The sequence below is a fragment of the Diuraphis noxia genome, unplaced genomic scaffold (genome assembly GCF_037042655.1).
Source record: "Diuraphis noxia isolate RWA-SAM2 unplaced genomic scaffold, SU_Dnox_SAM2 contig0006, whole genome shotgun sequence".
In the NCBI taxonomy this organism is placed as follows: domain Eukaryota; kingdom Metazoa; phylum Arthropoda; class Insecta; order Hemiptera; family Aphididae; genus Diuraphis; species Diuraphis noxia.
This window is the reverse complement of record NW_028301716.1, coordinates 7,360,805-7,432,893: the sequence shown is the minus strand read 5'-3', so window position 1 is coordinate 7,432,893 and position 72,089 is coordinate 7,360,805. Positions and strand designations below refer to the sequence as shown.

Genomic DNA, 72,089 nt, shown 5'->3' with positions numbered 1-72,089 from the left:
TAAAGACGTGTTTTAGATGTAAAATAATGTGAACTTAACGTTAAAAATATAAAAAGTATGATTAGTTTAATAGAAATGACTTAGGACGATATTTAGCGGATTCATCACCTGTATTTCAAAATTTTTTTACGACCTTTTATATTCACCCAAATGTATTGTAAAGACGTGTTTTAGATGTAAAATAATGTGAACTTAACGTTAAAAATATAAAAAGTATGATTAGTTTAATAGAAATGACTTAGGACGATATTTAGCGGATTCATCACCTGTATTTCAAAATTTTTTTACGACCTTTTATATTCACCCAAATGTATTGTAAAGACGTGTTTTAGATGTAAAATTATGTGAACTTAACGATAAAAATATAAAAAGGTATGATTAGTTCAATACAAATGACTTTAAACGATATTTAGCGGAATTATCAGCATTTTTTACCCAATTTTTTCCCAAATTTTTTTTCTATTTATTGTATTCACCCAAATGTATTGTAAACACGTGTTTTAGATGTAAAATAATGAAAACATAACGTTAAAAATATAAATAGTATGATTAGTTTAATAGAAATGACTTTAAACGATATTTAGCGGAATTATCACCATTTTTTCCCAAATTTTTTTTCTATTTTTTTATTCACCCAAATGTATTGTAAAGACGTGTTTTAGATGTAAAATAATGTGAACTTAACGTTAAAAATATAAAAAGTATGATTAGTTTAATAGAAATGACTTAGAACGATATTTAGCGGATTCATCACCTGTATTTCAAAATTTTTTTACGACCTTTTATATTCACCCAAATGTATTGTAAAGACGTGTTTTAGATGTAAAATAATGTGAACTTAACGTTAAAAATATAAAAAGTATGATTAGTTTAATAGAAATGACTTAGGACGATATTTAGCGGAATCATCACCTGTATTTCAAAATTTTTTTACGACCTTTTATATTCACCCAAATGTATTATAAAGACGTGTTTTAGATGTAAAATTATGTGAACGTAACGATAAAAATATAAAAAGTATGATTAGTTCAATACAAATGACTTTAATCGATATTTAGCGGAATTATCACCATTTTTTACCCAATTTTTTCCCAAATTTTTTTTCTATTTTTTTATTCACCCAAATGTATTTTTAATACGTGTTTTAGATGTAAAATAATGTGAACTTAACGTTAAAAATATAAAAAGTATGATTAGTTTAATAGAAATGACTTAAGACGTTATTTAGCGGATTCATCACCTGTATTTCAAAATTTTTTTACGACCTTTTATATTCACCTAAATGTATTGTAAAGACGTGTTTTAGATGTAAAATAATGTGAACTTAACGTTAAAAATATAAAAAGTATGATTAGTTTAATAAAAATGACTTTAAACGATATTTAGCGGAATTATCACCATTTTATACCCAATTTTTTCCCAAATTTTTTTTCTATTTTTTGTATTCACCCAAATGTATTGTAAATGCGTGTTTTAGATGTGAAATAATGTGAACTTAACGTTAAAAATATAAAAAGTATGATTAGTTCAATACAAATGACTTTAATCTATATTTAGCGAAATTATCACCATTTTTTACCAAATTTTTTCCCAAATTTTTTTTCTATTTATTGTATTCACCCAAATGTATTGTAAACACGTGTTTTAGATGTAAAATAATGTGAACTTAACGTTAAAAATATAAATAGTATGATTAGTTTAATAGAAATGACTTAAGACGATATTTAGCGGTTTCATCACCTGTAATTCAAAATTTTTTTACGACCTTTTATATTCACCCAAATGTATTGTAAAGACGTGTTTTAGATGTAAAATAATGTGAACTTAACGTTAAAAATATAAAAAGTATGATTAGTTTAATAAAAATGACTTTAAACGATATTTAGCGGAATTATCACAATTTTTTACCCAATTTTTTCCCACATTTTTTTTCTATTTTTTGTATTCACCCAAATGTATTGTAAATGCGTGTTTTAGATGTGAAATAATGTGAACTTAACGTTAAAAATATAAAAAGTATGATTAGTTCAATACAAATGACTTTAATCGATATTTAGCGAAATTATTACCATTTTTTACCAAATTTTTTCCCAAATTTTTTTTCTATTTATTGTATTCACCCAAATGTATTGTAAACACGTGTTTTAGATGTAAAATAATGTGAACTTAACGTTAAAAATATAAATAGTATGATTAGTTTAATAGAAATGACTTTAAACGATATTTAGCGGAATTATCACCATTTTTTACCCAATTTTTTCCCAAATTTTTTTTCTATTTTTTGTATTCACCCAAATGTATTGTAAATACGTGTTTTAGATGTAAAATAATGTGAACTTAACGTTAAAAATATAAAAAGTATGTTTAGTTTAATAGAAATGACTTAGGACGATATTTAGCGGATTCATCACCTGTATTTCAAAATTTTCTTACGACCTTTTATATTCACCCAAATGTATTTTAAACACGTGTTTTAGATGTAAAATTATGTGAACGTAACGATAAAAATATAAAAAGTATGATTAGTTCAATACAAATGACTTTAAATGATATTTAGCGGAATTATCACCATTTTTTACCCAATTTTTTCCCAAATTTTTTTTCTATTTTTTTATTCACCCAAATGTATTGTAAAGACGTGTTTTAGATGTAAAATAATGTGAACTTAACGTTAAAAATATAAAAAGTATGATTAGTTTAATAGAAATGACTTAGGACGATATTTAGCGGATTCATCACCTGTATTTCAAAATTTTTTTACGACCTTTTATATTCACCCAAATGTATTGTAAAGACGTGTTTTAGATGTAAAATAATGTGAACTTAACGTTAAAAATATAAAAAGTATGATTAGTTTAATAGAAATGACTTAGGACGATATTTAGCGGATTCATCACCTGTATTTCAAAATTTTTTTACGACCTTTTATATTCACCCAAATGTATTGTAAAGACGTGTTTTAGATGTAAAATTATGTGAACTTAACGATAAAAATATAAAAAGGTATGATTAGTTCAATACAAATGACTTTAAACGATATTTAGCGGAATTATCAGCATTTTTTACCCAATTTTTTCCCAAATTTTTTTTCTATTTTTTTATTCACCCAAATGTATTGTAAATGCGTGTTTTAGATGTGAAATAATGTGAAATTAACGTTAAAAATATAAAAAGTATGATTAGTTCAATACAAATGACTTTAATCGATATTTAGCGAAATTATCACCAGTTTTTACCAAATTTTTTCCCAAATTTTTTTTCTATTTATTGTATTCACCCAAATGTATTGTAAACACGTGTTTTAGATGTAAAATAATGAAAACATAACGTTAAAAATATAAATAGTATGATTAGTTTAATAGAAATGACTTTAAACGATATTTAGCGGAATTATCACCATTTTTTACCAAATTTTTTCCCAAATTTTTTTTCTATTTTTTGTATTCACCCAAATGTATTGTAAATACGTGTTTTAGATGTAAAATAATGTGAACTTAACGTTAAAAATATAAAAAGTATGATTAGTTTAATAGAAATGACTTAGGACGATATTTAGCGGATTCATCACCTGTATTTCAAAATTTTTTTACGACCTTTTATATTCACCCAAATGTATTGTAAAGACGTGTTTTAGATGTAAAATAATGTGAACTTAACGTTAAAAATATAAAGAGGATGATTAGTTTAATAGAAATGACTTAGGACGATATTTAGCGGATTCATCACCTGTATTTCAAAATTTTTTTACGACCTTTTATATTCACCCAAATGTATTGTAAAGACGTGTTTTAGATGTAAAATTATGTGAACTTAACGATAAAAATATAAAAAGGTATGATTAGTTCAATACAAATGACTTTAATCGATATTTAGCGGAATTATCACCTGTATTTCAAAATTTTTTTACGACCTTTTATATTCACCCAAATGTATTGTAAAGACGTGTTTTAGATGTAAAATAATGTGAACTTAACGATAAAAATCTAAAAAGTATGATTAGTTCAATACAAATGACTTTAAACGATATTTTGCGGAATTATCACCATTTTTTACCCAATTTTTTCCCAAATTTTTTTTCTATTTTTTGTATTCACCCAAATGTATTGTAAATACGTGTTTTAGATGTAAAATAATGTGAATTTAACGTTAAAAATATAAAAAGTATGATTAGTTTAATAGAAATGACTTAAGACGATATTTAGCGGTTTCATCACCTGTATTTCAAAATTTTTTTACGACCTTTTATATTCACCCAAATGTATTGTAAAGACGTGTTTTAGATGTAAAATAATGTGAACTTAACGATACAAATATAAAAACTATGATTAGTTCAATACAAATGACTTTAAACGATATTTAGCGGAATTATCACCATTTTTTACCAAATTTTTTCCCAAATTTTTTTTCTATTTTTTGTATTCACCCAAATGTATTGTAAATACGTGTTTTAGATGTAAAATAATGTGAACTTAACGATAAAAAATATAAAAAGTATGATTAGTTCAATACAAATGACTTTAAACGATATTTAGCGGAATTATCACCATTTTTTACCAAATTTTTTTTCTATTTTTTTATTCCCCCTAATGTATTGTAAATACGTGTTTTAGATGTAAAATAATGTGAACTTAACGTTAAAAATATAAAAAGTATGATTAGTTTAATAGAAATGACTTAGGACGATATTTAGCGGATTCATCACCTGTATTTCAAAATTTTTTTAGGACCTTTTATATTCACCCAAATGTATTGTAAAGACGTGTTTTAGATGTAAAATAATGTGAACTTAACGTTAAAAATATAAAAAGTATGATTAGTTTAATAGAAATGACTTAGGACGATATTTAGCGGATTCATCACCTGTATTTCAAAATTTTTTTACGACCTTTTATATTCACCCAAATGTATTGTAAAGACGTGTTTTAGATGTAGAATTATGTGAACTTAACGATAAAAATATAAAAAGGTATGATTAGTTCAATACAAATGACTTTAATCGATATTTAGCGGAATTATCACCTGTATTTCAAAATTTTTTTACGACCTTTTATATTCACCCAAATGTATTGTAAAGACGTGTTTTAGATGTAAAATAATGTGAACTTAACGATAAAAATATAAAAAGTATGATTAGTTCAATACAAATGACTTTAAACGATATTTAGCGGAATTATCACCATTTTTTACCCAATTTTTTCCCAAATTTTTTTTCTATTTTTTGTATTCACCCAAATGTATTGTAAATACGTGTTTTAGATGTAAAATAATGTGAATTTAACGTTAAAAATATAAAAAGTATGATTAGTTTAATAGAAATGACTTAAGACGATATTTAGCGGTTTCATCACCTGTATTTCAAAATTTTTTTACGACCTTTTATATTCACCCAAATGTATTGTAAAGACGTGTTTTAGATGTAAAATAATGTGAACTTAATGATAAAAATATAAAAAGTATGATTAGTTCAATACAAATGACTTTAAACGATATTTAGCGGAATTATCACCATTTTTTACCAAATTTTTTCCCAAATTTTTTTTCTAATTTTTGTATTCACCCAAATGTATTGTAAATACGTGTTTTAGATGTAAAATAATGTGAACTTAACGATAAAAATATAAAAAGTATGATTAGTTCAATACAAATGACTTTAAACGATATTTAGAGGAATTATCTCCATTTTTTACCAAATTTTTTTTCTATTTTTTGTATTCACCCAAATGTATTGTAAACACGTGTTTTAGATGTAAAATAATGTGAACTTAACGTTAAAAATATAAAAAGTATGATTAGTTTAATACAAATGAATTTAAACGATATTTAGCGGAATTATCACCATTTTTTACCCAATTTTTTCCCAAATTTTTTTTCTATTTTTTGTATTCACCCAAATGTATTGTAAATACGTGTTTTAGATGTAAAATAATGTGAATTTAACGTTAAAAATATAAAAAGTATGATTAGTTTAATAGAAATGACTTAAGACGATATTTAGCGGTTTCATCACCTGTATTTCAAAATTTTTTTACGACCTTTTATATTCACCCAAATGTATTGTAAAGACGTGTTTTAGATGTAAAATAATGTGAACTTAACGATACAAATATAAAAACTATGATTAGTTCAATACAAATGACTTTAAACGATATTTAGCGGAATTATCACCATTTTTTACCAAATTTTTTCCCAAATTTTTTTTCTATTTTTTGTATTCACCCAAATGTATTGTAAATACGTGTTTTAGATGTAAAATAATGTGAACTTAACGATAAAAAATATAAAAAGTATGATTAGTTCAATACAAATGACTTTAAACGATATTTAGCGGAATTATCACCATTTTTTACCAAATTTTTTTTCTATTTTTTTATTCCCCCTAATGTATTGTAAATACGTGTTTTAGATGTAAAATAATGTGAACTTAACGTTAAAAATATAAAAAGTATGATTAGTTTAATAGAAATGACTTAGGACGATATTTAGCGGATTCATCACCTGTATTTCAAAATTTTTTTAGGACCTTTTATATTCACCCAAATGTATTGTAAAGACGTGTTTTAGATGTAAAATAATGTGAACTTAACGTTAAAAATATAAAAAGTATGATTAGTTTAATAGAAATGACTTAGGACGATATTTAGCGGATTCATCACCTGTATTTCAAAATTTTTTTACGACCTTTTATATTCACCCAAATGTATTGTAAAGACGTGTTTTAGATGTAGAATTATGTGAACTTAACGATAAAAATATAAAAAGGTATGATTAGTTCAATACAAATGACTTTAATCGATATTTAGCGGAATTATCACCTGTATTTCAAAATTTTTTTACGACCTTTTATATTCACCCAAATGTATTGTAAAGACGTGTTTTAGATGTAAAATAATGTGAACTTAACGATAAAAATATAAAAAGTATGATTAGTTCAATACAAATGACTTTAAACGATATTTAGCGGAATTATCACCATTTTTTACCCAATTTTTTCCCAAATTTTTTTTCTATTTTTTGTATTCACCCAAATGTATTGTAAATACGTGTTTTAGATGTAAAATAATGTGAATTTAACGTTAAAAATATAAAAAGTATGATTAGTTTAATAGAAATGACTTAAGACGATATTTAGCGGTTTCATCACCTGTATTTCAAAATTTTTTTACGACCTTTTATATTCACCCAAATGTATTGTAAAGACGTGTTTTAGATGTAAAATAATGTGAACTTAATGATAAAAATATAAAAAGTATGATTAGTTCAATACAAATGACTTTAAACGATATTTAGCGGAATTATCACCATTTTTTACCAAATTTTTTCCCAAATTTTTTTTCTAATTTTTGTATTCACCCAAATGTATTGTAAATACGTGTTTTAGATGTAAAATAATGTGAACTTAACGATAAAAATATAAAAAGTATGATTAGTTCAATACAAATGACTTTAAACGATATTTAGAGGAATTATCTCCATTTTTTACCAAATTTTTTTTCTATTTTTTGTATTCACCCAAATGTATTGTAAACACGTGTTTTAGATGTAAAATAATGTGAACTTAACGTTAAAAATATAAAAAGTATGATTAGTTTAATACAAATGAATTTAAACGATATTTAGCGGAATTATCACCATTTTTTACCCAATTTTTTCCCAAATTTTTTTTCTATTTTTTGTATTCACCCAAATGTATTGTAAATACGTGTTTTAGATGTAAAATAATGTGAATTTAACGTTAAAAATATAAAAAGTATGATTAGTTTAATAGAAATGACTTAAGACGATATTTAGCGGTTTCATCACCTGTATTTCAAAATTTTTTTACGACCTTTTATATTCACCCAAATGTATTGTAAAGACGTGTTTTAGATGTAAAATAATGTGAACTTAACGATACAAATATAAAAACTATGATTAGTTCAATACAAATGACTTTAAACGATATTTAGCGGAATTATCACCATTTTTTACCAAATTTTTTCCCAAATTTTTTTTCTATTTTTTGTATTCACCCAAATGTATTGTAAATACGTGTTTTAGATGTAAAATAATGTGAACTTAACGATAAAAAATATAAAAAGTATGATTAGTTCAATACAAATGACTTTAAACGATATTTAGCGGAATTATCACCATTTTTTACCAAATTTTTTTTCTATTTTTTTATTCCCCCTAATGTATTGTAAATACGTGTTTTAGATGTAAAATAATGTGAACTTAACGTTAAAAATATAAAAAGTATGATTAGTTTAATAGAAATGACTTAGGACGATATTTAGCGGATTCATCACCTGTATTTCAAAATTTTTTTAGGACCTTTTATATTCACCCAAATGTATTGTAAAGACGTGTTTTAGATGTAAAATAATGTGAACTTAACGTTAAAAATATAAAAAGTATGATTAGTTTAATAGAAATGACTTAGGACGATATTTAGCGGATTCATCACCTGTATTTCAAAATTTTTTTACGACCTTTTATATTCACCCAAATGTATTGTAAAGACGTGTTTTAGATGTAGAATTATGTGAACTTAACGATAAAAATATAAAAAGGTATGATTAGTTCAATACAAATGACTTTAATCGATATTTAGCGGAATTATCACCTGTATTTCAAAATTTTTTTACGACCTTTTATATTCACCCAAATGTATTGTAAAGACGTGTTTTAGATGTAAAATAATGTGAACTTAACGATAAAAATATAAAAAGTATGATTAGTTCAATACAAATGACTTTAAACGATATTTAGCGGAATTATCACCATTTTTTACCCAATTTTTTCCCAAATTTTTTTTCTATTTTTTGTATTCACCCAAATGTATTGTAAATACGTGTTTTAGATGTAAAATAATGTGAATTTAACGTTAAAAATATAAAAAGTATGATTAGTTTAATAGAAATGACTTAAGACGATATTTAGCGGTTTCATCACCTGTATTTCAAAATTTTTTTACGACCTTTTATATTCACCCAAATGTATTGTAAAGACGTGTTTTAGATGTAAAATAATGTGAACTTAATGATAAAAATATAAAAAGTATGATTAGTTCAATACAAATGACTTTAAACGATATTTAGCGGAATTATCACCATTTTTTACCAAATTTTTTCCCAAATTTTTTTTCTAATTTTTGTATTCACCCAAATGTTTTGTAAATACGTGTTTTAGATGTAAAATAATGTGAACATAACGATAAAAAATATAAAAAGTATGATTAGTTCAATACAAATGACTTTAAACGATATTTAGCGGAATTATCACCATTTTTTACCAAATTTTTTTTCTATTTATTGTATTCACCCAAATGTATTGTAAACACGTGTTTTAGATGTAAAATAATGTGAACTTAACGTTAAAAATATAAATAGTATGATTAGTTTAATAGAAATGACTTAAGACGATATTTAGAGGAATTATCACCATTTTTTACCAAATTTTTTTTCTATTTTTTGTATTCACCCAAATGTATTGTAAACACGTGTTTTAGATGTAAAATAATGTGAACTTAACGTTAAAAATATAAAAAGTATGATTAGTTTAATAGAAATGACTTAAGACGATATTTAGCGGATTCATCACCCGTATTTCAAAATTTTTTTACGACCTTTTATATTCACCCAAATGTATTGTAATGACGTGTTTTAGATGTAAAATTATGTGAACTTAACGATAAAAATATAAAAAGTATGATTAGTTCAATACAAATGTCTTTAAACGATATTTAGCGGAATTATCACCATTTTTTACCCAATTTTTTCCCAGATTTTTTTTCTATTTTTTGTATTCACCCAAATGTATTGTAAATACGTGTTTTAGATGTAAAATAATGTGAACTTAACGATAAAAATATAAAAAGTATGATTAGTTCAATACAAATGACTTTAAACGATATTTAGCGGAATTATCACCATTTTTTACCAAATTTTTTTTCTATTTTTTGTATTCACCCAAATGTATTGTAAACACGTGTTTTAGATGTAAAATAATGTGAACTTAACGTTAAAAATATAAAAAGTATGATTAGTTTAATAGAAATGACTTAAGACGATATTTAGCGGATTCATCACCCGTATTTCAAAATTTTTTTACGACCTTTCATATTCACCCAAATGTATTGTAAAGACGTGTTTTAGATGTAAAATAATGTGAACTTAACGTTAAAAATATAAAAAGTATGATTAGTTTAATAGAAAAGACTTAAGACGATATTTAGCGGAATTATCACCATTTTTACCAAATTTTTTTTCTATTTTTTGTATTCACCCAAATGTATTGTAAAGAAATGTGTTTTAGATGTTAAAATATGTGAACTTAACGATAAAAATATAAAAAGTATGATTAGTTTAATAGAAATGACTTAAGACGATATTTAGCGGATTCATCACCCGTATTTCAAAATTTTTTTACGACCTTTTATATTCACCCAAATGTATTGTAAAGACGTGTTTTAGATGTAAAATTATGTGAACTTAACGATAAAAATATAAAAAGTATGATTAGTTCAATACAAATGTCTTTAAACGATATTTAGCGGTATTATCACCATTTTTTACCCAATTTTTTCCCAAATTTTTTTTCTATTTTTTGTATTCACCCAAATGTATTGTAAAGACGTGTTTTAGATGTTAAAATATGTGAACTTAACGATAAAAATATAAAAAGTATGATTAGTTTAATAGAAAAGACTTAAGACGATATTTAGCGGATTCATCACCATTTTTTACCAAATTTTTTTTCTATTTTTTGTATTCACCCAAATGTATTGTAAACACGTGTTTTAGATGTAAAATAATGTGAACTTAACGTTAAAAATATAAAAAGTATGATTAGTTTAATAGAAATGACTTAAGACGATATTTAGCGGATTCATCACCCGTATTTCAAAATTTTTTTACGACCTTTTATATTCACCCAAATGTATTGTAAAGACGTGTTTTAGATGTAAAATTATGTGAACTTAACGATAAAAATATAAAAAGTATGATTAGTTCAATACAAATGTCTTTAAACGATATTTAGCGGTATTATCACCATTTTTTACCCAATTTTTTCCCAAATTTTTTTTCTATTTTTTGTATTCACCCAAATGTATTGTAAATACGTGTTTTAGATGTAAAATAATGTGAATTTAACGTTAAAAATATAAAAAGTATGATTAGTTTAATAGAAATGACTTAAGACGATATTTAGCGGTTTCATCACCTGTATTTCAAAATTTTTTTACGACCTTTTATATTCACCCAAATGTATTGTAAAGACGTGTTTTAGATGTAAAATAATGTGAACTTAATGATAAAAATATAAAAAGTATGATTAGTTCAATACAAATGACTTTAAACGATATTTAGCGGAATTATCACCATTTTTTACCAAATTTTTTCCCAAATTTTTTTTCTAATTTTTGTATTCACCCAAATGTATTGTAAATACGTGTTTTAGATGTAAAATAATGTGAACATAACGATAAAAAATATAAAAAGTATGATTAGTTCAATACAAATGACTTTAAACGATATTTAGCGGAATTATCACCATTTTTTACCAAATTTTTTTTCTATTTATTGTATTCACCCAAATGTATTGTAAACACGTGTTTTAGATGTAAAATAATGTGAACTTAACGTTAAAAATATAAATAGTATGATTAGTTTAATAGAAATGACTTAAGACGATATTTAGAGGAATTATCACCATTTTTTACCAAATTTTTTTTCTATTTTTTGTATTCACCCAAATGTATTGTAAACACGTGTTTTAGATGTAAAATAATGTGAACTTAACGTTAAAAATATAAAAAGTATGATTAGTTTAATAGAAATGACTTAAGACGATATTTAGCGGATTCATCACCCGTATTTCAAAATTTTTTTACGACCTTTTATATTCACCCAAATGTATTGTAATGACGTGTTTTAGATGTAAAATTATGTGAACTTAACGATAAAAATATAAAAAGTATGATTAGTTCAATACAAATGTCTTTAAACGATATTTAGCGGAATTATCACCATTTTTTACCCAATTTTTTCCCAGATTTTTTTTCTATTTTTTGTATTCACCCAAATGTATTGTAAATACGTGTTTTAGATGTAAAATAATGTGAACTTAACGATAAAAATATAAAAAGTATGATTAGTTCAATACAAATGACTTTAAACGATATTTAGCGGAATTATCACCATTTTTTACCAAATTTTTTTTCTATTTTTTGTATTCACCCAAATGTATTGTAAACACGTGTTTTAGATGTAAAATAATGTGAACTTAACGTTAAAAATATAAAAAGTATGATTAGTTTAATAGAAATGACTTAAGACGATATTTAGCGGATTCATCACCCGTATTTCAAAATTTTTTTACGACCTTTCATATTCACCCAAATGTATTGTAAAGACGTGTTTTAGATGTAAAATAATGTGAACTTAACGTTAAAAATATAAAAAGTATGATTAGTTTAATAGAAAAGACTTAAGACGATATTTAGCGGAATTATCACCATTTTTACCAAATTTTTTTTCTATTTTTTGTATTCACCCAAATGTATTGTAAAGAAATGTGTTTTAGATGTTAAAATATGTGAACTTAACGATAAAAATATAAAAAGTATGATTAGTTTAATAGAAATGACTTAAGACGATATTTAGCGGATTCATCACCCGTATTTCAAAATTTTTTTACGACCTTTTATATTCACCCAAATGTATTGTAAAGACGTGTTTTAGATGTAAAATTATGTGAACTTAACGATAAAAATATAAAAAGTATGATTAGTTCAATACAAATGTCTTTAAACGATATTTAGCGGTATTATCACCATTTTTTACCCAATTTTTTCCCAAATTTTTTTTCTATTTTTTGTATTCACCCAAATGTATTGTAAAGACGTGTTTTAGATGTTAAAATATGTGAACTTAACGATAAAAATATAAAAAGTATGATTAGTTTAATAGAAAAGACTTAAGACGATATTTAGCGGATTCATCACCATTTTTTACCAAATTTTTTTTCTATTTTTTGTATTCACCCAAATGTATTGTAAACACGTGTTTTAGATGTAAAATAATGTGAACTTAACGTTAAAAATATAAAAAGTATGATTAGTTTAATAGAAATGACTTAAGACGATATTTAGCGGATTCATCACCCGTATTTCAAAATTTTTTTACGACCTTTTATATTCACCCAAATGTATTGTAAAGACGTGTTTTAGATGTAAAATTATGTGAACTTAACGATAAAAATATAAAAAGTATGATTAGTTCAATACAAATGTCTTTAAACGATATTTAGCGGTATTATCACCATTTTTTACCCAATTTTTTCCCAAATTTTTTTTCTATTTTTTGTATTCACCCAAATGTATTGTAAATACGTGTTTTAGATGTAAAATAATGTGAATTTAACGATAAAAATATAAAAAGTATGATTAGTTCAATAGAAATGACTTAAGACGATATTTAGCGGTTTCATCACCTGTATTTCAAAATTTTTTTACGACCTTTTATATTCACCCAAATGTATTGTAAAGACGTGTTTTAGATGTAAAATAATGTGAACTTAATGATAAAAATATAAAAAGTATGATTAGTTCAATACAAATGACTTTAAACGATATTTAGCGGAATTATCACCATTTTTTACCAAATTTTTTCCCAAATTTTTTTTCTAATTTTTGTATTCACCCAAATGTATTGTAAATACGTGTTTTAGATGTAAAATAATGTGAACATAACGATAAAAAATATAAAAAGTATGATTAGTTCAATACAAATGACTTTAAACGATATTTAGCGGAATTATCACCATTTTTTACCAAATTTTTTTTCTATTTATTGTATTCACCCAAATGTATTGTAAACACGTGTTTTAGATGTAAAATAATGTGAACTTAACGTTAAAAATATAAATAGTATGATTAGTTTAATAGAAATGACTTAAGACGATATTTAGAGGAATTATCACCATTTTTTACCAAATTTTTTTTCTATTTTTTGTATTCACCCAAATGTATTGTAAACACGTGTTTTAGATGTAAAATAATGTGAACTTAACGTTAAAAATATAAAAAGTATGATTAGTTTAATAGAAATGACTTAAGACGATATTTAGCGGATTCATCACCCGTATTTCAAAATTTTTTTACGACCTTTTATATTCACCCAAATGTATTGTAATGACGTGTTTTAGATGTAAAATTATGTGAACTTAACGATAAAAATATAAAAAGTATGATTAGTTCAATACAAATGTCTTTAAACGATATTTAGCGGAATTATCACCATTTTTTACCCAATTTTTTCCCAGATTTTTTTTCTATTTTTTGTATTCACCCAAATGTATTGTAAATACGTGTTTTAGATGTAAAATAATGTGAACTTAACGATAAAAATATAAAAAGTATGATTAGTTCAATACAAATGACTTTAAACGATATTTAGCGGAATTATCACCATTTTTTACCAAATTTTTTTTCTATTTTTTGTATTCACCCAAATGTATTGTAAACACGTGTTTTAGATGTAAAATAATGTGAACTTAACGTTAAAAATATAAAAAGTATGATTAGTTTAATAGAAATGACTTAAGACGATATTTAGCGGATTCATCACCCGTATTTCAAAATTTTTTTACGACCTTTCATATTCACCCAAATGTATTGTAAAGACGTGTTTTAGATGTAAAATAATGTGAACTTAACGTTAAAAATATAAAAAGTATGATTAGTTTAATAGAAAAGACTTAAGACGATATTTAGCGGAATTATCACCATTTTTACCAAATTTTTTTTCTATTTTTTGTATTCACCCAAATGTATTGTAAAGAAATGTGTTTTAGATGTTAAAATATGTGAACTTAACGATAAAAATATAAAAAGTATGATTAGTTTAATAGAAATGACTTAAGACGATATTTAGCGGATTCATCACCCGTATTTCAAAATTTTTTTACGACCTTTTATATTCACCCAAATGTATTGTAAAGACGTGTTTTAGATGTAAAATTATGTGAACTTAACGATAAAAATATAAAAAGTATGATTAGTTCAATACAAATGTCTTTAAACGATATTTAGCGGTATTATCACCATTTTTTACCCAATTTTTTCCCAAATTTTTTTTCTATTTTTTGTATTCACCCAAATGTATTGTAAAGACGTGTTTTAGATGTTAAAATATGTGAACTTAACGATAAAAATATAAAAAGTATGATTAGTTTAATAGAAAAGACTTAAGACGATATTTAGCGGATTCATCACCATTTTTTACCAAATTTTTTTTCTATTTTTTGTATTCACCCAAATGTATTGTAAACACGTGTTTTAGATGTAAAATAATGTGAACTTAACGTTAAAAATATAAAAAGTATGATTAGTTTAATAGAAATGACTTAAGACGATATTTAGCGGATTCATCACCCGTATTTCAAAATTTTTTTACGACCTTTTATATTCACCCAAATGTATTGTAAAGACGTGTTTTAGATGTAAAATTATGTGAACTTAACGATAAAAATATAAAAAGTATGATTAGTTCAATACAAATGTCTTTAAACGATATTTAGCGGTATTATCACCATTTTTTACCCAATTTTTTCCCAAATTTTTTTTCTATTTTTTGTATTCACCCAAATGTATTGTAAATACGTGTTTTAGATGTAAAATAATGTGAATTTAACGATAAAAATATAAAAAGTATGATTAGTTCAATACAAATGACTTTAAACGATATTTAGAGGAATTATCACCATTTTTTACCAAATTTTTTCCCAGATTTTTTTTCTATTTTTTGTATTCACCCAAATGTATTGTAAATACGTGTTTTAGATGTAAAATAATGTGAACTTAACGTTAAAAATATAAAAAGTATGATTAGTTTAATAGAAAAGACTTTAGACGATATTTAGCGGAATTATCACCATTTTTTACCAAATTTTTTTTCTATTTTTTGTATTCACCCAAATGTATTGTTAAGACGTGTTTTAGATGTTAAAATATGTGAACTTAACGATAAAAATATAAAAAGTATGATTAGTTTAATAGAAATGACTTAAGACGATATTTAGCGGATTCATCACCCGTATTTCAAAATTTTTTTACGACCTTTTATATTCACCCAAATGTATTGTAAAGACGTGTTTTAGATGTAAAATTATGTGAACTTAACGATAAAAATATAAAAAGTATGATTAGTTCAATACAAATGTCTTTAAACGATATTTAGCGGTATTATCACCATTTTTTACCCAATTTTTTCCCAAATTTTTTTTCTATTTTTTGTATTCACCCAAATGTATTGTAAAGACGTGTTTTAGATGTTAAAATATGTGAACTTAACGATAAAAATATAAAAAGTATGATTAGTTTAATAGAAAAGACTTAAGACGATATTTAGCGGATTCATCACCATTTTTTACCAAATTTTTTTTCTATTTTTTGTATTCACCCAAATGTATTGTAAACACGTGTTTTAGATGTAAAATAATGTGAACTTAACGTTAAAAATATAAAAAGTATGATTAGTTTAATAGAAATGACTTAAGACGATATTTAGCGGATTCATCACCCGTATTTCAAAATTTTTTTACGACCTTTTATATTCACCCAAATGTATTGTAAAGACGTGTTTTAGATGTAAAATTATGTGAACTTAACGATAAAAATATAAAAAGTATGATTAGTTCAATACAAATGTCTTTAAACGATATTTAGCGGTATTATCACCATTTTTTACCCAATTTTTTCCCAAATTTTTTTTCTATTTTTTGTATTCACCCAAATGTATTGTAAATACGTGTTTTAGATGTAAAATAATGTGAATTTAACGATAAAAATATAAAAAGTATGATTAGTTCAATACAAATGACTTTAAACGATATTTAGAGGAATTATCTCCATTTTTTACCAAATTTTTTTTCTATTTTTTGTATTCACCCAAATGTATTGTAAACACGTGTTTTAGATGTAAAATAATGTGAACTTAACGTTAAAAATATAAAAAGTATGATTAGTTTAATAGAAATGACTTAAGACGATATTTAGCGGATTCATCACCCGTATTTCAAAATTTTTTTACGACCTTTCATATTCACCCAAATGTATTGTAAAGACGTGTTTTAGATGTAAAATAATGTGAACTTAACGTTAAAAATATAAAAAGTATGATTAGTTTAATAGAAAAGACTTAAGACGATATTTAGCGGAATTATCACCATTTTTTACCAAATTTTTTTTCTATTTTTTGTATTCACCCAAATGTATTGTAAATACGTGTTTTAGATGTAAAATAATGTGAACTTAACGATAAAAATATAAAAAGTATGATTAGTTCAATACAAATGACTTTAAACGATATTTAGAGGAATTATCACCATTTTTTACCAAATTTTTTTTCTATTTTTTGTATTCACCCAAATGTATTGTAAACACGTGTTTTAGATGTAAAATAATGTGAACTTAACGTTAAAAATATAAAAAGTATGATTAGTTTAATAGAAATGACTTAAGACGATATTTAGCGGATTCATCACCCGTATTTCAAAATTTTTTTACGACCTTTTATATTCACCCAAATGTATTGTAAAGACGTGTTTTAGATGTAAAATTATGTGAACTTAACGATAAAAATATAAAAAGTATGATTAGTTCAATACAAATGTCTTTAAACGATATTTAGCGGTATTATCACCATTTTTTACCCAATTTTTTCCCAAATTTTTTTTCTATTTTTTGTATTCACCCAAATGTATTGTAAATACGTGTTTTAGATGTAAAATAATGTGAATTTTACAATAAAAATATAAAAAGTATGATTAGTTTAATAGAAATGACTTAAGACGATATTTAGCGGATTCATCACCCGTATTTCAAAATTTTTTTACGACCTTTCATATTCACCCAAATGTATTGTAAAGACGTGTTTTAGATGTAAAAAAATGTGAACTTAACGTTAAAAATATAAAAAGTATGATTAGTTTAATAGAAATGACTTAGGACGATATTTAGCGGATTCATCACCTGTATTTCAAAATTTTTTTACGACCTTTTATATTCACCCAAATGTATTGTAAAGACGTGTTTTAGATGTAAAATTATGTGAACTTAACGATAAAAATATAAAAAGGTATGATTAGTTCAATACAAATGACTTTAATCGATATTTAGCGGAATTATCACCTGTATTTCAAAATTTTTTTACGACCTTTTATATTCACCCAAATGTATTGTATAGACGTGTTTTAGATGTAAAATAATGTGAACTTAACGATAAAAAATATAAAAAGTATGATTAGTTCTATACAAATGACTTTAAACGATATTTAGCGGAATTATCACCATTTTTTACCAAATTTTTTTTCTATTTATTGTATTCACCCAAATGTATTGTAAACACGTGTTTTAGATGTAAAATAATGTGAACTTAACGTTAAAAATATAAATAGTATGATTTGTTTAATAGAAATGACTTAAGACGATATTTAGCGGATTCATCACCTGTATTTCAAAATTTTTTTACGACCTTTTATATTCACCCAAATGTATTGTAATGACGTGTTTTAGATGTAAAATAATGTGAACTTAACGTTAAAAATATAAAAAGTATGATTAGTTTAATAGAAATGACTTAGGACGATATTTAGCGGATTCATCACCTGTATTTCAAAATTTTTTTACGACCTTTTATATTCACCCAAATGTATTGTAAAGACGTGTTTTAGATGTAAAATTATGTGAACTTAACGATAAAAATATAAAAAGGTATGATTAGTTCAATACAAATGACTTTAAACGATATTTAGCGGAATTATCACCATTTTTTACCAAATTTTTTCCCAAATTTTTTTTCTATTTTTTGTATTCACCCAAATGTATTGTAAATACGTGTTTTAGATGTAAAATAATGTGAACTTAACGATAAAAAATATAAAAAGTATGATTAGTTCAATACAAATGACTTTAAACGATATTTAGCGGAATTATCACCATTTTTTACCAAATTTTTTTTCTATTTATTGTATTCACCCAAATGTATTGTAAACACGTGTTTTAGATGTAAAATAATGTGAACTTAACGTTAAAAATATAAATAGTATGATTAGTTTAATAGAAATGACTTAAGACGATATTTAGCGGATTCATCACCTGTATTTCAAAATTTTTTTACGACCTTTTATATTCACCCAAATGTATTGTAAAGACATGTTTTAGATGTAAAATTATGTGAACTTAACGATAAAAATATAAAAAGTATGATTAGTTCAATACAAATGACTTTAAACGATATTTAGCGGAATTATCACCATTTTTTACCCAATTTTTTCCCAAATTTTTTTTCTATTTTTTGTATTCACCCAAATGTATTGTAAATACGTGTTTTAGATGTAAAATAATGTGAACTTAACGTTAAAAATATAAAAAGTATGATTAGTTTAATAGAAATGACTTAGGATGATATTTAGCGGATTCATCACCTGTATTTCAAAATTTTTTTACGACCTTTTATATTCACCCAAATGTATTATAAAGACGTGTTTTAGATGTAAAATTATGTGAACGTAACGATAAAAATATAAAAAGTATGATTAGTTCAATACAAATGACTTTAAACGATATTTAGCGGAATTATCACCATTTTTTACCAAATTTTTTCCCAAATTTTTTTTCTATTTTTTGTATTCACCCAAATGTATTGTAAATACGTGTTTTAGATGTAAAATAATGTGAACTTAACGATAAAAAATATAAAAAGTATGATTAGTTCAATACAAATGACTTTAAACGATATTTAGCGGAATTATCACCATTTTTTACCAAATTTTTTTTCTATTTTTTTATTCCCCCTAATGTATTGTAAATACTTGTTTTAGATGTAAAATAATGTGAACTTAACGTTAAAAATATAAAAAGTATGATTAGTTTAATAGAAATGACTTAGGACGATATTTAGCGGATTCATCACCTGTATTTCAAAATTTTTTTAGGACCTTTTATATTCACCCAAATGTATTGTAAAGACGTGTTTTAGATGTAAAATAATGTGAACTTAACGTTAAAAATATAAAAAGTATGATTAGTTTAATAGAAATGACTTAGGACGATATTTAGCGGATTCATCACCTGTATTTCAAAATTTTTTTACGACCTTTTATATTCACCCAAATGTATTGTAAAGACGTGTTTTAGATGTAAAATTATGTGAACTTAACGATAAAAATATAAAAAGGTATGATTAGTTCAATACAAATGACTTTAAACGATATTTAGCGGAATTATCACCTGTATTTCAAAATTTTTTTACGACCTTTTATATTCACCCAAATGTATTGTAAATGCGTGTTTTAGATGTAAAATAATGTGAACTTAACGTTAAAAATATAAAAAGTATGATTAGTTCAATACAAATGACTTAAATCGATATTTAGCGAAATTATCACCATTTTTTACCAAATTTTTTCCCAAATTTTTTTTCTATTTATTGTATTCACCCAAATGTATTGTAAACACGTGTTTTAGATGTAAAATAATGTGAACTTAACGTTAAAAATATAAAAAGTATGATTAGTTTAATAGAAATGACTTAGGACGATATTTAGCGGATTCATCACCTGTATTTCAAAATTTTTCTTACGACCTTTTATATTCACCCAAATGTATTATAAAGACGTGTTTTAGATGTAAAATTATGTTAACGTAACGATAAAAATATAAAAAGTATGATTAGTTCAATACAAATGACTTTAAACGATATTTAGCGGAATTATCTCCATTTTTTACCCAATTTTTTCCCAAATTTTTTTTCTATTTTTTATATTCACCCAAATGTATTGTAAAGACGTGTTTTAGATGTAAAATAATGTGAACTTAACGTTAAAAATATAAAAAGTATGATTAGTTTAATAGAAATGACTTAGGACGATATTTAGCGGATTCATCACCTGTATTTCAAAATTTTTTTAGGACCTTTTATATTCACCCAAATGTATTGTAAAGACGTGTTTTAGATGTAAAATAATGTGAACTTAACGTTAAAAATATAAAAAGTATGATTAGTTTAATAGAAATGACTTAGGACGATATTTAGCGGATTTATCACCTGTATTTCAAAATTTTTTTACGACCTTTTATATTCACCCAAATGTATTGTAAAGACGTGTTTTAGATGTAAAATAATGTGAACTTAACGATAAAAATATAAAAAGTATGATTAGTTCAATACAAATGACTTTAAACGATATTTAGCGGAATTATCACCATTTTTTACCAAATTTTTTCCAAATTTTTTTTCTATTTTTTGTATTCACCCAAATGTATTGTAAATACGTGTTTTAGATGTAAAATAATGTGAACTTAACGATAAAAAATATAAAAAGTATGATTAGTTCAATACAAATGACTTTAAACGATATTTAGCGGAATTATCACCATTTTTTACCAAATTTTTTTTCTATTTTTTTATTCCCCTAATGTATTGTAAATACGTGTTTTAGATGTAAAATAATGTGAACATAACGTTAAAAATATAAAAAGTATGATTAGTTTAATAGAAATGACTTAGGACGATATTTAGCGGATTCATCACCTGTATTTCAAAATTTTTTTAGGACCTTTTATATTCACCCAAATGTATTGTAAAGACGTGTTTTAGATGTAAAATAATGTGAACTTAACGTTAAAAATATAAAAAGTATGATTAGTTTAATAGAAATGACTTAGGACGATATTTAGCGGATTCATCACCTGTATTTCAAAATTTTTTCACGACCTTTTATATTCACCCAAATGTATTGTAAAGACGTGTTTTAGATGTAAAATTATGTGAACTTAACGATAAAAATATAAAAAGGTATGATTAGTTCAATACAAATGACTTTAATCGATATTTAGCGGAATTATCACCTGTATTTCAATTTTTTTTTACGACCTTTTATATTCACCCAAATGTATTGTAAAGACGTGTTTTAGATGTAAAATAATGTGAACTTAACGATAAAAATATAAAAAGTATGATTAGTTCAATACAAATGACTTAAGACGATATTTAGCGGTTTCATCACCTGTATTTCAAAATTTTTTTACGACCTTTTATATTCACCCAAATGTATTATAAAGACGTGTTTTAGATGTAAAATTATGTGAACGTAACGATAAAAATATAAAAAGTATGATTAGTTCAATACAAATGACTTTAAACGATATTTAGCGGAATTATCTCCATTTTTTACCCAATTTTTTCCCAAATTTTTTTTCTATTTTTTATATTCACCCAAATGTATTGTAAACACGTGTTTTAGATGTAAAATAATGTGAACTTAACGTTAAAAATATAAAAAGTATGATTAGTTTAATAGAAATGACTTAAGACGATATTTAGCGGATTCATCACCCGTATTTCAAAATTTTTTTACGACCTTTTATATTCACCCAAATGTATTGTAAAGACGTGTTTTAGATGTAAAATTATGTGAACTTAACGATAAAAATATAAAAAGTATGATTAGTTCAATACAAATGTCTTTAAACGATATTTAGCGGTATTATCACCATTTTTTACCCAATTTTTTCCCAAATTTTTTTTCTATTTTTTGTATTCACCCAAATGTATTGTAAATACGTGTTTTAGATGTAAAATAATGTGAATTTAACGATAAAAATATAAAAAGTATGATTAGTTCAATACAAATGACTTTAAACGATATTTAGAGGAATTATCACCATTTTTTACCAAATTTTTTTTCTATTTTTTGTATTCACCCAAATGTATTGTAAAGACGTGTTTTAGATGTAAAAAAATGTGAACTTAACGTTAAAAATATAAAAAGTATGATTAGTTTAATAGAAATGACTTAGGACGATATTTAGCGGATTCATCACCTGTATTTCAAAATTTTTTTACGACCTTTTATATTCACCCAAATGTATTGTAAAGACGTGTTTTAGATGTAAAATTATGTGAACTTAACGATAAAAATATAAAAAGGTATGATTAGTTCAATACAAATGACTTTAAACGATATTTAGCGGAATTATCACCATTTTTTACCAAATTTTTTCCCAAATTTTTTTTCTATTTTTTGTATTCACCCAAATGTATTGTAAATACGTGTTTTAGATGTAAAATAATGTGAACTTAACGATAAAAAATATAAAAAGTATGATTAGTTCAATACAAATGACTTTAAACGATATTTAGCGGAATTATCACCATTTTTTACCAAATTTTTTTTCTATTTATTGTATTCACCCAAATGTATTGTAAACACGTGTTTTAGATGTAAAATAATGTGAACTTAACGTTAAAAATATAAATAGTATGATTAGTTTAATAGAAATGACTTAAGACGATATTTAGCGGATTCATCACCTGTATTTCAAAATTTTTTTACGACCTTTTATATTCACCCAAATGTATTGTAAAGACATGTTTTAGATGTAAAATTATGTGAACTTAACGATAAAAATATAAAAAGTATGATTAGTTCTATACAAATGACTTTAAACGATATTTAGCGGAATTATCACAATTTTTTACCCAATTTTTTCCCAAATTTTTTTTCTATTTTTTGTATTCACCCAAATGTATTGTAAATACGTGTTTTAGATGTAAAATAATGTGAACTTAACGTTAAAAATATAAAAAGTATGATTAGTTTAATAGAAATGACTTAGGATGATATTTAGCGGATTCATCACCTGTATTTCAAAATTTTTTTACGACCTTTTATATTCACCCAAATGTATTATAAAGACGTGTTTTAGATGTAAAATTATGTGAACGTAACGATAAAAATATAAAAAGTATGATTAGTTCAATACAAATGACTTTAAACGATATTTAGCGGAATTATCACCATTTTTTACCCAATTTTTTCCCAAATTTTTTTTCTATTTTTTTATTCACCCAAATGTATTGTAAATACGTGTTTTAGATGTAAAATAATGTGAACTTAACGTTAAAAATATAAAAAGTATGATTAGTTTAATAGAAATGACTTAAGACGATATTTAGCGGATTCATCACCTGTATTTCAAAATTTTTTTACGACCTTTTATATTCACCCAAATGTATTGTAAAGACGTGTTTTAGATGTAAAATAATGTGAACTTAACGTTAAAAATATAAAAAGTATGATTAGTTTAATAGAAATGACTTAGGACGATATTTAGCGGATTCATCACCTGTATTTCAAAATTTTTTTACGACCTTTTATATTCACCCAAATGTATTGTAAAGACGTGTTTTAGATGTAAAATTATGTGAACTTAACGATAAAAATATAAAAAGGTATGATTAGTTCAATACAAATGACTTTAAACGATATTTAGCGGAATTATCACCTGTATTTCAAAATTTTTTTATGACCTTTTATATTCACCCAAATGTATTGTAAATGCGTGTTTTAGATGTAAAATAATGTGAACTTAACGTTAAAAATATAAAAAGTATGATTAGTTCAATACAAATGATTTAAATCGATATTTAGCGAAATTATCACCATTTTTTACCAAATTTTTTCCCAAATTTTTTTTCTATTTATTGTATTCACCCAAATGTATTGTAAACACGTGTTTTAGATGTAAAATAATGTGAACTTAACGTTAAAAATATAAAAAGTATGATTAGTTTAATAGAAATGACTTAGGACGATATTTAGCGGATTCATCACCTGTATTTCAAAATTTTTCTTACGACCTTTTATATTCACCCAAATGTATTATAAAGACGTGTTTTAGATGTAAAATTATGTGAACGTAACGATAAAAATATAAAAAGTATGATTAGTTCAATACAAATGACTTTAAACGATATTTAGCGGAATTATCTCCATTTTTTACCCAATTTTTTCCCAAATTTTTTTTCTATTTTTTATATTCACCCAAATGTATTGTAAAGACGTGTTTTAGATGTAAAATAATGTGAACTTAACGATAAAAATATAAAAAGTATGATTAGTTCAATACAATTGACTTTAAACGATATTTAGCGGAATTATCACCATTTTTTACCAAATTTTTTCCCAAATTTTTTTTCTATTTTTTGTATTCACCCAAATGTATTGTAAATACGTGTTTTAGATGTAAAATAATGTGAACTTAACGATAAAAAATATAAAAAGTATGATTAGTTCAATACAAATGACTTTAAACGATATTTAGCGGAATTATCACCATTTTTTACCAAATTTTTTTTCTATTTTTTTATTCCCCCTAATGTATTGTAAATACGTGTTTTAGATGTAAAATAATGTGAACTTAACGTTAAAAATATAAAAAGTATGATTAGTTTAATAGAAATGACTTAGGACGATATTTAGCGGATTTATCACCTGTATTTCAAAATTTTTTTACGACCTTTTATATTCACCCAAATGTATTGTAAAGACGTGTTTTAGATGTAAAATAATGTGAACTTAACGATAAAAATATAAAAAGTATGATTAGTTCAATACAAATGACTTTAAACGATATTTAGCGGAATTATCACCATTTTTTACCCAATTTTTTCCCAAATTTTTTTTCTATTTTTTGGATTCACCCAAATGTATTGTAAATACGTGTTTTAGATGTAAAATAATGTGAATTTAACGTTAAAAATATAAAAAGTATGATTAGTTTAATAGAAATGACTTAAGACGATATTTAGCGGTTTCATCACCTGTATTTTAAAATTTTTTTACGACCTTTTATATTCACCCAAATGTATTGTAAAGACGTGTTTTAGATGTAAAATAATGTGAACTTAATGATAAAAATATAAAAAGTATGATTAGTTCAATACAAATGACTTTAAACGATATTTAGCGGAATTATCACCATTTTTTACCAAATTTATTCCAAATTTTTTTTCTATTTTTTGTATTCACCCAAATGTATTGTAAATACGTGTTTTAGATGTAAAATAATGTGAACTTAACGATAAAAAATATAAAAAGTATGATTAGTTCAATACAAATGACTTTAAACGATATTTAGCGGAATTATCACCATTTTTTACCAAATTTTTTTTCTATTTTTTTATTCCCCCTAATGTATTGTAAATACGTGTTTTAGATGTAAAATAATGTGAACATAACGTTAAAAATATAAAAGTATGATTAGTTTAATAGAAATGACTTAGGACGATATTTAGCGGATTCATCACCTGTATTTCAAAATTTTTTTAGGACCTTTTATATTCACCCAAATGTATTGTAAAGACGTGTTTTAGATGTAAAATAATGTGAACTTAACGTTAAAAATATAAAAAGTATGATTAGTTTAATAGAAATGACTTATGACGATATTTAGCGGATTCATCACCTGTATTTCAAAATTTTTCTTACGACCTTTTATATTCACCCAAATGTATTATAAAGACGTGTTTTAGATGTAAAATTATGTGAACGTAACGATAAAAATATAAAAAGTATGATTAGTTCAATACAAATGACTTTAAACGATATTTAGCGGAATTATCTCCATTTTTTACCCAATTTTTTCCCAAATTTTTTTTCTATTTTTTATATTCACCCAAATGTATTGTAAAGACGTGTTTTAGATGTAAAATAATGTGAACTTAACGATAAAAATATAAAAAGTATGATTAGTTCAATACAAATGACTTTAAACGATATTTAGCGGAATTATCACCATTTTTTACCAAATTTTTTCCCAAATTTTTTTTCTATTTTTTGTATTCACCCAAATGTATTGTAAATACGTGTTTTAGATGTAAAATAATGTGAACTTAACGATAAAAAATATAAAAAGTATGATTAAGTCAATACAAATGACTTTAAACGATATTTAGCGGAATTATCACCATTTTTTACCAAATTTTTTTTCTATTTTTTTATTCCCCCTAATGTATTGTAAATACGTGTTTTAGATGTAAAATAATGTGAACTTAACGTTAAAAATATAAAAAGTATGATTAGTTTAATAGAAATGACTTAGGACGATATTTAGCGGATTCATCACCTGTATTTCAAAATTTTTTTAGGACCTTTTATATTCACCCAAATGTATTGTAAAGACGTGTTTTAGATGTAAAATAATGTGAACTTAACGATAAAAATATAAAAAGTATGATTAGTTCAATACAAATGACTTTAAACGATATTTAGCGGAATTATCACCATTTTTTACCAAATTTTTTCCCAAATTTTTTTTCTATTTTTTGTATTCACCCAAATGTATTGTAAATACGTGTTTTAGATGTAAAATAATGTGAACTTAACGATAAAAAATATAAAAAGTATGATTAGTTCAATACAAATGACTTTAAACGATATTTAGCGGAATTATCACCATTTTTTACCAAATTTTTTTTCTATTTATTGTATTCACCCAAATGTATTGTAAACACGTGTTTTAGATGTAAAATAATGTGAACTTAACGTTAAAAATATAAATAGTATGATTAGTTTAATAGAAATGACTTAAGACGATATTTAGCGGATTCATCACCTGTATTTCAAAATTTTTTTACGACCTTTTATATTCACCCAAATGTATTGTAAAGACATGTTTTAGATGTAAAATTATGTGAACTTAACGATAAAAATATAAAAAGTATGATTAGTTCTATACAAATGACTTTAAACGATATTTAGCGGAATTATCACAATTTTTTACCCAATTTTTTCCCAAATTTTTTTTCTATTTTTTGTATTCACCCAAATGTATTGTAAATACGTGTTTTAGATGTAAAATAATGTGAACTTAACGTTAAAAATATAAAAAGTATGATTAGTTTAATAGAAATGACTTAGGATGATATTTAGCGGATTCATCACCTGTATTTCAAAATTTTTTTACGACCTTTTATATTCACCCAAATGTATTATAAAGACGTGTTTTAGATGTAAAATTATGTGAACGTAACGATAAAAATATAAAAAGTATGATTAGTTCAATACAAATGACTTTAAACGATATTTAGCGGAATTATCACCATTTTTTACCCAATTTTTTCCCAAATTTTTTTTCTATTTTTTTATTCACCCAAATGTATTGTAAATACGTGTTTTAGATGTAAAATAATGTGAACTTAACGTTAAAAATATAAAAAGTATGATTAGTTTAATAGAAATGACTTAAGACGATATTTAGCGGATTCATCACCTGTATTTCAAAATTTTTTTACGACCTTTTATATTCACCCAAATGTATTGTAAAGACGTGTTTTAGATGTAAAATAATGTGAACTTAACGTTAAAAATATAAAAAGTATGATTAGTTTAATAGAAATGACTTAGGACGATATTTAGCGGATTCATCACCTGTATTTCAAAATTTTTTTACGACCTTTTATATTCACCCAAATGTATTGTAAAGACGTGTTTTAGATGTAAAATTATGTGAACTTAACGATAAAAATATAAAAAGGTATGATTAGTTCAATACAAATGACTTTAAACGATATTTAGCGGAATTATCACCTGTATTTCAAAATTTTTTTATGACCTTTTATATTCACCCAAATGTATTGTAAATGCGTGTTTTAGATGTAAAATAATGTGAACTTAACGTTAAAAATATAAAAAGTATGATTAGTTCAATACAAATGATTTAAATCGATATTTAGCGAAATTATCACCATTTTTTACCAAATTTTTTCCCAAATTTTTTTTCTATTTATTGTATTCACCCAAATGTATTGTAAACACGTGTTTTAGATGTAAAATAATGTGAACTTAACGTTAAAAATATAAAAAGTATGATTAGTTTAATAGAAATGACTTAGGACGATATTTAGCGGATTCATCACCTGTATTTCAAAATTTTTCTTACGACCTTTTATATTCACCCAAATGTATTATAAAGACGTGTTTTAGATGTAAAATTATGTGAACGTAACGATAAAAATATAAAAAGTATGATTAGTTCAATACAAATGACTTTAAACGATATTTAGCGGAATTATCTCCATTTTTTACCCAATTTTTTCCCAAATTTTTTTTCTATTTTTTATATTCACCCAAATGTATTGTAAAGACGTGTTTTAGATGTAAAATAATGTGAACTTAACGATAAAAATATAAAAAGTATGATTAGTTCAATACAATTGACTTTAAACGATATTTAGCGGAATTATCACCATTTTTTACCAAATTTTTTCCCAAATTTTTTTTCTATTTTTTGTATTCACCCAAATGTATTGTAAATACGTGTTTTAGATGTAAAATAATGTGAACTTAACGATAAAAAATATAAAAAGTATGATTAGTTCAATACAAATGACTTTAAACGATATTTAGCGGAATTATCACCATTTTTTACCAAATTTTTTTTCTATTTTTTTATTCCCCCTAATGTATTGTAAATACGTGTTTTAGATGTAAAATAATGTGAACTTAACGTTAAAAATATAAAAAGTATGATTAGTTTAATAGAAATGACTTAGGACGATATTTAGCGGATTTATCACCTGTATTTCAAAATTTTTTTACGACCTTTTATATTCACCCAAATGTATTGTAAAGACGTGTTTTAGATGTAAAATAATGTGAACTTAACGATAAAAATATAAAAAGTATGATTAGTTCAATACAAATGACTTTAAACGATATTTAGCGGAATTATCACCATTTTTTACCCAATTTTTTCCCAAATTTTTTTTCTATTTTTTGGATTCACCCAAATGTATTGTAAATACGTGTTTTAGATGTAAAATAATGTGAATTTAACGTTAAAAATATAAAAAGTATGATTAGTTTAATAGAAATGACTTAAGACGATATTTAGCGGTTTCATCACCTGTATTTTAAAATTTTTTTACGACCTTTTATATTCACCCAAATGTATTGTAAAGACGTGTTTTAGATGTAAAATAATGTGAACTTAATGATAAAAATATAAAAAGTATGATTAGTTCAATACAAATGACTTTAAACGATATTTAGCGGAATTATCACCATTTTTTACCAAATTTATTCCAAATTTTTTTTCTATTTTTTGTATTCACCCAAATGTATTGTAAATACGTGTTTTAGATGTAAAATAATGTGAACTTAACGATAAAAAATATAAAAAGTATGATTAGTTCAATACAAATGACTTTAAACGATATTTAGCGGAATTATCACCATTTTTTACCAAATTTTTTTTCTATTTTTTTATTCCCCCTAATGTATTGTAAATACGTGTTTTAGATGTAAAATAATGTGAACATAACGTTAAAAATATAAAAGTATGATTAGTTTAATAGAAATGACTTAGGACGATATTTAGCGGATTCATCACCTGTATTTCAAAATTTTTTTAGGACCTTTTATATTCACCCAAATGTATTGTAAAGACGTGTTTTAGATGTAAAATAATGTGAACTTAACGTTAAAAATATAAAAAGTATGATTAGTTTAATAGAAATGACTTATGACGATATTTAGCGGATTCATCACCTGTATTTCAAAATTTTTCTTACGACCTTTTATATTCACCCAAATGTATTATAAAGACGTGTTTTAGATGTAAAATTATGTGAACGTAACGATAAAAATATAAAAAGTATGATTAGTTCAATACAAATGACTTTAAACGATATTTAGCGGAATTATCTCCATTTTTTACCCAATTTTTTCCCAAATTTTTTTTCTATTTTTTATATTCACCCAAATGTATTGTAAAGACGTGTTTTAGATGTAAAATAATGTGAACTTAACGATAAAAATATAAAAAGTATGATTAGTTCAATACAAATGACTTTAAACGATATTTAGCGGAATTATCACCATTTTTTACCAAATTTTTTCCCAAATTTTTTTTCTATTTTTTGTATTCACCCAAATGTATTGTAAATACGTGTTTTAGATGTAAAATAATGTGAACTTAACGATAAAAAATATAAAAAGTATGATTAAGTCAATACAAATGACTTTAAACGATATTTAGCGGAATTATCACCATTTTTTACCAAATTTTTTTTCTATTTTTTTATTCCCCCTAATGTATTGTAAATACGTGTTTTAGATGTAAAATAATGTGAACTTAACGTTAAAAATATAAAAAGTATGATTAGTTTAATAGAAATGACTTAGGACGATATTTAGCGGATTCATCACCTGTATTTCAAAATTTTTTTAGGACCTTTTATATTCACCCAAATGTATTGTAAAGACGTGTTTTAGATGTAAAATAATGTGAACTTAACGATAAAAATATAAAAAGTATGATTAGTTCAATACAAATGACTTTAAACGATATTTAGCGGAATTATCACCATTTTTTACCGAATTTTTTCCCAAATTTTTTTTCTATTTTTTGTATTCACCCAAATGTATTGTAAATACGTGTTTTAGATGTAAAATAATGTGAACTTAACGATAAAAATATAAAAAGGTATGATTAGTTCAATACAAATGACTTTAATCGATATTTAGCGGAATTATCACCTGTATTTCAATTTTTTTTTACGACCTTTTATATTCACCCAAATGTATTGTAAAGACGTGTTTTAGATGTAAAATAATGTGAACTTAACGATAAAAATATAAAAAGTATGATTAGTTCAATACAAATGACTTAAGACGATATTTAGCGGTTTCATCACCTGTATTTCAAAATTTTTTTACGACCTTTTATATTCACCCAAATGTATTATAAAGACGTGTTTTAGATGTAAAATTATGTGAACGTAACGATAAAAATATAAAAAGTATGATTAGTTCAATACAAATGACTTTAAACGATATTTAGCGGAATTATCTCCATTTTTTACCCAATTTTTTCCCAAATTTTTTTTCTATTTTTTATATTCACCCAAATGTATTGTAAAGACGTGTTTTAGATGTAAAATAATGTGAACTTAACGATAAAAATATAAAAAGTATGATTAGTTCAATACAAATGACTTTAAACGATATTTAGCGGAATTATCACCATTTTTTACCAAATTTTTTCCCAAATTTTTTTTCTATTTTTTGTATTCACCCAAATGTATTGTAAATACGTGTTTTAGATGTAAAATAATGTGAACTTAACGATAAAAAATATAAAAAGTATGATTAGTTCAATACAAATGACTTTAAACGATATTTAGCGGAATTATCACCATTTTTTACCAAATTTTTTTTCTATTTTTTTATTCCCCCTAATGTATTGTAAATACGTGTTTTAGATGTAAAATAATGTGAACTTAACGTTAAAAATATAAAAAGTATGATTAGTTTAATAGAAATGACTTAGGACGATATTTAGCGGATTCATCACCTGTATTTCAAAATTTTTTTAGGACCTTTTATATTCACCCAAATGTATTGTAAAGACGTGTTTTAGATGTAAAATAATGTGAACTTAACGTTAAAAATATAAAAAGTATGATTAGTTTAATAGAAATGACTTAGGACGATATTTAGCGGATTTATCACCTGTATTTCAAAATTTTTTTACGACCTTTTATATTCACCCAAATGTATTGTAAAGACGTGTTTTAGATGTAAAATTATGTGAACTTAACGATAAAAATATAAAAAGGTATGATTAGTTCAATACAAATGACTTTAATCGATATTTAGCGGAATTATCACCTGTATTTCAATTTTTTTTTACGACCTTTTATATTCACCCAAATGTATTGTAAAGACGTGTTTTAGATGTAAAATAATGTGAACTTAACGATAAAAATATAAAAAGTATGATTAGTTCAATACAAATGACTTAAGACGATATTTAGCGGTTTCATCACCTGTATTTCAAAATTTTTTTACGACCTTTTATATTCACCCAAATGTATTATAAAGACGTGTTTTAGATGTAAAATTATGTGAACGTAACGATAAAAATATAAAAAGTATGATTAGTTCAATACAAATGACTTTAAACGATATTTAGCGGAATTATCTCCATTTTTTACCCAATTTTTTCCCAAATTTTTTTTCTATTTTTTATATTCACCCAAATGTATTGTAAAGACGTGTTTTAGATGTAAAATAATGTGAACTTAACGATAAAAATATAAAAAGTATGATTAGTTCAATACAAATGACTTTAAACGATATTTAGCGGAATTATCACCATTTTTTACCAAATTTTTTCCCAAATTTTTTTTCTATTTTTTGTATTCACCCAAATGTATTGTAAATACGTGTTTTAGATGTAAAATAATGTGAACTTAACGATAAAAAATATAAAAAGTATGATTAGTTCAATACAAATGACTTTAAACGATATTTAGCGGAATTATCACCATTTTTTACCAAATTTTTTTTCTATTTTTTTATTCCCCCTAATGTATTGTAAATACGTGTTTTAGATGTAAAATAATGTGAACTTAACGTTAAAAATATAAAAAGTATGATTAGTTTAATAGAAATGACTTAGGACGATATTTAGCGGATTCATCACCTGTATTTCAAAATTTTTTTAGGACCTTTTATATTCACCCAAATGTATTGTAAAGACGTGTTTTAGATGTAAAATAATGTGAACTTAACGTTAAAAATATAAAAAGTATGATTAGTTTAATAGAAATGACTTAGGACGATATTTAGCGGATTTATCACCTGTATTTCAAAATTTTTTTACGACCTTTTATATTCACCCAAATGTATTGTAAAGACGTGTTTTAGATGTAAAATTATGTGAACTTAACGATAAAAATATAAAAAGGTATGATTAGTTCAATACAAATGACTTTAATCGATATTTAGCGGAATTATCACCTGTATTTCAATTTTTTTTTACGACCTTTTATATTCACCCAAATGTATTGTAAAGACGTGTTTTAGATGTAAAATAATGTGAACTTAACGATAAAAATATAAAAAGTATGATTAGTTCAATACAAATGACTTTAAACGATATTTAGCGGAATTATCACCATTTTTTACCCAATTTTTTCCCAAATTTTTTTTCTATTTTTTGTATTCACCCAAATGTATTGTAAATACGTGTTTTAGATGTAAAATAATGTGAATTTAACGTTAAAAATATAAAAAGTATGATTAGTTTAATAGAAATGACTTAAGACGATATTTAGCGGTTTCATCACCTGTATTTCAAAATTTTTTTACGACCTTTTATATTCACCCAAATGTATTGTAAAGACGTGTTTTAGATGTAAAATAATGTGAACTTAATGATAAAAATATAAAAAGTATGATTAGTTCAATACAAATGACTTTAAACGATATTTAGCGGAATTATCACCATTTTTTACCAAATTTTTTCCCAAATTTTTTTTCTATTTTTTGTATTCACCCAAATGTATTGTAAATACGTGTTTTAGATGTAAAATAATGTGAACTTAACGATAAAAAATATAAAAAGTATGATTAGTTCAATACAAATGACTTTAAACGATATTTAGCGGAATTATCACCATTTTTTACCAAATTTTTTTTCTATTTATTGTATTCACCCAAATGTATTGTAAACACGTGTTTTAGATGTAAAATAATGTGAACTTAACGTTAAAAATATAAAAAGTATGATTAGTTTAATAGAAATGACTTAGGACGATATTTAGCGGATTCATCACCTGTATTTCAAAATTTTTTTTACGACCTTTTATATTCACCCAAATGTATTATAAGGACGTGTTTTAGATGTAAAATTATGTGAACGTAACGATAAAAATATAAAAAGTATGATTAGTTCAATACAAATGACTTTAAACGATATTTAGCGGAATTATCTCCATTTTTTACCCAATTTTTTCCCAAATTTTTTTTCTATTTTTTGTATTCACCCAAATGTATTGTAAATGCGTGTTTTAGATGTAAAATAATGTGAACTTAACGTTAAAACTATAAAAAGTATGATAAGTTCAATACAAATGACTTTAATCGATATTTAGCGAAATTATCACCATTTTTTACCAAATTTTTTCCCAAATTTTTTTTCTATTTATTGTATTCACCCAAATGTATTGTAAACACGTGTTTTAGATGTAAAATAATGTGAACTTAACGTTAAAAATATAAATAGTATGATTAGTTTAATAGAAATGACTTAAGACGATATTTAGCGGATTCATCACCTGTATTTCAAAATTTTTTTACGACCTTTTATATTCACCCAAATGTATTGTAAAGACATGTTTTAGATGTAAAATTATGTGAACTTAATGATAAAAATATAAAAAGTATGATTAGTTCAATACAAATGACTGTAAACGATATTTAGCGGAATTATCACCATTTTTTACCCAATTTTTTCCCAAATTTTTTTTCTATTTTTTGTATTCACCCAAATGTATTGTAAATACGTGTTTTAGATGTAAAATAATGTGAACTTAACGTTAAAAATATAAAAAGTATGATTAGTTTAATAGAAATGACTTAAGACGATATTTAGCGGATTCATCACCTGTATTTCAAAATTTTTTTACGACCTTTTATATTCACCCAAATGTATTATAAAGACGTGTTTTAGATGTAAAATTATGTGAACGTAACGATAAAAATATAAAAAGTATGATTAGTTCAATACAAATGACTTTAAACGATATTTAGCGGAATTATCACCATTTTATACCCAATTTTTTCCCAAATTTTTTTTCTATTTTTTTATTCACCCAAATGTATTGTAAATACGTGTTTTAGATGTAAAATAATGTGAACTTAACGTAAAAAATATAAAAAATATGATTAGTTTAATAGAAATGACTTAAGACGATATTTAGCGGATTCATCACCTGTATTTCAAAATTTTTTTACGACCTTTTATATTCACCCAAATGTATTGTAAAGACGTGTTTTAGATGTAAAATTATGTGAACATAACGATAAAAATATAAAAAGTATGATTAGTTCAATACAAATGACTTTAAACGATATTTAGCGGAATTATCACCATTTTTTACCCAATTTTTTTTCTATTTTTTGTATTCACCCAAATGTATTGTAAATACGTGTTTTAGATGTAAAATAATGTGAACTTAACGTTAAAAATATAAAAAGTATGATTAGTTTAATAGAAATGACTTAGGATGATATTTAGCGGATTCATCACCTGTATTTCAAAATTTTTTTACGACCTTTTATATTCACCCAAATGTATTATAAAGACGTGTTTTAGATGTAAAATTATGTGAACGTAACGATAAAAATATAAAAAGTATGATTAGTTCAATACAAATGACTTTAAACGATATTTAGCGGAATTATCACCATTTTTTACCCAATTTTTTCCCAAATTTTTTTTCTATTTTTTTATTCACCCAAATGTATTGAAAATACGTGTTTTAGATGTAAAATAATGTGAACTTAACGTTAAAAATATAAAAAGTATGATTAGTTTAATAGAAATGACTTAAGACGATATTTAGCGGATTCATCACCTGTATTTCAAAATTTTTTTACGACCTTTTATATTCACCCAAATGTATTGTAAAGACGTGTTTTAGATGTAAAATAATGTGAACTTAACGTTAAAAATATAAAAAGTATGATTAGTTTAATAGAAATGACTTAAGACGATATTTAGCGGATTCATCACCTGTATTTCAAAATTTTTTTACGACCTTTTATATTCACCCAAATGTATTGTAAAGACGTGTTTTAGATGTAAAATAATGTGAACTTAACGTGAAAAATATAAAAAGTATGATTAGTTTAATAGAAATGACTTAGGACGATATTTAGCGGATTCATCACCTGTATTTCAAAATTTTTTTACGACCTTTTATATTCACCCAAATGTATTGTAAAGACGTGTTTTAGATGTAAAATTATGTGAACTTAACGATAAAAATATAAAAAGGTATGATTAGTTCAATACAAATGACTTTAAACGATATTTAGCGGAATTATCACCTGTATTTCAAAATTTTTTTACGACCTTTTATATTCACCCAAATGTATTGTAAATGCGTGTTTTAGATGTAAAATAATGTGAACTTAACGTTAAAAATATAAAAAGTATGATTAGTTTAATAGAAATGACTTAGGACGATATTTAGCGGATTCATCACCTGTATTTCAAAATTTTTTTTACGACCTTTTATATTCACCCAAATGTATTATAAAGACGTGTTTTAGATGTAAAATTATGTGAACGTAACGATAAAAATATAAAAAGTATGATTAGTTCAATACAAATGACTTCAAACGATATTTAGCGGAATTATCTCCATTTTTTACCCAATTTTTTCCCAAATTTTTTTTCTATTTTTTGTATTCACCCAAATGTATTGTAAATGCGTGTTTTAGATGTAAAATAATGTGAACTTAACGTTAAAACTATAAAAAGTATGATTAGTTCAATACAAATGACTTTAATCGATATTTAGCGAAATTATCACCATTTTTTACCAAATTTTTTCCCAAATTTTTTTTCTATTTATTGTATTCACCCAAATGTATTGTAAACACGTGTTTTAGATGTAAAATAATGTGAACTTAACGTTAAAAATATAAATAGTATGATTATTTTAATAGAAATGACTTAAGACGATATTTAGCGGATTCATCACCTGTATTTCAAAATTTTTTTACGACCTTTTATATTCACCCAAATGTATTGTAAAGACGTGTTTTAGATGTAAAATAATGTGAATTTAACGTTAAAAATATAAAAAGTATGATTAGTTTAATAGAAATGACTTAGGACGATATTTAGCGGATTCATCACCTGTATTTCAAAATTTTTTTACGACCTTTTATATTCACCCAAATGTATTGTAAAGACGTGTTTTAGATGTAAAATTATGTGAACTTAACGATAAAAATATAAAAAGGTATGATTAGTTCAATACAAATGACTTTAAACGATATTTAGCGGAATTATCACCATTTTTTACCAAATTTTTTCCCAAATTTTTTTTCTATTTTTTGTATTCACCCAAATGTATTGTAAATACGTGTTTTAGATGTAAAATAATGTGAACTTAACGATAAAAAATATAAAAAGTATGATTAGTTCAATACAAATGACTTTAAACGATATTTAGCGGAATTATCACCATTTTTTACCAAATTTTTTTTCTATTTATTGTATTCACCCAAATGTATTGTAAACACGTGTTTTAGATGTAAAATAATGTGAACTTAACGTTAAAAATATAAATAGTATGATTAGTTTAATAGAAATGACTTAAGACGATATTTAGCGGATTCATCACCTGTATTTCAAAATTTTTTTACGACCTTTTATATTCACCCAAATGTATTGTAAAGACATGTTTTAGATGTAAAATTATGTGAACTTAACGATAAAAATATAAAAAGTATGATTAGTTCAATACAAATGACTGTAAACGATATTTAGCGGAATTATCACCATTTTTTACCCAATTTTTTCCCAAATTTTTTTTCTATTTTTTGTATTCACCCAAATGTATTGTAAATACGTGTTTTAGATGTAAAATAATGTGAACTTAACGTTAAAAATATAAAAAGTATGATTAGTTTAATAGAAATGACTTAAGACGATATTTAGCGGATTCATCACCTGTATTTCAAAATTTTTTTACGACCTTTTATATTCACCCAAATGTATTATAAAGACGTGTTTTAGATGTAAAATTTTGTGAACGTAACGATAAAAATATAAAAAGTATGATTAGTTCAATACAAATGACTTTAAACGATATTTAGCGGAATTATCACCATTTTTTACCCAATTTTTTCCCAAATTTTTTTTCTATTTTTTTATTCACCCAAATGTATTGTAAATACGTGTTTTAGATGTAAAATAATGTGAACTTAACGTTAAAAATATAAAAAGTATGATTAGTTTAATAGAAATGACTTAAGACGATATTTAGCGGATTCATCACCTGTATTTCAAAATTTTTTTACGACCTTTTATATTCACCCAAATGTATTGTAAAGACGTGTTTTAGATGTAAAATTATGTGAACTTAACGATAAAAATATAAAAAGGTATGATTAGTTCAATACAAATGACTTTAAACGATATTTAGCGGAATTATCACCATTTTTTACCAAATTTTTTTTCTATTTATTGTATTCACCCAAATGTATTGTAAACACGTGTTTTAGATGTAAAATAATGTGAACTTAACGTTAAAAATATAAATAGTATGATTAGTTTAATAGAAATGACTTAGGACGATATTTAGCGGATTCATCACCTGTATTTCAAAATTTTTTTTACGACCTTTTATATTCACCCAAATGTATTATAAAGACGTGTTTTAGATGTAAAATTATGTGAACGTAACGATAAAAATATAAAAAGTATGATTAGTTCAATACAAATGACTTCAAACGATATTTAGCGGAATTATCTCCATTTTTTACCCAATTTTTTCCCAAATTTTTTTTCTATTTTTTGTATTCACCCAAATGTATTGTAAATGCGTGTTTTAGATGTAAAATAATGTGAACTTAACGTTAAAACTATAAAAAGTATGATTAGTTCAATACAAATGACTTTAATCGATATTTAGCGAAATTATCACCATTTTTTACCAAATTTTTTCCCAAATTTTTTTTCTATTTATTGTATTCACCCAAATGTATTGTAAACACGTGTTTTAGATGTAAAATAATGTGAACTTAACGTTAAAAATATAAATAGTATGATTAGTTTAATAGAAATGACTTAAGACGATATTTAGCGGATTCATCACCTGTATTTCAAAATTTTTTTACGACCTTTTATATTCACCCAAATGTATTGTAAAGACATGTTTTAGATGTAAAATTATGTGAACTTAACGATAAAAATATAAAAAGTATGATTAGTTCAATACAAATGACTGTAAACGATATTTAGCGGAATTATCACCATTTTTTACCCAATTTTTTCCCAAATTTTTTTTCTATTTTTTGTATTCACCCAAATGTATTGTAAATACGTGTTTTAGATGTAAAATAATGTGAACTTAACGTTAAAAATATAAAAAGTATGATTAGTTTAATAGAAATGACTTAAGACGATATTTAGCGGATTCATCACCTGTATTTCAAAATTTTTTTACGACCTTTTATATTCACCCAAATGTATTGTAAAGACGTGTATTAGATGTAAAATAATGTGAATTTAACGTTAAAAATATAAAAAGTATGATTAGTTTAATAGAAATGACTTAGGACGATATTTAGCGGATTCATCACCTGTATTTCAAAATTTTTTTACGACCTTTTATATTCACCCAAATGTATTGTAAAGACGTGTTTTAGATGTAAAATTATGTGAACTTAACGATAAAAATATAAAAAGGTATGATTAGTTCAATACAAATGACTTTAAACGATATTTAGCGGAATTATCACCATTTTTTACCAAATTTTTTCCCAAATTTTTTTTCTATTTTTTGTATTCACCCAAATGTATTGTAAATACGTGTTTTAGATGTAAAATAATGTGAACTTAACGATAAAAAATATAAAAAGTATGATTAGTTCAATACAAATGACTTTAAACGATATTTAGCGGAATTATCACCATTTTTTACCAAATTTTTTTTCTATTTATTGTATTCACCCAAATGTATTGTAAACACGTGTTTTAGATGTAAAATAATGTGAACTTAACGTTAAAAATATAAATAGTATGATTAGTTTAATAGAAATGACTTAAGACGATATTTAGCGGATTCATCACCTGTATTTCAAAATTTTTTTACGACCTTTTATATTCACCCAAATGTATTGTAAAGACATGTTTTAGATGTAAAATTATGTGAACTTAACGATAAAAATATAAAAAGTATGATTAGTTCAATACAAATGACTGTAAACGATATTTAGCGGAATTATCACCATTTTTTACCCAATTTTTTCCCAAATTTTTTTTCTATTTTTTGTATTCACCCAAATGTATTGTAAATACGTGTTTTAGATGTAAAATAATGTGAACTTAACGTTAAAAATATAAAAAGTATGATTAGTTTAATAGAAATGACTTAAGACGATATTTAGCGGATTCATCACCTGTATTTCAAAATTTTTTTACGACCTTTTATATTCACCCAAATGTATTATAAAGACGTGTTTTAGATGTAAAATTTTGTGAACGTAACGATAAAAATATAAAAAGTATGATTAGTTCAATACAAATGACTTTAAACGATATTTAGCGGAATTATCACCATTTTTTACCCAATTTTTTCCCAAATTTTTTTTCTATTTTTTTATTCACCCAAATGTATTGTAAATACGTGTTTTAGATGTAAAATAATGTGAACTTAACGTTAAAAATATAAAAAGTATGATTAGTTTAATAGAAATGACTTAAGACGATATTTAGCGGATTCATCACCTGTATTTCAAAATTTTTTTACGACCTTTTATATTCACCCAAATGTATTGTAAAGACGTGTTTTAGATGTAAAATTATGTGAACTTAACGATAAAAATATAAAAAGGTATGATTAGTTCAATACAAATGACTTTAAACGATATTTAGCGGAATTATCACCTCCCACACAGCATACAAATATTTATTTAATGATTATTCAATGTTTAAAAAAAAATTGATATATTGGTTAAATGTTTGATTTCCATTGGTTATACATTTTTTAATATTAATTAAATTATAATAAATATTGTTTGAACCCTTTTGCATTTCGCAATTAATATTTAAAACATACATTAAATAAATATTTTACATTAACGTTTATTTAATATAAGAATTTTAAATTTATTTAATGTTTAATTTCTATTGTTTATGGATTGTAAAATATTTAAAAATACAGAGTAAATATTGTTTGAACTCTTTTGCAATTAATAATTAGTATTAAAATTAAATATTAAATAAATATCAGATACCAAAGTTTAATAAATATTTCATTTTCATTAACAAAAATATTAAAATATATTATAAGGATGTATGTAATAATAGGTAAGGAAACAAAAAATAATATAATAAAACTGTAGTATAAAATATAATTAAGGTACATAACCTAATGAGACTTATACAATATATAATATATAAATACAAATATATATTATAAGAATGATAATAATGTATAACATTACAATTTTTTTTTTTTTAAACAAAATAATAAAACTGTAGCATAAAATATATTATAATAAAGGTACATATCTTGAGTCTTATATGATGTATGTAAATATTATCAGAAAAATAATGATAAAACTAAAAATATTTAATTTTTTTTCAAACAAAAAATAAAATAGTATAATAAAAACTGGGTGTTATTATAATAAAATATATTATAAAGGTACATAACTTATTAATTAGTTGTATATGATGTTTATGTAAAAAAAATATATTATAATAAAATATAAATTAAAATAATAAAATTGGGGTAAAAGTTAACTATCAAGGTAGGTACATAACCTGATAATAAGTTATATGTACAAACAAATTAATAATAAATTAATAAATTAATCCTTTATTATTATTTTAGCATCTAGTCTTTTAAGATTAAATGGTGCTTGTGCAAGAATGTATTTAATGATTTCTTCAATTTCATTCTGTGAGATACATTTGAATTTTTTATGTTGTTTTAGAGTATCTAAAATAATAGTAAGTAATGAATAGATTTATGTATAAATATAATATTAAAAAATACATTGAAATTTCATTAGTTATCATTAAGAAGATTGATTGTGATTATAATAATGGAAAAAGATTCAAGATGTAAAATATTGGTAACAATTTAATATAATAATAAAAAGTTTGTAAATATATACTTTTAAACCATCTTACCAAAAATAACAGAACATATTGCTAATGTTGAAAATTTCTTTTTTCCCTTTTTGCCAGTAAACGAATAGTTTTTAAGTAGTTCATCATTAAACAGTTTATACATCATCCTTTTAACCATGGCTTTTACATGTTTTCCGCCAATGTAGGATAACTCATTGATCTAAGCATAGGAAAAATATATTTATAGCTAATTTTACATTAGTTTAAAATAACATTACATTTTATTACCAAATTAGATCTGAATACACTGTCTCCAGAAATTTTATCTTCAAATATATTAAGATCTATTTCATTATTTAATGGTATAGTACAATCAGACATATCATTCAACAAGCTAAAAGGCTTATTACTGCTATTATTAATATGGATATTACTATCTGATTGTGTTTCTAAAACTTCTAGTCTTTGGCTCAATTCAATTTGATTATTAACGACACGTCTTAGTTCATGTTTAATAAATGTTAGTGTATGAAGAACTTCTTTTTGAAAGTTGTTACTTACAAATGTACCTAATCAAAATAATAATATATCATCATCAGTTAATTAAAATATAAATAACATGCGTTATAAAAAAATTAAATAACATTACAAATATTTTCAAAAATAAATAAAATTGTAGCAATTAATATGTTGGTACTTTTAAATAAGTACACAATAAAGACCCATTCACTTTTGGAATATTCGGTAGTTATAGAAAAAAATGTAAGTATTGAATAATGTTATAATAGCAAAGCTGCAAGTATACGAATACAAGTTTTAAATTTCATGATATAGAGTACTATATTTTAAACAGGTACTTAATCTTAAATATTATGATGCAATTTTGTTGATATTAAATATATTATTTAATATTTGTACAGGAATGTTTATGCATTAATAACTACTAACAAAACATAATTAAAAAGTAAATCTATATACATTATGTATAACATGCATTATATAACAAGTTACTTTAAAAAAATACTATTTACAATAATAGTCTAATTTTATATTTTTAACTTTTAAATATTTAACTAAATAAAAGTATAACAACAACTGTTTTATACAGGGATCAAGTATTATTTAAATTTTAAATACATTTTTAAAACTAGTATTAGAGCAGTATTTTTCAAATGTATAATAGTAATACTTTAGATAAGTACATAAATGATAATACCTAAGGTATGTATTAGTCTACAGAAGAGTATAAATTTAAATATTAAATATCAAATATATATACTATTACCAGTCAATTCAGTTGGTGTACTACTGAAAACTTCAGACATTTTAGGAGATTCAGGAGTCTTATTAACATAACTTAGTTTAGAACTGTTGTTGCCTGAAAATAAGTCACAATATATCATTTATTAAATGTAAATCCAACAACCGGGGTGATAATTTTAGTTAACCAAAAGCAATATAATATAATTTTTCAAAATGTTTATAGTTATCAAATATGTTTGTCTTTATAGTATATTTTATAATATTATATTTCTTATTTGTTGCAGTAAATTATATATGTATAATTATTATTTAAGTTGATCAAGTTTAAAAAAAAAAAAATGTTTTTTTAAAGTTTGAAATAAGTTTGTTACAATAAGTACAAAGTATAGGACCATATATATATATATATATATATATAATAGTAATATGGTAGCTTGTAGGTAAATATTAAAAATTTTTGAATATTATTTACCTGATTGAATTTCTGTTGGGTTTGACATTGAGTTTGGTGTAGTAGTAACTACAGTTGTGTTTGCTAAGTATCTAGCTGATGTGTTTACAGCTGCTTTATCTTCATACTCGTCAGGTTTATTTATAATAACACTTGTATCTAATAAAAAATATTAAACATTTTATAATTAGTTTATTACAAAATAAGTCACTATATGCATATATTATGACCTATGCAGTATATTTTAGAATTTTATCAAAACTTGCCTTTTTCTTCACAATTAGTAATTGGCTGTGATTCTTCATAACACAATTTTTTTACAATTAATCTGTTCTTAGGAGCTCCAATATGTGCAGTTTTTGAAACTGATTGATTAAATACTTGAAAAAAAAAATGTGAGATTATATAAATACAATATTAATATAAGAATAAATTTCACAAGTTATTACTTACACTGAATATGTTACAATATTAAACTTTAAAACTAAGAAATTTAAACCTCTGTAATAATAACCAATAAACCTTTACATTAACTATATTATACTAATCTATTTCGTCTTGAAAACCAAACATTTACACTGACTGAAAATCATAACATTTTTATGCGCTTCTTAAATAATTCTTCCTTTTTATTCTTTCTGTACACAGCATCATATTAATAATTACAAATTCTAAATAGTGCAAAAAATGTATTAATTTTACTATGGGTTTTGTTTATTTATATATTACAACCATCTTTTGTCTTTTAAGGCAGCAAAAATGTTTTGATTTTCTACTTTAGCATTTTTTCTGGTAGGAAAGTGGTTCTAGATGAAACTTTGGGGCGGGTCGTAAGTAAAAAATGCCCAGTATTTTTTAAAAGCATTGAGTAACCCAATGTAGTAAAAAATGTATACAATTTCCAATATAATGTCTATTTTATCTTAATGACTTCACACTCACACAATTATTCAAGATAAATATTATTTCATTATAAATAGCCACTAAGATGTATTCAATACTAAATTTAAAATAAGTCACAAAAAAAAAAAAATATCACTTATGTTTTGACATAAAAGTTATTTATATTATGAACTTACTTTTTGACTTTTTTGGTGAAGGCGACCAACCAGGAACTTTTGATTTATAAACATTTATGTTTGAAATATCACTATCAAATTCTAAATTAAACAATGTGAATAAAAAAAAAATTAGTTAAAAACTGATATCTATTTTTAATACAATTAAATACTAAGTAAAAAATGACAACAAAATTAACCTGAAAAATCAGGACAGTCAGAATAAAAGATATCTGATTTTTTTGATTTTAATTTTCTTTTAGACTTATTGTCGTAATCGTCATCTGACACGTCTGTTTGAATAGTTGCTTTTTCTGCCATCTTTCTAGCTTGTAGTATTGATGCTGTTATATAAATTCCAAATATAAATAGAAAGTAAGAAATATAAATTAAAAATTATAACTTTAATTTTACCAATATTAGATTTTAAAATTCTTGATTTAAAATAATCAAATTCACATTCATTGGGTATACTTTTACGTTCAATCAATTTTGAAGCTTGGTTTATATTTTTGGGCCATGCACAGTAAGTCCCATCTTTGTTAATCCAAAAGCTAGGTACAGCTTCTACGGAATCATCGTCATAAAAATGAACAACAGAATAACTTGTCATGGTTTTATATTTTACGTAATTTACCTATATAAAAAATGCATATATTTACACAGGTCACATAATAGTTTTTTTAAATATGTATATATATATATTTATTAGGTATACCTATAAGTAAATAATTACATATTACATTAACATTTTTAAAAGAAATATAGTAATTAATAATTACAGAAATAATTATCTAATAAATATCTAAATAAATAAAGTGAAATTAAAATTTAAATAATCACATAAATGAGGTCAATATTAAACATCATAAGTATGTAAAATAGGATATGCAATCTGTTTATTATTATCACTATCCATAAGCAACATATACTTTGAAAAGTGTGTGGACTCTATATCAATAGCAGTGAAATTTTCTGACAATTCATCAACTATTGCAATACCTAATATTAAACTGTTAATAGGTTTTTCAAAATAACATACATTTTTGTTAAATTTCTTAGCTAAAACAACATTTTTACTGCTATTGGTATCATAACAAATATTTATAACTTTAAAAATGCTTAGTTCTTTATTATCTTCAAAGCCTATGTAACAATCACTCTCAGATTTAATATTTATTTTCATATCATTTTTAATAAATGTTTGAAATTGAGGTGCAGTAAAGTGTTCAAGTAATGGCCCATTACTATGTAATTTTTTGTATACTATTTTGCCATTTATATTATCATTTGATTTAGATTCACTAAAGGTTATAAACTCTTGATAACGGTTGATTACTTGTTCCAAAGGTTTCTCATGTTTCCTAACCATTTTTTTTAAAAACTTCATGTAATTTTCAAAAGGAAAACATGAGCACTTATCTAGGGAACCAAATTTTTTATAGTCATCAATTATATGTATCAGTCCATGGATATTTTGTGATACAAATTGTTCTCCGTACAGCTCCTCAAATTTTTCAACAAAAATGTATTAATAATTTTTCACTAAAATTAATCATTTTTTCAGGAATATTGGGAGATAAAAGAATTCTAAAAGCTACATGGAGGCAAATAAAATGAATATAGCACTCATTTAAAAGAATTCCTTTTAAGACTATTGGTCCAGTATACAGTAAAAATGATCTAAACTCAGTTGCTTTCCATCTTAGTACTTCATTTAATCCCCTAGGCTTTCTAGAAAAATCGCAGGCCATATTTGGTTTAATAGATAAGAGGCGATTAGTAATTATATTTACATTATGGCTTTGTATACGGACAAGTACTGGAGCTTTTTTTAATATACCCAGCCATAATAAAATTACCTTTTTTACAACACCTAGGCATACTAAATGCATGTAGTCAATACTGAAATCATCTACCATATTTAAGTAGGGAATTTGAGTTAAATTTGAAACTGTATCACCAATATGATGCTCATCATCAGCCCGGTTAATAAAATCTAAATGAGTTCGTTTGGGGAAATTTGTTCCTAAAAAACTCGTTGTGTTATTTACACGAACACCATCAATAGTGCATCTTGGACAAGAATAGTATCCAACATGTCCTTTAGTACATAAAATAAAGCTTTTAGCTGGTGTATCACAGCAAAATGTATCGACTTTTACAATTTTTTTTCCGAAATCAGTATCCATACCATAATCAGCTAAATATTTAAGTTCATCAACCAAATCATTTAAAAATGAATTACTACTTGATGGCTTTTCTTTCCCCCAATAAAGACCAATCAAAAACACATTTGGTTTAATTGAAAAGTCACGAGCATAACCAAGAATAGGCCAGAAACTGCTGGAAGAGCTTTTTGTAAGTGGTAATCCATCAACACCAATAACCAATTTAATTATGTTATCATTTACATATGAAAAATTACAATGGGTTTTTAAGCCATTACCAATACCAAAATGGTAATAATATCCTGGATGAATAACTTTAATTTTATTTTGCTCATTAGATTTATTGGTCTTTAATACAGTCCTAGCATCTACTGGAAAATGATTAAAACAGCTATGAGTCTTTAAAATCTTTAATAATGCTGAGAATGCAGATAAAGTAATATTATTTTCAATTGTCCAATGCGCTAATAATTTAAGAATGGAATCATCATTATTAAAAATATTATTTCCATTTGACACACATTCATCATAGTCAGAATCTGAGCTAAAATATTCAAATTCTAGTTTGTCTACACTATTATCATCAAAATCAATATTTGAAACTGTGCCCCCTGATGTACTATTCACATTTACACTACTGATAAATGATGATGAATGATGTTGACTTTCGGTAAACAAATTAGTAGTATAATTAATCTGGGATGTACTCGGAGATGTACTTGTTGGTGGTAAAAAATGTTCTTGATTTTCAATAATAAAATCAACTGTTTCAACCTCTTCCAAATATCTTCTACGCTTAGTAGATTTACTAATTGGGAGTCGAGGCATATTAAATAAAATAAATAATTAACTTTAAAATGTTAAATACACTAGTAGAGCTGTTATTCAAATTAAAATCAGCAGCTAATGAAAAATATAACAACAGCTAGTAATAACACTTAACGACCACTTAATTACAATAGCTTTCAAATAAATGTATGATACTTACTTCGCATACAATGTGCTGCCAGCTGCCATGTGCAATGTATAACCATTAACCGCAGAATACAGCAACTTTAGATTTTAGAAACGTTAAAACACTATCAAAACATTCAATACTATTAATACCAGGATCAATAAATATTAGTTCACAGCAGTGTAAGTGTAATAAATATTAATATAACAGCCACAATGATGATGACTAGCCGAATGCCGAATGCCAAATACGCGTACGCCGAATGGCAAACTCGAATACTCGATAGTTGATACTTTAATAGTCACTTTAGTCAGTGTAATACTATAATTATTATCGAAATATCGTTACCGATGACCGATGTGCGATAACGATTAACGGATAACCGTATAATCGGGATGCGGTTCGCGGGGTGATCTCCGGACGCAATTATATTTTATAGTTGGTGCAATATGGTTTTCCCGTATTTAAGAAAGTTATAAATACACGTAAGCTGCTTATTTATACTAATCAATATTACATATATTACATAGTGTGCGTGTGCGTGTGTGTTACTGTGTTAGGGGGAATACACGTGTCAGGATTTGTATATATAATATAGCTAGTATAATGTATAATAATAATTATATATATATATATATAATGCACACATTTATATTAATCAATTTCGCTTCAATATTAATTAAGAATATTTAATGTAAATTAATTTTAAGCATAATTAAACCAAAATTTTTGATTGAATGTAAATTATTTAATTTTAAATGAACAAAAAATTAAAATTGAATATTTATTATAAATATTGAGTTAGTGTTTAATTTTCAATCTTTAATAATGATTAATCTTAGTAAGTTAAATGGATATTAAATATTAAAATTTATACAATTGCAAATGTATGTTAACATTTAAATATTTTTTCTTCAATATTAACTAATTGTTGTTCATTATTTTAATTATAATATACAAAATTAAATAACTATTCAATGTTGAATAATGTTTTAATTTTAAATATTTAAATTCCAATTAAAGTTAAACATTGATACAATAGTTATGATTGACAAATGTTGTGTGGGCTGTATTTCAAAATTTTTTTACGACCTTTTATATTCACCCAAATGTATTGTAAATGCGTGTTTTAGATGTAAAATAATGTGAACTTAACGTTAAAAATATAAAAAGTATGATTAGTTCAATACAAATGACTTTAATCGATATTTAGCGAAATTATCACCATTTTTTACCAAATTTTTTCCCAAATTTTTTTTCTATTTATTGTATTCACCCAAATGTATTGTAAACACGTGTTTTAGATGTAAAATAATGTGAACTTAACGTTAAAAATATAAAAAGTATGATTAGTTTAATAGAAATGACTTAGGACGATATTTAGCGGATTCATCACCTGTATTTCAAAATTTTTTTACGACCTTTTATATTCACCCAAATGTATTGTAAATGCGTGTTTTAGATGTAAAATAATGTGAACTTAACGTTAAAAATATAAAAAGTATGATTAGTTCAATACAAATGACTTTAATCGATATTTAGCGAAATTATCACCATTTTTTACCAAATTTTTTCCCAAATTTTTTTTCTATTTATTGTATTCACCCAAATGTATTGTAAACACGTGTTTTAGATGTAAAATAATGTGAACTTAACGTTAAAAATATAAAAAGTATGATTAGTTCAATACAAATGACTTTAATCGATATTTAGCGAAATTATCACCATTTTTTACCAAATTTTTTCCCAAATTTTTTTTCTATTTATTGTATTCACCCAAATGTATTGTAAACACGTGTTTTAGATGTAAAATAATGTGAACTTAACGTTAAAAATATAAATAGTATGATTAGTTTAATAGAAATGACTTAAGACGATATTTAGCGGATTCATCACCTGTATTTCAAAATTTTTTTACGACCTTTTATATTCACCCAAATGTATTGTAAAGACGTGTTTTAGATGTAAAATTATGTGAACTTAACGATAAAAATATAAAAAGTATGATTAGTTCAATACAAATGACTTTAAACGATATTTAGCGGAATTATCACCATTTTTTACCCAATTTTTTCCCAAATTTTTTTTCTATTTTTTTATTCACCCAAATGTATTGTAAATACGTGTTTTAGATGTAAAATAATGTGAACTTAACGTTAAAAATATAAAAAGTATGATTAGTTTAATAGAAATGACTTAAGACGATATTTAGCGGATTCATCACCTGTATTTCAAAATTTTTTTACGACCTTTTATATTCACCCAAATGTATTGTAAAGACGTGTTTTAGATGTAAAATAATGTGAACTTAACGTTAAAAATATAAAAAGTATGATTAGTTTAATAGAAATGACTTAGGACGATATTTAGCGGATTCATCACCTGTATTTCAAAATTTTTTTACGACCTTTTATATTCACCCAAATGTATTGTAAAGACGTGTTTTAGATGTTAAATTATGTGAACTTAACGATAAAAATATAAAAAGGTATGATTAGTTCAATACAAATGACTTTAAACGATATTTAGCGGAATTATCACCTGTATTTCAAAATTTTTTTACGACCTTTTATATTCACCCAAATGTATTGTAAATGCGTGTTTTAGATGTAAAATAATGTGAACTTAACGTTAAAAATATAAAAAGTATGATTAGTTCAATACAAATGACTTTAATCGATATTTAGCGAAATTATCACCATTTTTTACCAAATTTTTTCCCAAATTTTTTTTCTATTTATTGTATTCACCCAAATGTATTGTAAACACGTGTTTTAGATGTAAAATAATGTGAACTTAACGTTAAAAATATAAAAAGTATGATTAGTTTAATAGAAATGACTTAGGACGATATTTAGCGGATTCATCACCTGTATTTCAAAATTTTTTTTACGACCTTTTATATTCACCCAAATGTATTATAAAGACGTGTTTTAGATGTAAAATTATGTGAACGTAACGATAAAAATATAAACAGTATGATTAGTTCAATACAAATGACTTTAAACGATATTTAGCGGAATTATCTCCATTTTTTACCCAATTTTTTCCCAAATTTTTTTTCTATTTTTTGTATTCACCCAAATGTATTGTAAATGCGTGTTTTAGATGTAAAATAATGTGAACTTAACGTTAAAACTATAAAAAGTATGATTAGTTCAATACAAATGACTTTAATCGATATTTAGCGAAATTATCACCATTTTTTACCAAATTTTTTCCCAAATTTTTTTTCTATTTATTGTATTCACCCAAATGTATTGTAAACACGTGTTTTAGATGTAAAATAATGTGAACTTAACGTTAAAAATATAAATAGTATGATTAGTTTAATAGAAATGACTTAAGACGATATTTAGCGGATTCATCACCTGTATTTCAAAATTTTTTTACGACCTTTTATATTCACCCAAATGTATTGTAAAGACATGTTTTAGATGTAAAATTATGTGAACTTAACGATAAAAATATAAAAAGTATGATTAGTTCAATACAAATGACTTTAAACGATATTTAGCGGAATTATCACCATTTTTTACCCAATTTTTTCCCAAATTTTTTTTCTATTTTTTGTATTCACCCAAATGTATTGTAAATACGTGTTTTAGATGTAAAATAATGTGAACTTAACGTTAAAAATATAAAAAGTATGATTAGTTTAATAGAAATGACTTAGGATGATATTTAGCGGATTCATCACCTGTATTTCAAAATTTTTTTACGACCTTTTATATTCACCCAAATGTGTTATAAAGACGTGTTTTAGATGTAAAATTATGTGAACGTAACGATAAAAATATAAAAAGTATGATTAGTTCAATACAAATGACTTTAAACGATATTTAGCGGAATTATCACCATTTTTTACCCAATTTTTTCCCAAATTTTTTTTCTATTTTTTTATTCACCCAAATGTATTGTAAATACGTGTTTTAGATGTAAAATAATGTGAACTTAACGTTAAAAATATAAAAAGTATGATTAGTTTAATAGAAATGACTTAAGACGATATTTAGCGGATTCATCACCTGTATTTCAAAATTTTTTTACGACCTTTTATATTCACCCAAATGTATTGTAAAGACGTGTTTTAGATGTAAAATAATGTGAACTTAACGTTAAAAATATAAAAAGTATGATTAGTTTAATAGAAATGACTTAGGACGATATTTAGCGGATTCATCACCTGTATTTCAAAATTTTTTTACGACCTTTTATATTCACCCAAATGTATTGTAAAGACGTGTTTTAGATGTAAAATAATGTGAACTTAACGTTAAAAATATAAAAAGTATGATTAGTTTAATAGAAATGACTTAGGACGATATTTAGCGGATTCATCACCTGTATTTCAAAATTTTTTTACGACCTTTTATATTCACCCAAATGTATTGTAAAGACGTGTTTTAGATGATAAATTATGTGAACTTAACGATAAAAATATAAAAAGGTATGATTAGTTCAATACAAATGACTTTAAACGATATTTAGCGGAATTATCACCTGTATTTCAAAATTTTTTTACGACCTTTTATATTCACCCAAATGTATTGTAAATGCGTGTTTTAGATGTAAAATAATGTGAACTTAACGTTAAAAATATAAAAAGTATGATTAGTTCAATACAAATGACTTTAATCGATATTTAGCGAAATTATCACCATTTTTTACCAAATTTTTTCCCAAATTTTTTTTCTATTTATTGTATTCACCCAAATGTATTGTAAACACGTGTTTTAGATGTAAAATAATGTGAACTTAACGTTAAAAATATAAAAAGTATGATTAGTTTAATAGAAATGACTTAGGACGATATTTAGCGGATTCATCACCTGTATTTCAAAATTTTTTTTACGACCTTTTATATTCAACCAAATGTATTATAAAGACGTGTTTTAGATGTAAAATTATGTGAACGTAACGATAAAAATATAAACAGTATGATTAGTTCAATACAAATGACTTTAAACGATATTTAGCGGAATTATCTCCATTTTTTACCCAATTTTTTCCCAAATTTTTTTTCTATTTTTTGTATTCACCCAAATGTATTGTAAATGCGTGTTTTAGATGTAAAATAATGTGAAATTAACGTTAAAACTATAAAAAGTATGATTAGTTCAATACAAATGACTTTAATCGATATTTAGCGAAATTATCACCATTTTTTACCAAATTTTTTCCCAAATTTTTTCCCAAATTTTTTTTCTATTTATTGTATTCACCCAAATGTATTGTAAACACGTGTTTTAGATGTAAAATAATGTGAACTTAACGTTAAAAATATAAATAGTATGATTAGTTTAATAGAAATGACTTAAGACGATATTTAGCGGATTCATCACCTGTATTTCAAAATTTTTTTACGACCTTTTATATTCACCCAAATGTATTGTAAAGACATGTTTTAGATGTAAAATTATGTGAACTTAACGATAAAAATATAAAAAGTATGATTAGTTCAATACAAATGACTTTAAACGATATTTAGCGGAATTATCACCATTTTTTACCCAATTTTTTCCCAAATTTTTTTTCTATTTTTTGTATTCACCCAAATGTATTGTAAATACGTGTTTTAGATGTAAAATAATGTGAACTTAACGTTAAAAATATAAAAAGTATGATTAGTTTAATAGAAATGACTTAGGATGATATTTAGCGGATTCATCACCTGTATTTCAAAATTTTTTTACGACCTTTTATATTCACCCAAATGTGTTATAAAGACGTGTTTTAGATGTAAAATTATGTGAACGTAACGATAAAAATATAAAAAGTATGATTAGTTCAATACAAATGACTTTAAACGATATTTAGCGGAATTATCACCATTTTTTACCCAATTTTTTCCCAAATTTTTTTTCTATTTTTTTATTCACCCAAATGTATTGTAAATACGTGTTTTAGATGTAAAATAATGTGAACTTAACGTTAAAAATATAAAAAGTATGATTAGTTTAATAGAAATGACTTAAGACGATATTTAGCGGATTCATCACCTGTATTTCAAAATTTTTTTACGACCTTTTATATTCACCCAAATGTATTGTAAAGACGTGTTTTAGATGTAAAATAATGTGAACTTAACGTTAAAAATATAAAAAGTATGATTAGTTTAATAGAAATGACTTAGGACGATATTTAGCGGATTCATCACCTGTATTTCAAAATTTTTTTACGACCTTTTATATTCACCCAAATGTATTGTAAAGACGTGTTTTAGATGTAAAATTATGTGAACTTAACGATAAAAATATAAAAAGGTATGATTAGTTCAATACAAATGACTTTAAACGATATTTAGCGGAATTATCACCTGTATTTCAAAATTTTTTTACGACCTTTTATATTCACCCAAATGTATTGTAAATGCGTGTTTTAGATGTAAAATAATGTGAACTTAACGTTAAAAATATAAAAAGTATGATTAGTTCAATACAAATGACTTTAATCGATATTTAGCGAAATTATCACCATTTTTTACCAAATTTTTTCCCAAATTTTTTTTCTATTTTTTTATTCACCCAAATGTATTGTAAATACGTGTTTTAGATGTAAAATAATGTGAACTTAACGTTAAAAATATAAAAAGTATGATTAGTTTAATAGAAATGACTTAAGACGATATTTAGCGGATTCATCACCTGTATTTCAAAATTTTTTTACGACCTTTTATATTCACCCAAATGTATTGTAAAGACGTGTTTTAGATGTAAAATAATGTGAACTTAACGTTAAAAATATAAAAAGTATGATTAGTTTAATAGAAATGACTTAGGACGATATTTAGCGGATTCATCACCTGTATTTCAAAATTTTTTTACGACCTTTTATATTCACCCAAATGTATTGTAAAGACGTGTTTTAGATGTAAAATAATGTGAACTTAACGTTAAAAATATAAAAAGTATGATTAGTTTAATAGAAATGACTTAGGACGATATTTAGCGGATTCATCACCTGTATTTCAAAATTTTTTTACGACCTTTTATATTCACCCAAATGTATTGTAAAGACGTGTTTTAGATGTTAAATTATGTGAACTTAACGATAAAAATATAAAAAGGTATGATTAGTTCAATACAAATGACTTTAAACGATATTTAGCGGAATTATCACCTGTATTTCAAAATTTTTTTACGACCTTTTATATTCACCCAAATGTATTGTAAATGCGTGTTTTAGATGTAAAATAATGTGAACTTAACGTTAAAAATATAAAAAGTATGATTAGTTCAATACAAATGACTTTAATCGATATTTAGCGAAATTATCACCATTTTTTACCAAATTTTTTCCCAAATTTTTTTTCTATTTATTGTATTCACCCAAATGTATTGTAAACACGTGTTTTAGATGTAAAATAATGTGAACTTAACGTTAAAAATATAAAAAGTATGATTAGTTTAATAGAAATGACTTAGGACGATATTTAGCGGATTCATCACCTGTATTTCAAAATTTTTTTTACGACCTTTTATATTCACCCAAATGTATTATAAAGACGTGTTTTAGATGTAAAATTATGTGAACGTAACGATAAAAATATAAACAGTATGATTAGTTCAATACAAATGACTTTAAACGATATTTAGCGGAATTATCTCCATTTTTTACCCAATTTTTTCCCAAATTTTTTTTCTATTTTTTGTATTCACCCAAATGTATTGTAAATGCGTGTTTTAGATGTAAAATAATGTGAAATTAACGTTAAAACTATAAAAAGTATGATTAGTTCAATACAAATGACTTTAATCGATATTTAGCGAAATTATCACCATTTTTTACCAAATTTTTTCCCAAATTTTTTCCCAAATTTTTTTTCTATTTATTGTATTCACCCAAATGTATTGTAAACACGTGTTTTAGATGTAAAATAATGTGAACTTAACGTTAAAAATATAAATAGTATGATTAGTTTAATAGAAATGACTTAAGACGATATTTAGCGGATTCATCACCTGTATTTCAAAATTTTTTTACGACCTTTTATATTCACCCAAATGTATTGTAAAGACATGTTTTAGATGTAAAATTATGTGAACTTAACGATAAAAATATAAAAAGTATGATTAGTTCAATACAAATGACTTTAAACGATATTTAGCGGAATTATCACCATTTTTTACCCAATTTTTTCCCAAATTTTTTTTCTATTTTTTGTATTCACCCAAATGTATTGTAAATACGTGTTTTAGATGTAAAATAATGTGAACTTAACGTTAAAAATATAAAAAGTATGATTAGTTTAATAGAAATGACTTAGGATGATATTTAGCGGATTCATCACCTGTATTTCAAAATTTTTTTACGACCTTTTATATTCACCCAAATGTGTTATAAAGACGTGTTTTAGATGTAAAATTATGTGAACGTAACGATAAAAATATAAAAAGTATGATTAGTTCAATACAAATGACTTTAAACGATATTTAGCGGAATTATCACCATTTTTTACCCAATTTTTTCCCAAATTTTTTTTCTATTTTTTTATTCACCCAAATGTATTGTAAATACGTGTTTTAGATGTAAAATAATGTGAACTTAACGTTAAAAATATAAAAAGTATGATTAGTTTAATAGAAATGACTTAAGACGATATTTAGCGGATTCATCACCTGTATTTCAAAATTTTTTTACGACCTTTTATATTCACCCAAATGTATTGTAAAGACGTGTTTTAGATGTAAAATAATGTGAACTTAACGTTAAAAATATAAAAAGTATGATTAGTTTAATAGAAATGACTTAGGACGATATTTAGCGGATTCATCACCTGTATTTCAAAATTTTTTTACGACCTTTTATATTCACCCAAATGTATTGTAAAGACGTGTTTTAGATGTAAAATTATGTGAACTTAACGATAAAAATATAAAAAGGTATGATTAGTTCAATACAAATGACTTTAAACGATATTTAGCGGAATTATCACCTGTATTTCAAAATTTTTTTACGACCTTTTATATTCACCCAAATGTATTGTAAATGCGTGTTTTAGATGTAAAATAATGTGAACTTAACGTTAAAAATATAAAAAGTATGATTAGTTCAATACAAATGACTTTAATCGATATTTAGCGAAATTATCACCATTTTTTACCAAATTTTTTCCCAAATTTTTTTTCTATTTATTGTATTCACCCAAATGTATTGTAAACACGTGTTTTAGATGTAAAATAATGTGAACTTAACGTTAAAAATATAAAAAGTATGATTAGTTTAATAGAAATGACTTAGGACGATATTTAGCGGATTCATCACCTGTATTTCAAAATTTTTTTTACGACCTTTTATATTCACCCAAATGTATTATAAAGACGTGTTTTAGATGTAAAATTATGTGAACGTAACGATAAAAATATAAAAAGTATGATTAGTTCAATACAAATGACTTTAAACGATATTTAGCGGAATTATCTCCATTTTTTACCCAATTTTTTCCCAAATTTTTTTTCTATTTTTTGTATTCACCCAAATGTATTGTAAATGCGTGTTTTAGATGTAAAATAATGTGAACTTAACGTTAAAACTATAAAAAGTATGATTAGTTCAATACAAATGACTTTAATCGATATTTAGCGAAATTATCACCATTTTTTACCAAATTTTTTCCCAAATTTTTTTTCTATTTATTGTATTCACCCAAATGTATTGTAAACACGTGTTTTAGATGTAAAATAATGTGAACTTAACGTTAAAAATATAAATAGTATGATTAGTTTAATAGAAATGACTTAAGACGATATTTAGCGGATTCATCACCTGTATTTCAAAATTTTTTTACGACCTTTTATATTCACCCAAATGTATTGCAAAGACGTGTTTTAGATGTAAAATAATGTGAACTTAACGTTAAAAATATAAAAAGTATGATTAGTTTAATAGAAATGACTTAGGACGATATTTAGCGGATTCATCACCTGTATTTCAAAATTTTTTTACGACCTTTTATATTCACCCAAATGTATTGTAAAGACGTGTTTTAGATGTAAAATTATGTGAACTTAACGATAAAAATATAAAAAGGTATGATTAGTTCAATACAAATGACTTTAAACGATATTTAGCGGAATTATCACCTGTATTTCAAAATTTTTTTACGACCTTTTATATTCACCCAAATGTATTGTAAATGCGTGTTTTAGATGTAAAATAATGTGAACTTAACGTTAAAAATATAAAAAGTATGATTAGTTCAATACAAATGACTTTAATCGATATTTAGCGAAATTATCACCATTTTTTACCAAATTTTTTCCCAAATTTTTTTTCTATTTATTGTATTCACCCAAATGTATTGTAAACACGTGTTTTAGATGTAAAATAATGTGAACTTAACGTTAAAAATATAAAAAGTATGATTAGTTTAATAGAAATGACTTAAGACGATATTTAGCGGATTCATCACCTGTATTTCAAAATTTTTTTACGACCTTTTATATTCACCCAAATGTATTGTAAAGACGTGTTTTAGATGTAAAATTATGTGAACTTAACGATAAAAATATAAAAAGTATGATTAGTTCAATACAAATGACTTTAAACGATATTTAGCGGAATTATCACCATTTTTTACCCAATTTTTTCCCAAATTTTTTTTCTATTTTTTTATTCACCCAATGTATTGTAAATACGTGTTTTAGATGTAAAATATTGTGAACTTAACGTTAAAAATATAAAAAGTATGATTAGTTTAATAGAAATGACTTAAGACGATATTTAGCGGATTCATCACCTGTATTTCAAAATTTTTTTACGACCTTTTATATTCACCCAAATGTATTGTAAATACGTGTTTTAGATGTAAAATATTGTGAACTTAACGTTAAAAATATAAAAAGTATGATTAGTTTAATAGAAATGACTTAAGACGATATTTAGCGGATTCATCACCTGTATTTCAAAATTTTTTTACGACCTTTCATATTCACCCAAATGTATTGTAAAGACGTGTTTTAGATGTAAAATAATGTGAACTTAACGTTAAAAATATAAAAAGTATGATTAGTTTAATAGAAATGACTTAGGACGATATTTAGCGGATTCATCACCTGTATTTCAAAATTTTTTTACGACCTTTTATATTCACCCAAATGTATTGTAAATGCGTGTTTTAGATGTAAAATAATGTGAACTTAACGTTAAAAATATAAAAAGTATGATTAGTTCAATACAAATGACTTTAATCGATATTTAGCGAAATTATCACCATTTTTTACCAAATTTTTTCCCAAATTTTTTTTCTATTTATTGTATTCACCCAAATGTATTGTAAAGACGTGTTTTAGATGTAAAATAATGTGAACTTAACGTTAAAAATATAAAAAGTATGATTAGTTTAATAGAAATGACTTAGGACGATATTTAGCGGATTCATCACCTGTATTTCAAAATTTTTTTACGACCTTTTATATTCACCCAAATGTATTGTAAAGACGTGTTTTAGATGTAAAATTATGTGAACTTAACGATAAAAATATAAAAAGGTATGATTAGTTCAATACAAATGACTTTAAACGATATTTAGCGGAATTATCACCATTTTTTACCAAATTTTTTACCAAATTTTTTTTCTATTTATTGTATTCACCCAAATGTATTGTAAACACGTGTTTTAGATGTAAAATAATGTGAACTTAACGTTAAAAATATAAATAGTATGATTAGTTCAATACAAATGACTTTAAACGATATTTAGCGGAATTATCACCTGTATTTCAAAATTTTTTTACGACCTTTTATATTCACCCAAATGTATTGTAAATGCGTGTTTTAGATGTAAAATAATGTGAACTTAACGTTAAAAATATAAAAAGTATGATTAGTTCAATACAAATGACTTTAATCGATATTTAGCGAAATTATCACCATTTTTTACCAAATTTTTTCCCAAATTTTTTTTCTATTTATTGTATTCAACCAAATGTATTGTAAACACGTGTTTTAGATGTAAAATAATGTGAACTTAACGTTAAAAATATAAAAAGTATGATTAGTTTAATAGAAATGACTTAAGACGATATTTAGCGGATTCATCACCTGTATTTCAAAATTTTTTTACGACCTTTTATATTCACCCAAATGTATTATAAAGACGTGTTTTAGATGTAAAATAATGTGAACTTAACGTTAAAAATATAAAAAGTATGATTAGTTTAATAGAAATGACTTAGGACGATATTTAGCGGATTCATCACCTGTATTTCAAAATTTTTTTACGACCTTTTATATTCACCCAAATGTATTGTAAAGACGTGTTTTAGATGTAAAATTATGTGAACTTAACGATAAAAATATAAAAAGGTATGATTAGTTCAATACAAATGACTTTAAACGATATTTAGCGGAATTATCACCATTTTTTACCAAATTTTTTCCCAAATTTTTTTTCTATTTTTTGTATTCACCCAAATGTATTGTAAATACGTGTTTTAGATGTAAAATAATGTGAACTTAACGTTAAAAATATAAAAAGTATGATTAGTTTAATAGAAATGACTTAGGATGATATTTAGCGGATTCATCACCTGTATTTCAAAATTTTTTTACGACCTTTTATATTCACCCAAATGTGTTATAAAGACGTGTTTTAGATGTAAAATTATGTGAACGTAACGATAAAAATATAAAAAGTATGATTAGTTCAATACAAATGACTTTAAACGATATTTAGCGGAATTATCACCATTTTTTACCCAATTTTTTCCCAAATTTTTTTTCTATTTTTTTATTCACCCAAATGTATTGTAAATATGTGTTTTAGATGTAAAATAATGTGAACTTAACGTTAAAAATATAAAAAGTATGATTAGTTTAATAGAAATGACTTAAGACGATATTTAGCGGATTCATCACCTGTATTTCAAAATTTTTTACGACCTTTTATATTCACCCAAATGTATTGTAAAGACGTGTTTTAGATGTAAAATAATGTGAACTTAACGTTAAAAATATAAAAAGTATGATTAGTTTAATAGAAATGACTTAGGACGATATTTAGCGGATTCATCACCTGTATTTCAAAATTTTTTTACGAACTTTTATATTCACCCAAATGTATTGTAAAGACGTGTTTTAGATGTAAAATTATGTGAACTTAACGATAAAAATATAAAAAGGTATGATTAGTTCAATACAAATGACTTTAAACGATATTTAGCGGAATTATCACCTGTATTTCAAAATTTTTTTACGACCTTTTATATTCACCCAAATGTATTGTAAATGCGTGTTTTAGATGTAAAATAATGTGAACTTAACGTTAAAAATATAAAAAGTATGATTAGTTCAATACAAATGACTTTAATCGATATTTAGCGAAATTATCACCATTTTTTACCAATTTTTTTCCCAAATTTTTTTTCTATTTATTGTATTCAACCAAATGTATTGTAAACACGTGTTTTAGATGTAAAATAATGTGAACTTAACGTTAAAAATGTAAAAAGTATGATTAGTTTAATAGAAATGACTTAGGACGATATTTAGCGGATTCATCACCTGTATTTCAAAATTTTTTTACGACCTTTTATATTCACCCAAATGTATTGTAAAGACGTGTTTTAGATGTAAAATAATGTGAACTTAACGTTAAAAATATAAAAAGTATGATTAGTTTAATAGAAATGACTTAGGACGATATTTAGCGGATTCATCACCTGTATTTCAAAATTTTTTTACGACCTTTTATATTCACCCAAATGTATTGTAAAGACGTGTTTTAGATGTAAAATTATGTGAACTTAACGATAAAAATATAAAAAGGTATGATTAGTTCAATACAAATGACTTTAAACAATATTTAGTGGAATTATCACCATTTTTTACCAAATTTTTTCCCAAATTTTTTTTCTATTTTTTGTATTCACCCAAATGTATTGTAAATACGTGTTTTAGATGTAAAATAATGTGAACTTAACGATAAAAAATATAAAAAGTATGATTAGTTCAATACAAATGACTTTAAAACGATATTTAGCGGAATTATCACCATTTTTTACCAAATTTTTTTTCTATTTATTGTATTCACCCAAATGTATTGTAAACACGTGTTTTAGATGTAAAATAATGTGAACTTAACGTTAAAAATATAAATAGTATGATTAGTTTAATAGAAATGACTTAAGACGATATTTAGCGGATTCATCACCTGTATTTCAAAATTTTTTTACGACCTTTTATATTCACCCAAATGTATTGTAAAGACATGTTTTAGATGTAAAATTATGTGAACTTAACGATAAAAATATAAAAAGTATGATTAGTTCAATACAAATGACTTTAAAACGATATTTAGCGGAATTATCACCATTTTTTACCAAATTTTTTTTCTATTTATTGTATTCACCCAAATGTATTGTAAACACGTGTTTTAGATGTAAAATAATGTGAACTTAACGTTAAAAATATAAATAGTATGATTAGTTTAATAGAAATGACTTAAGACGATATTTAGCGGATTCATCACCTGTATTTCAAAATTTTTTTACGACCTTTTATATTCACCCAAATGTATTGTAAAGACATGTTTTAGATGTAAAATTATGTGAACTTAACGATAAAAATATAAAAAGTATGATTAGTTCAATACAAATGACTTTAAACGATATTTAGCGGAATTATCACAATTTTTTACCCAATTTTTTCCCAAATTTTTTTTCTATTTTTTGTATTCACCCAAATGTATTGTAAATACGTGTTTTAGATGTAAAATAATGTGAACTTAACGATAAAAAATATAAAAAGTATGATTAGTTCAATACAAATGACTTTAAACGATATTTAGCGGAATTATCACAATTTTTTACCCAATTTTTTCCCAAATTTTTTTTCTATTTTTTGTATTCACCCAAATGTATTGTAAATACGTGTTTTAGATGTAAAATAATGTGAACTTAACGTTAAAAATATAAAAAGTATGATTAGTTTAATAGAAATGACTTAGGATGATATTTAGCGGATTCATCACCTGTATTTCAAAATTTTTTTACGACCTTTTATATTCACCCAAATGTGTTTTAAAGACGTGTTTTAGATGTAAAATTATGTGAACGTAACGATAAAAATATAAAAAGTATGATTAGTTCAATACAAATGACTTTAAACGATATTTAGCGGAATTATCACCATTTTTTACCCAATTTTTTCCCAAATTTTTTTTCTATTTTTTTATTCACCCAAATGTATTGTAAATATGTGTTTTAGATGTAAAATAATGTGAACTTAACGTTAAAAATATAAAAAGTATGATTAGTTTAATAGAAATGACTTAAGACGATATTTAGCGGATTCATCACCTGTATTTCAAAATTTTTTACGACCTTTTATATTCACCCAAATGTATTGTAAAGACGTGTTTTAGATGTAAAATAATGTGAACTTAACGTTAAAAATATAAAAAGTATGATTAGTTTAATAGAAATGACTTAGGACGATATTTAGCGGATTCATCACCTGTATTTCAAAATTTTTTTACGAACTTTTATATTCACCCAAATGTATTGTAAAGACGTGTTTTAGATGTAAAATTATGTGAACTTAACGATAAAAATATAAAAAGGTATGATTAGTTCAATACAAATGACTTTAAACGATATTTAGCGGAATTATCACCTGTATTTCAAAATTTTTTTACGACCTTTTATATTCACCCAAATGTATTGTAAATGCGTGTTTTAGATGTAAAATAATGTGAACTTAACGTTAAAAATATAAAAAGTATGATTAGTTCAATACAAATGACTTTAATCGATATTTAGCGAAATTATCACCATTTTTTACCAATTTTTTTCCCAAATTTTTTTTCTATTTATTGTATTCAACCAAATGTATTGTAAACACGTGTTTTAGATGTAAAATAATGTGAACTTAACGTTAAAAATGTAAAAAGTATGATTAGTTTAATAGAAATGACTTAGGACGATATTTAGCGGATTCATCACCTGTATTTCAAAATTTTTTTACGACCTTTTATATTCACCCAAATGTATTGTAAAGACGTGTTTTAGATGTAAAATAATGTGAACTTAACGTTAAAAATATAAAAAGTATGATTAGTTTAATAGAAATGACTTAGGACGATATTTAGCGGATTCATCACCTGTATTTCAAAATTTTTTTACGACCTTTTATATTCACCCAAATGTATTGTAAAGACGTGTTTTAGATGTAAAATTATGTGAACTTAACGATAAAAATATAAAAAGGTATGATTAGTTCAATACAAATGACTTTAAACAATATTTAGTGGAATTATCACCATTTTTTACCAAATTTTTTCCCAAATTTTTTTTCTATTTTTTGTATTCACCCAAATGTATTGTAAATACGTGTTTTAGATGTAAAATAATGTGAACTTAACGATAAAAAATATAAAAAGTATGATTAGTTCAATACAAATGACTTTAAAACGATATTTAGCGGAATTATCACCATTTTTTACCAAATTTTTTTTCTATTTATTGTATTCACCCAAATGTATTGTAAACACGTGTTTTAGATGTAAAATAATGTGAACTTAACGTTAAAAATATAAATAGTATGATTAGTTTAATAGAAATGACTTAAGACGATATTTAGCGGATTCATCACCTGTATTTCAAAATTTTTTTACGACCTTTTATATTCACCCAAATGTATTGTAAAGACATGTTTTAGATGTAAAATTATGTGAACTTAACGATAAAAATATAAAAAGTATGATTAGTTCAATACAAATGACTTTAAAACGATATTTAGCGGAATTATCACCATTTTTTACCAAATTTTTTTTCTATTTATTGTATTCACCCAAATGTATTGTAAATACGTGTTTTAGATGTAAAATAATGTGAACTTAACGTTAAAAATATAAAAAGTATGATTAGTTTAATAGAAATGACTTAGGATGATATTTAGCGGATTCATCACCTGTATTTCAAAATTTTTTTACGACCTTTTATATTCACCCAAATGTGTTATAAAGACGTGTTTTAGATGTAAAATTATGTGAACGTAACGATAAAAATATAAAAAGTATGATTAGTTCAATACAAATGACTTTAAACGATATTTAGCGGAATTATCACCATTTTTTACCCAATTTTTTCCCAAATTTTTTTTCTATTTTTTTATTCACCCAAATGTATTGTAAATATGTGTTTTAGATGTAAAATAATGTGAACTTAACGTTAAAAATATAAAAAGTATGATTAGTTTAATAGAAATGACTTAAGACGATATTTAGCGGATTCATCACCTGTATTTCAAAATTTTTTACGACCTTTTATATTCACCCAAATGTATTGTAAAGACGTGTTTTAGATGTAAAATAATGTGAACTTAACGTTAAAAATATAAAAAGTATGATTAGTTTAATAGAAATGACTTAGGACGATATTTAGCGGATTCATCACCTGTATTTCAAAATTTTTTTACGAACTTTTATATTCACCCAAATGTATTGTAAAGACGTGTTTTAGATGTAAAATTATGTGAACTTAACGATAAAAATATAAAAAGGTATGATTAGTTCAATACAAATGACTTTAAACGATATTTAGCGGAATTATCACCTGTATTTCAAAATTTTTTTACGACCTTTTATATTCACCCAAATGTATTGTAAATGCGTGTTTTAGATGTAAAATAATGTGAACTTAACGTTAAAAATATAAAAAGTATGATTAGTTCAATACAAATGACTTTAATCGATATTTAGCGAAATTATCACCATTTTTTACCAATTTTTTTCCCAAATTTTTTTTCTATTTATTGTATTCAACCAAATGTATTGTAAACACGTGTTTTAGATGTAAAATAATGTGAACTTAACGTTAAAAATGTAAAAAGTATGATTAGTTTAATAGAAATGACTTAGGACGATATTTAGCGGATTCATCACCTGTATTTCAAAATTTTTTTACGACCTTTTATATTCACCCAAATGTATTGTAAAGACGTGTTTTAGATGTAAAATAATGTGAACTTAACGTTAAAAATATAAAAAGTATGATTAGTTTAATAGAAATGACTTAGGACGATATTTAGCGGATTCATCACCTGTATTTCAAAATTTTTTTACGACCTTTTATATTCACCCAAATGTATTGTAAAGACGTGTTTTAGATGTAAAATTATGTGAACTTAACGATAAAAATATAAAAAGGTATGATTAGTTCAATACAAATGACTTTAAACAATATTTAGTGGAATTATCACCATTTTTTACCAAATTTTTTCCCAAATTTTTTTTCTATTTTTTGTATTCACCCAAATGTATTGTAAATACGTGTTTTAGATGTAAAATAATGTGAACTTAACGATAAAAAATATAAAAAGTATGATTAGTTCAATACAAATGACTTTAAAACGATATTTAGCGGAATTATCACCATTTTTTACCAAATTTTTTTTCTATTTATTGTATTCACCCAAATGTATTGTAAACACGTGTTTTAGATGTAAAATAATGTGAACTTAACGTTAAAAATATAAATAGTATGATTAGTTTAATAGAAATGACTTAAGACGATATTTAGCGGATTCATCACCTGTATTTCAAAATTTTTTTACGACCTTTTATATTCACCCAAATGTATTGTAAAGACATGTTTTAGATGTAAAATTATGTGAACTTAACGATAAAAATATAAAAAGTATGATTAGTTCAATACAAATGACTTTAAAACGATATTTAGCGGAATTATCACCATTTTTTACCAAATTTTTTTTCTATTTATTGTATTCACCCAAATGTATTGTAAACACGTGTTTTAGATGTAAAATAATGTGAACTTAACGTTAAAAATATAAATAGTATGATTAGTTTAATAGAAATGACTTAAGACGATATTTAGCGGATTCATCACCTGTATTTCAAAATTTTTTTACGACCTTTTATATTCACCCAAATGTATTGTAAAGACATGTTTTAGATGTAAAATTATGTGAACTTAACGATAAAAATATAAAAAGTATGATTAGTTCAATACAAATGACTTTAAACGATATTTAGCGGAATTATCACAATTTTTTACCCAATTTTTTCCCAAATTTTTTTTCTATTTTTTGTATTCACCCAAATGTATTGTAAATACGTGTTTTAGATGTAAAATAATGTGAACTTAACGTTAAAAATATAAAAAGTATGATTAGTTTAATAGAAATGACTTAGGATGATATTTAGCGGATTCATCACCTGTATTTCAAAATTTTTTTACGACCTTTTATATTCACCCAAATGTGTTATAAAGACGTGTTTTAGATGTAAAATTATGTGAACGTAACGATAAAAATATAAAAAGTATGATTAGTTCAATACAAATGACTTTAAACGATATTTAGCGGAATTATCACCATTTTTTACCCAATTTTTTCCCAAATTTTTTTTCTATTTTTTTATTCACCCAAATGTATTGTAAATATGTGTTTTAGATGTAAAATAATGTGAACTTAACGTTAAAAATATAAAAAGTATGATTAGTTTAATAGAAATGACTTAAGACGATATTTAGCGGATTCATCACCTGTATTTCAAAATTTTTTACGACCTTTTATATTCACCCAAATGTATTGTAAAGACGTGTTTTAGATGTAAAATAATGTGAACTTAACGTTAAAAATATAAAAAGTATGATTAGTTTAATAGAAATGACTTAGGACGATATTTAGCGGATTCATCACCTGTATTTCAAAATTTTTTTACGAACTTTTATATTCACCCAAATGTATTGTAAAGACGTGTTTTAGATGTAAAATTATGTGAACTTAACGATAAAAATATAAAAAGGTATGATTAGTTCAATACAAATGACTTTAAACGATATTTAGCGGAATTATCACCTGTATTTCAAAATTTTTTTACGACCTTTTATATTCACCCAAATGTATTGTAAATGCGTGTTTTAGATGTAAAATAATGTGAACTTAACGTTAAAAATATAAAAAGTATGATTAGTTCAATACAAATGACTTTAATCGATATTTAGCGAAATTATCACCATTTTTTACCAATTTTTTTCCCAAATTTTTTTTCTATTTATTGTATTCAACCAAATGTATTGTAAACACGTGTTTTAGATGTAAAATAATGTGAACTTAACGTTAAAAATATAAAAAGTATGATTAGTTTAATAGAAATGACTTAGGACGATATTTAGCGGATTCATCACCTGTATTTCAAAATTTTTTTACGACCTTTTATATTCACCCAAATGTATTGTAAAGACGTGTTTTAGATGTAAAATAATGTGAACTTAACGTTAAAAATATAAAAAGTATGATTAGTTTAATAGAAATGACTTAGGACGATATTTAGCGGAATTATCACCTGTATTTCAAAATTTTTTTACGACCTTTTATATTCACCCAAATGTATTGTAAATGCGTGTTTTAGATGTAAAATAATGTGAACTTAACGTTAAAAATATAAAAAGTATGATTAGTTCAATACAAATGACTTTAAACGATATTTAGCGGAATTATCACCATTTTTTACCCAATTTTTTCCCAAATTTTTTTTCTATTTTTTTATTCACCCAAATGTATTGTAAATATGTGTTTTAGATGTAAAATAATGTGAACTTAACGTTAAAAATATAAAAAGTATGATTAGTTTAATAGAAATGACTTAAGACGATATTTAGCGGATTCATCACCTGTATTTCAAAATTTTTTACGACCTTTTATATTCACCCAAATGTATTGTAAAGACGTGTTTTAGATGTAAAATAATGTGAACTTAACGTTAAAAATATAAAAAGTATGATTAGTTTAATAGAAATGACTTAGGACGATATTTAGCGGATTCATCACCTGTATTTCAAAATTTTTTTACGAACTTTTATATTCACCCAAATGTATTGTAAAGACGTGTTTTAGATGTAAAATTATGTGAACTTAACGATAAAAATATAAAAAGGTATGATTAGTTCAATACAAATGACTTTAAACGATATTTAGCGGAATTATCACCTGTATTTCAAAATTTTTTTACGACCTTTTATATTCACCCAAATGTATTGTAAATGCGTGTTTTAGATGTAAAATAATGTGAACTTAACGTTAAAAATATAAAAAGTATGATTAGTTTAATAGAAATGACTTAAGACGATATTTAGCGGATTCATCACCTGTATTTCAAAATTTTTTACGACCTTTTATATTCACCCAAATGTATTGTAAAGACGTGTTTTAGATGTAAAATAATGTGAACTTAACGTTAAAAATATAAAAAGTATGATTAGTTTAATAGAAATGACTTAGGACGATATTTAGCGGATTCATCACCTGTATTTCAAAATTTTTTTACGAACTTTTATATTCACCCAAATGTATTGTAAAGACGTGTTTTAGATGTAAAATTATGTGAACTTAACGATAAAAATATAAAAAGGTATGATTAGTTCAATACAAATGACTTTAAACGATATTTAGCGGAATTATCACCTGTATTTCAAAATTTTTTTACGACCCTTTTATATTCACCCAAATGTATTGTAAATGCGTGTTTTAGATGTAAAATAATGTGAACTTAACGTTAAAAATATAAAAAGTATGATTAGTTCAATACAAATGACTTTAATCGATATTTAGCGAAATTATCACCATTTTTTACCAATTTTTTTCCCAAATTTTTTTTCTATTTATTGTATTCAACCAAATGTATTGTAAACACGTGTTTTAGATGTAAAATAATGTGAACTTAACGTTAAAAATGTAAAAAGTATGATTAGTTTAATAGAAATGACTTAGGACGATATTTAGCGGATTCATCACCTGTATTTCAAAATTTTTTTACGACCTTTTATATTCACCCAAATGTATTGTAAAGACGTGTTTTAGATGTAAAATAATGTGAACTTAACGTTAAAAATATAAAAAGTATGATTAGTTTAATAGAAATGACTTAGGACGATATTTAGCGGATTCATCACCTGTATTTCAAAATTTTTTTACGACCTTTTATATTCACCCAAATGTATTGTAAAGACGTGTTTTAGATGTAAAATTATGTGAACTTAACGATAAAAATATAAAAAGGTATGATTAGTTCAATACAAATGACTTTAAACAATATTTAGTGGAATTATCACCATTTTTTACCAAATTTTTTCCCAAATTTTTTTTCTATTTTTTGTATTCACCCAAATGTATTGTAAATACGTGTTTTAGATGTAAAATAATGTGAACTTAACGATAAAAAATATAAAAAGTATGATTAGTTCAATACAAATGACTTTAAAACGATATTTAGCGGAATTATCACCATTTTTTACCAAATTTTTTTTCTATTTATTGTATTCACCCAAATGTATTGTAAACACGTGTTTTAGATGTAAAATAATGTGAACTTAACGTTAAAAATATAAATAGTATGATTAGTTTAATAGAAATGACTTAAGACGATATTTAGCGGATTCATCACCTGTATTTCAAAATTTTTTTACGACCTTTTATATTCACCCAAATGTATTGTAAAGACATGTTTTAGATGTAAAATTATGTGAACTTAACGATAAAAATATAAAAAGTATGATTAGTTCAATACAAATGACTTTAAAACGATATTTAGCGGAATTATCACCATTTTTTACCAAATTTTTTTTCTATTTATTGTATTCACCCAAATGTATTGTAAACACGTGTTTTAGATGTAAAATAATGTGAACTTAACGTTAAAAATATAAATAGTATGATTAGTTTAATAGAAATGACTTAAGACGATATTTAGCGGATTCATCACCTGTATTTCAAAATTTTTTTACGACCTTTTATATTCACCCAAATGTATTGTAAAGACATGTTTTAGATGTAAAATTATGTGAACTTAACGATAAAAATATAAAAAGTATGATTAGTTCAATACAAATGACTTTAAACGATATTTAGCGGAATTATCACAATTTTTTACCCAATTTTTTCCCAAATTTTTTTTCTATTTTTTGTATTCACCCAAATGTATTGTAAATACGTGTTTTAGATGTAAAATAATGTGAACTTAACGTTAAAAATATAAAAAGTATGATTAGTTTAATAGAAATGACTTAGGATGATATTTAGCGGATTCATCACCTGTATTTCAAAATTTTTTTACGACCTTTTATATTCACCCAAATGTGTTATAAAGACGTGTTTTAGATGTAAAATTATGTGAACGTAACGATAAAAATATAAAAAGTATGATTAGTTCAATACAAATGACTTTAAACGATATTTAGCGGAATTATCACCATTTTTTACCCAATTTTTTCCCAAATTTTTTTTCTATTTTTTTATTCACCCAAATGTATTGTAAATATGTGTTTTAGATGTAAAATAATGTGAACTTAACGTTAAAAATATAAAAAGTATGATTAGTTTAATAGAAATGACTTAAGACGATATTTAGCGGATTCATCACCTGTATTTCAAAATTTTTTACGACCTTTTATATTCACCCAAATGTATTGTAAAGACGTGTTTTAGATGTAAAATAATGTGAACTTAACGTTAAAAATATAAAAAGTATGATTAGTTTAATAGAAATGACTTAGGACGATATTTAGCGGATTCATCACCTGTATTTCAAAATTTTTTTACGAACTTTTATATTCACCCAAATGTATTGTAAAGACGTGTTTTAGATGTAAAATTATGTGAACTTAACGATAAAAATATAAAAAGGTATGATTAGTTCAATACAAATGACTTTAAACGATAT

General features: G+C 24.2%; 1 protein-coding gene and 1 pseudogene across 1 annotated transcript; both read right to left on the bottom strand.

The window, feature by feature from the left end:
* Nucleotides 1–42,240: 42,240 nt before the first annotated feature.
* LOC149054710 (uncharacterized) lies at nucleotides 42,241–48,527 on the bottom strand. The gene is made up of 8 exons (XM_089230198.1): nucleotides 48,437–48,527; nucleotides 45,692–45,914; nucleotides 45,478–45,621; nucleotides 45,299–45,379; nucleotides 44,486–44,599; nucleotides 42,794–43,074; nucleotides 42,566–42,725; nucleotides 42,241–42,371 (listed from the first exon to the last, which is right to left on the bottom strand). Exons 2-8 carry the CDS (start codon nucleotides 45,888–45,890, stop codon nucleotides 42,241–42,243), a joined length of 1,110 nt encoding a protein of 369 aa, XP_089086324.1. The 5' UTR covers nucleotides 45,891–45,914; nucleotides 48,437–48,527.
* Nucleotides 46,137–48,276, bottom strand: LOC149054711 (uncharacterized; annotated as a pseudogene).
* Nucleotides 48,528–72,089: the final 23,562 nt, after the last annotated feature.

What these genes read in the sequence shown, in the direction of transcription:
- LOC149054710 (XM_089230198.1), bottom strand. Translation starts at nt 45,890, where the DNA reads ATGACAAGTTATTCTGTTGTTCATTTTTATGACGATGATTCCGTAGAA. An exon ending in TGACTGTCCTGATTTTTCAG is followed by an intron (nt 45,380 to 45,477) that starts GTTAATTTTGTT and finishes TGTTTAATTTAG; the next exon opens with AATTTGATAGTGATATTTCA. An exon ending in TTCACCAAAAAAGTCAAAAA is followed by an intron (nt 44,600 to 45,298) that starts GTAAGTTCATAA and finishes TTTTTTTTCAAG; the next exon opens with TATTTAATCAATCAGTTTCA.